At 30.9% G+C, this 72,089-nt stretch overlaps 8 protein-coding genes and 1 long non-coding RNA gene across 12 annotated transcripts; 6 read left to right on the forward strand and 3 right to left on the reverse strand.

Moving 5' to 3' along the window:
* Window positions 1–384: 384 nt before the first annotated feature.
* On the forward strand, window positions 385–2,448 carry LOC137805996 (transcription factor MYB53-like). The gene is made up of 3 exons (XM_068605869.1): window positions 385–706; window positions 1,206–1,961; window positions 2,129–2,448. Exons 1-3 carry the CDS (start codon window positions 438–440, stop codon window positions 2,160–2,162), a joined length of 1,059 nt encoding a protein of 352 aa, XP_068461970.1. The 5' UTR covers window positions 385–437; the 3' UTR covers window positions 2,163–2,448.
* Window positions 2,449–6,118: 3,670 nt separating this feature from the next.
* Window positions 6,119–6,697, reverse strand: LOC137808670 (uncharacterized). The gene is made up of 2 exons (XR_011080726.1): window positions 6,574–6,697; window positions 6,119–6,455 (listed from the first exon to the last, which is right to left on the reverse strand). It is a non-coding gene; the product is annotated as an uncharacterized lncRNA (long non-coding RNA).
* A 2,130-nt stretch (window positions 6,698–8,827) lies between these two features.
* LOC137808669 (inositol-tetrakisphosphate 1-kinase 1-like) lies at window positions 8,828–10,495 on the reverse strand. Its single transcript, XM_068609911.1, has one exon. It carries the CDS (start codon window positions 10,219–10,221, stop codon window positions 9,196–9,198), a length of 1,026 nt encoding a protein of 341 aa, XP_068466012.1. The 5' UTR covers window positions 10,222–10,495; the 3' UTR covers window positions 8,828–9,195.
* Window positions 10,496–20,350: 9,855 nt separating this feature from the next.
* LOC137808671 (zinc finger CCCH domain-containing protein 12) lies at window positions 20,351–24,949 on the forward strand. Its single transcript, XM_068609912.1, has 3 exons — window positions 20,351–20,493; window positions 20,825–21,943; window positions 24,356–24,949. Exons 2-3 carry the CDS (start codon window positions 21,097–21,099, stop codon window positions 24,637–24,639), a joined length of 1,131 nt encoding a protein of 376 aa, XP_068466013.1. The 5' UTR covers window positions 20,351–20,493; window positions 20,825–21,096; the 3' UTR covers window positions 24,640–24,949.
* A 1,471-nt stretch (window positions 24,950–26,420) lies between these two features.
* LOC137805711 (RING-H2 finger protein ATL29-like) lies at window positions 26,421–27,516 on the forward strand. The gene has a single exon (XM_068605646.1). The coding sequence runs from the start codon at window positions 26,494–26,496 to the stop codon at window positions 27,514–27,516; it is 1,023 nt and encodes a 340-aa protein (XP_068461747.1). The 5' UTR covers window positions 26,421–26,493.
* A 2,798-nt stretch (window positions 27,517–30,314) lies between these two features.
* LOC137808672 (uncharacterized protein At4g17910) lies at window positions 30,315–36,784 on the forward strand. 4 transcript variants are annotated; one of them, XM_068609913.1, is made up of 16 exons: window positions 30,315–30,542; window positions 30,632–30,695; window positions 30,778–30,823; window positions 31,325–31,446; window positions 31,627–31,700; window positions 31,827–31,902; window positions 31,985–32,074; window positions 34,067–34,140; window positions 34,499–34,586; window positions 35,153–35,279; window positions 35,360–35,464; window positions 35,588–35,714; window positions 35,831–35,882; window positions 35,970–36,014; window positions 36,342–36,440; window positions 36,531–36,784. In XM_068609913.1, the coding sequence occupies exons 1-16, from the start codon at window positions 30,487–30,489 to the stop codon at window positions 36,681–36,683; spliced, it is 1,398 nt and encodes a 465-aa protein (XP_068466014.1). In that variant the 5' UTR covers window positions 30,315–30,486; the 3' UTR covers window positions 36,684–36,784. The 4 variants fall into 4 exon arrangements, with proteins under 4 accessions (XP_068466014.1, XP_068466015.1, XP_068466017.1 ...); XM_068609914.1 differs by having other exon boundaries at window positions 30,325–30,542; window positions 35,153–35,275; window positions 35,368–35,464; XM_068609916.1 differs by having other exon boundaries at window positions 30,348–30,542; window positions 31,325–31,363.
* A 1,346-nt stretch (window positions 36,785–38,130) lies between these two features.
* Window positions 38,131–40,236, forward strand: LOC137808673 (transcription factor bHLH71-like). Its single transcript, XM_068609917.1, has 3 exons — window positions 38,131–38,879; window positions 39,326–39,736; window positions 39,850–40,236. The coding sequence occupies exons 1-3, from the start codon at window positions 38,409–38,411 to the stop codon at window positions 39,946–39,948; spliced, it is 981 nt and encodes a 326-aa protein (XP_068466018.1). The 5' UTR covers window positions 38,131–38,408; the 3' UTR covers window positions 39,949–40,236.
* A 9,582-nt stretch (window positions 40,237–49,818) lies between these two features.
* On the reverse strand, window positions 49,819–51,533 carry LOC137808674 (RING-H2 finger protein ATL51-like). The gene has a single exon (XM_068609918.1). It carries the CDS (start codon window positions 51,018–51,020, stop codon window positions 49,971–49,973), a length of 1,050 nt encoding a protein of 349 aa, XP_068466019.1. The 5' UTR covers window positions 51,021–51,533; the 3' UTR covers window positions 49,819–49,970.
* A 3,960-nt stretch (window positions 51,534–55,493) lies between these two features.
* LOC137808675 (protein TORNADO 2-like) lies at window positions 55,494–57,538 on the forward strand. The gene is made up of 2 exons (XM_068609919.1): window positions 55,494–56,330; window positions 57,034–57,538. Exons 1-2 carry the CDS (start codon window positions 55,833–55,835, stop codon window positions 57,343–57,345), a joined length of 810 nt encoding a protein of 269 aa, XP_068466020.1. The 5' UTR covers window positions 55,494–55,832; the 3' UTR covers window positions 57,346–57,538.
* The last annotated feature ends 14,551 nt before the right edge of the window (window positions 57,539–72,089 follow it).

Below are 72,089 nucleotides of genomic sequence, written 5' to 3' on the forward strand. Positions count from 1 at the left end.
GTGGACTTTCCTTATTGGGTTAGGTTAAAGAGTTGGACCGCGTTTAGGGCTGCATTACCTAGTTCCTAATCACAAATTAGTTTCGCTGACCTTAATTGAGTATAAATGAATTTGTATTGTCGATCGACCCTACGGAAGTGGACATTTACTTCGATCAGTCCAATGATGAGACCGAGACGTGATATTAGTCGTACAGTCCTCCCTGCTATATTAAATTTTTATATATAAAGCTTTTAGTCTCTCACGTGATAAAAGATTCAAATACTTTAATGCCAAGATAATACTATCACTACAGAAATAAGGTAATGCATGACCTCATTTCGTGAATTGCATGCACCAAACACCTATATATAACAATACATGTGCATAACCTCTCCCAAGAACTTGCATTGCACCTCTTATTTGCTTCTACTTTTTTTGTCTTAGAACATTGGCTAATGGGTAGGTCACCTAGCAGTAGCAGTAACGAGAGTAATGTGAAGAAAGGGCCATGGACAGCAGAAGAAGATGAAAAGCTAATGGATTACATTAGCAAACATGGAAGAGGAACGTGGAGAACACTTCCAAAGCATGCTGGTCTAAATAGGAACGGAAAAAGTTGCAGGTTAAGGTGGGAAAACTATCTGAAACCAGATATTAAGAGAGGAAAATTTACTCAAGAGGAGGAGCTATTCATCATCAACCTTCATTCAGTTCTTGGAAACAAGTATGATTTCCCTTTTATAGTGAAGCATTATATATTTGATCTAATTTCTTTTTATGTTTTGGTGCATGTTTTCTGGTTTGTGTGCCACTAAAACAAATATTAGAAATTAATTTTAAAAATTAAAAATAATTAGTTGTTATGCTGACTAAATTAGACTAAATTAAAGATATTTTAAAAACTAAAAAGTTTATTAATTTTTAAATTAATTTCTATTATTGATAAATAATTTCTAAATTGATATATAATTAGCTATCGAAGTTTTTTCTACAAAATTTAGAATTTAAATAATTGATAATTAATTAGATATCAATTTAAAAACTATCTATCAATAATAAAAATTAATTTAAAAATTAATAATTTTTTAGTCTTCTAATTTAGTAAATATAACTATTTTTAACCTTTAAAATTAGTTTTTATTTAATAATTTTCTAGTAGTTATTTTATTGAGTGTGTTTCTATGCAAATTATGTTCAAACCCTAACTTTTTATGAGTTTCTAGGTGGTCAAAGATTGCTACAAGTCTTCCAGGGAGAACAGATAACGAGATAAAGAATTATTGGAACACTACCATAAGAAAAAAGCTTCTCCAGAAGGGTATTGATCCAGAAACTCACAGGCCAAGAACAAGCTTGAATCATCTGATGAATCTTTTCCCCTTGCTTGGCATGTCAAATTTGGGCACATCAATGAGTTCTTGGACCAACCCTACTGGTTTACAAGCAGATGTCACTCAATTAGCCAAACTACAACTGCTACAAAATATGCTACAACTTATGAACAACACTTCATTGATCAACATCACTAATCCTTACCTTGTAGACAATCAAATTCTCAACCCACCACTTGATACATTTCTCAATGGGACAAACACTCTCCAAGTTAGAGATCCAATGTTATATGCAAACCCTCATGGTAACAACATACCCAATCTATTCTCTCAGACACACAGTGACTATTCTCTGCAGAATATCTTCAAATCAGGGATAGAAATAGAAAATGAAAGTAAGTATCAAGAAGTTCTTAGTTATACCCAAAACATAAACACTTCACAACAAAATGAAGTAGAAAATTTACTACCAGCATTAGTTGCTTCATGTACTCCAAGGACAACTAGCTTCAACAAAATGGAGAGCAACTATAATGCAGCACAAAAGTCTACACAGTCACCTTTCTCTACAACTTTTGAGGCTTGGGAGAAGTTTCTCATTGATGATGATGATGAAACAAGCAGTTCCTACTGGAAAGAGATTCTAGAGTACGTTTATTCTTAATTGTTTTGCTGTTTTTTACTGTTTTTTCCATTACTACCTACTACAAAAGAAGAAAAAATCAAAACTCAACCCTATGATAACATTAAATCGAATAGATACATATTAAGATTCTCGTGAGTAACCTTACATAATTTTTTTTCTTCTTTTGCAGCTTGACATCCACTTCTGCATCTTCAGTTTCCTGATAGAAGAAATTTGCTTCAAGATAAATCAGCTAAAGGATCTCATACCAAGATATTTTTCATTCTTTCATTGTTTTTTTCTTTTGATTTTGATCCTTCATTATAATTTCTTTTATTGTTTGGTTAATGTCCTTCATAAATTTGTGAAGTCTGTAATCATAATTAGTTCCTTCCATAGCAGAAAAAATTTGCACATTATACAGTTCGATGTTTTTTTATTACTTTTCAATGTATTTTGTATCTTCAGCTAAAGAAGTCGTCAATCAAAATCTTTTGTGGTGATAAAGCAGAGTTATAAATAAGATTTGTATTAATAATAGCTCTTTAATTTGATCATATGCTGCATCAAAGTAGCATGTTTGCGTGTGAAAATAAAGAATAATGCAAAAAGACATGTCCTCACAACTACTCTCTTGTCTTCATAAAACTGCTCCTTAAGATAAGGATTTAGGATACAACTTGCATCCAAGTAAAATCAAAGCCAAAAGAAGTAGTGAGACTCCATTATTCAAAAGCTTTTCTATAACATTGTCACTTTTTCATGTTCTAGAGTGTAAATTTTAGTATTTTAGAGGTAGTGGAGAAAGTTGTTGGTTGGTTGGCCTAGGTTTAGGAAAGCTATAGTTGTATTGCTTTGAGAAATAGTCTAAGGTGAATGCTAGTAGAAATTGAAAGTTGATTTGAAAACAAGTCTATGTTGTATTTATGATGAAGTGCACAATTTTATATGCATGAATTACCTTATCATGCAGAAATAGCTTTTGGTTAAACAATCACTTCTAATGGAAAGTACTTTTTTTTAACTATTTTAGGTTCATTATGTAGGTTTTACAATTGATATAAATTCAGATAATACATAAGTTTTTTTTTTGGTGAAACAATTCATATATGAGTCATCCTAAGAAAACTCCCCACATGATTTTGATTCTTTGAAAGGGTCCTAGAGTTGGTATTGTCAATGCAATTTTGGACTAGCAGGTTTTGGTAGAATATTTCAAGGTGATTTCATCTTATATACATTGCAAATGTTTTAACTTTGAAGGCTAAGGTTATGGGAGCTATTTTGGGTATTCAACTTGAGTCATTATAAGGTTTGGACAATTTCTTCCTCCACCATATCACTTTTCACTATAAGAAAATTATGAAATAAAAATTAATTTTAGAAACAAAACATAATTAGTTGATATAGTGACTACATTAGAAACCATTTTAGAGACTAATAAAATTTTTGGTTTCTAAATTAGTTTCTATTATTGTTAAATGATTTCTAAATTGGTATCTAATTAGCAACCAATATTTTAACTACTAATTATTTAGATTCTAAATTTGGTAGCAAAAACCTTGATTGCTAATTAGATACCAATTAGAAACCATTCAACATTAATAGAAACAAATTTTGTAAACCAAAAATTTTTTTAGTCTCTAAAATAGTTTCTAATTTAGTCACTATAACAATTAATTATTTTTTTGTCTCTAAAATTGGTTTCTATTTCATGATTTTCTTGTGGTGTTTAACCTACATCCTATTAATTTTTAAAATTTCCAAAATTATTTGTATTCCAGATTTGAAATGACAAAATAATAAATATAATTCAAAATAATAAGAAAATACATTCTGGATAAAAAAAAATCTAAAATACAAAATTGAAAATGCATTTTGGATAAGAATTTTTCAGAATTCAAAAAAATGTATTCCGAAAATTTAAATCCAGAATATTTTGAAAAAAAAAGTTATGGAAGTAATTTTTATCTACACTCTCTTTTTATATAAGATTATTTTTGTCATTTCGAATTTGGTATATGTTAAAATTGATATGTTGCAGGAAGAATTTGCGAGGAGTTTGTCTTCTATTTGGTTGGAGGCTGATTCTGTGTTGATAGTTGAAGCCTTTAGTTTTTCTTTGAGCTTTGAGGGGTACATGGAATTGTTGTTGCCAGTTTCTTCCTGCACCCCACACTCTTATGCAAAGATAAAATTATCCTTATTAATTTTTAAAATTCCAAAATTACCCTTGACCTAATAAAATCCCAAAAACTGGAAATGGTGCCGTTTGTGCATGCAGGCAGTGTCGTCTTCCTTGGATTGTTGATAGCAGCGGCGCAACACTTTCAAAGGTCATTCTCCTTCCAAATCTCACACGTCTATCTATCTTGTGATTTAGAGTGTTGTTCATAAAGGTAAGCAAAGTTTCATGTGTTTCGGATTTTCACATCCGTTTTTGTCATGGATTCTTGTTTCTGTAAATCTTTTTTTACATCCAAATCACAGAATCTGGTAGAATTTCGAATTTGTGGATCCGGTAGTGTCCCGGATTTGTGGATCCGGTAGTATTCCAGATTTGTGGATCTGGTAGTGAATTTCTAAAAATAGCTAAGCATTTTCGGCAGCCAAGGAAAGGTTCATCAAATGTTCATATATACTCCATAAAAGATTAGAGGTTATTACATTAACCACTCCCTTTAAATGTTTAGAGGTAAAGGAGAAGTTCCAAGCAACACTTTAGATAGCCCAAATAACTCAATTCGGGAACTATGAAATTATAAAAATAGAGAGGGAAAGCGTAACTTTTTGCCATGCAATTTAAACGAAGCAAAAAATAATAGAGGAATAGGAGACAGAGGTCTAATGGTTTTCCTACTTCAATAACCATCTACGAATTAAAGTTTTTGCTATATAAATTATAAAGTATAAACACTACCGGATACATAAATTCATGACACTATCGGATCCACAAATTCAGAAACAAGAATCCATGACAAAAATGGATGTGAAAATCCAAAACACATACTTTGCTTACCTTTATGAACAATACTCGAAATCACAAAAGAGATGTGTGAGATTTGGAAGGAGAATGATCTTTGAAAGTGTTGCGTCGCTGCTATCAACAATCCAAGAAAGACGACGCTGCCTGCACGTACAAACGACACCCATTTCCAGTTTTTAGGGTTTTATTAGGTTAAGGGTAATTTTTGGATTTTAAAAATTAATAAGGGTAAATTTTGTCTTTGCATAAGAGTGTGGGGTGCAGGAAGAAAAAAGTGGGGGTGCAGGAAGCAATTGCCATTGTTGTTTAATCATTTGCAATATCTTAAAATTTAATGTTTCATGTATAAAGAGAAGCAAACACGTGTGCTTATATATTAGGTAATTTAGGAATTGATTCCAAGGAAGATTTTTGTTAGTTTCAGAATTAGTGAGAACTTCTTTAAAAACAAGTTTGGGTAGCCAAAATTTTAATTTTTATTTATTTATTATTGGTTTTGGTTTTGGTTTATTCCCTTTAAATGTTTTTGTTTTTAATTTTTAATAGTATTATCCTCTTTATAGGTAAGTTTTTAATAGTAGTACCTAGAAGAGAAAAAAAATTAACTAAAAAGATAATAAAAATATATAACGAATGGTAATAAAAAAGAATTAAATAAACTAACTAAAATAATTTATAGATTATTGTTTATAACTTCTAAGCCAAACATTTCTAAAATAACTTACTTTTAATATACGTAATGAATATTTTTTTTTATGTTGATGAAAATAGTATGAACTAGTGAGATAAAGTAAAAGATAGTTTATTAATCTCACGAAACATTCTCTTTTATTTCTCAGAAACTTCCACTTCTTCAATTCAAAATGGTGTAATGGTAGAATGTTTAAATAAGATATTTGAACAAAAATACTTAATCCCAAGATTGATTGAAATGGTTACAATTATTTCCCCTTTTTTTCTAGTTTATCTGCTGCTGTATACAGCTCATTGATGCTGCAAATTATGCTTCCATGCTCGATGTTAGAATTTGAACTGGAACAAACACGAAAATTCCTACAATAATTTTGGGGCTATTTCCTAAATTCTTGAAATACCAAAATTATTCTTGATAATTTTGGATGATTCAGTTCCGTAAGAAAAATGTGTTTTCAGAAGAATATAGATTCCGTCAAAGTGTGTCACAAGAATAAGAAATTTAGAAGGCAAAATATCATTCATGAATATTCTTTCCAGAACACACATTTTTAATTCTCAGAATGATAAATCCAAAATTTATAAAATGTGTTACAGAACATATTTTAAAATATTCCAAAAAGAGTAATTCGGAAGTTATTTTTAAAAAGGGTAAAATGATATTTTCCCAGAATGATAAAGGTGCAGTAGCCATTTGTTGGGGGTGGAGGGAGAAACACCCTAATTTGGTATAAGGATGATATTAGGAATGGAGGATGTGGAACACAATCTTGAGGTACACGATGAACACTTACAGGGAAGAATACAGTGCACTGGACATGTTAGCAGTCATGCGTGCCTAACAAAAAAAATATCTGTATCTAAAATCATTAAATGAAAACCAAAATATTATTGAACAAAAGCATGCAAAATTGAGATAACATACGAAGTGATTAGGTGCAATTTCCTAAAATTACCATGTATTCATCTTAATTTTGTGTGAAATAATCCACCAGTACCCCTATTTCATGAACAGCTGAAGTTGTCTTCCTGTGTGTCAACTTGATGTTAAGCTGAGATTTTCAGAAAGTCAAGATCGCATAATACATTTCAGGCATGCATGTGTGAAAAGTGAAAAAGAGCGATGCTGTGTTGCTGATAAGTTGAGGCTAAAGAAAAACCAGAAGCATTGAAAGGCAAGATATATGATATGAACCTGGAAAAGATATCACAATATACTAACAAGGGTTAACTTTGCAACCATATTTCATGTCTGCTAACGAGTCTAGATTTTAATAAAGCCCCCAGGTACCTATATAAACTCTATTTGCACTATATCAATCAATCATACAGTAACACGACAAACATCTGGGGAGACATGCCTGGAGGAAGAATGCCCCAAAAAAACAGGCAAAACAAAAATACGTTTACTGGCATGTTAAAACACTTCAATATATCCAACTGAACAAAAATAATCACCAACAAGCATGAGCCAGAATCTCAATGTGTAAAAGTCACTTCTCTTTTTTATTCCATTCTCTCTTCCTTTTAGGAATGTAAAACAGTTTTGATATCTGTGGGGTTAACTTTCACATGTGAACTTGTTAAGTGGTTTCAAATCCAAGGCCCCATTGAAACTAGGACCACTATTTCATTCATTACTGCATGTCATATAAATATAGATGCATAACTTCAAAAGCAAAGTCATCATAATAGATTAATTGTCATAGGTTATACAACATTGAAGTAAAAGAAAATATTGAAAATAATTCTTTGAGCAAAATTTTCATATTCAGCCTCATGCACTTATCTAAAATGTCCAAAAATTCCAAATGAAGTCCAAGAATACATTTGCATTAGAAAACTAACAAAATGAGGAAAGTTCAATGATTAGAACTAAAAGAATAAGAAAAAAAAAAACTACTGAGCATAACATCAACAATTGTAGACCTATGCTTTTTAAGACATATTAGTATGGTTGGCATCAAAACTTGGGCAGGGATTCAACTTGGTCAAACAAGAGCAATTATAATATATGACCTTCATTGTTTGGATTAGGATAAAATCACAGCTCATCAAGAACTGAAAACAGACAATTTTAATATAGAAGTCATGTTAAGTTTGAAAACCATATTCTATTTTATGCACATTAGTCAAACCCATGTCAATTTGCCAGGGAATGACAATTCCGTAAACATGATGAAGATAGTTTAAAATTAAACAAAAGGGCAAAAGATAAGACTTCCAGCCTTCGACGCAAACCCACCAAATTGTGCCAAGAGCTAAGAGTACAAATTAAATAAAAAAACGACTATTTCCCGAGTATAGTGATGACAAAGATGTTACACCAGAAAGTCAAATTTCTGTAGAAGCCTGGAAGAATCAGTTAAAAACACAACAAATAGACATACATATCAGGGTTTTAAATGGAGCTGTAATAGCCGTGTTGCAAAACCCCTGCCTACTAGACTGTGGAAGAGCTGTTTAGTATATCAGCCGTAGCAGACCACAAATTGCAGGCTGCACAGCGTCTATGGCAACAGTATGTGTAGATTTCAAAAATTCCTCAGAACGGACATTAGGGATTTTTTCTGGGATTTTAATTTTAAAAATTGAAATTTAAAGATGTAAAAACAGTGAAAAAGAAAACAAAAGACATGGATTTAAAAGATGATTATTGATAACTACTATCTAAAAAATGTGCATGACTGTTAATGTGCTTATATGTGTTGTTTAAGACACCTAGCACTTTTATTATTCTTGTTATACACCAATAAACTATCAACAAAATCATCCTGCTATCCACTGCCTGGCTATAGTGTACTTTTTGGAGCTTACTACTTCATCACATCCAATCTGATATTTAAAACATCGTTACATATAAGAAGGGCAAACTTTGCATAAGCACATTACTCCCTTCAATCTCGTGTCAAATAATGAGAAGTTGCATTTGACACACTTTGCTCAGAAATCAACAAATAATTTGAACAATTATATTTGAAATCATCAATCAGTTTGAATATCTACTATCTAGATAAAAGTTAAACAAACTTACTCAACCAATAGTAAGTGGCATAACGGGTTTAACTTCTTTCCACTTTAGTCTGGGAATCATTTTTAAGGAATATTCATTAGCATAATACCAATTAAGGACCTTGATACGGCAAAATAGCAAAGGAACAGATGACTGCACAAGGAAATCGTAAACAGAATCATGTAACCAAAGCAATGTATGCAAAATGGGGAAAAGAGAGTTATTGAGTGGATAAAAAGGGCATAAAGTAAAACAGTTTCTAGCTTAGTATCTTAAGCCGCAAAATACAACTTTCCTAAATGTTGAGGGTATTTGAAAAGGTACCTATCTCCACAAAGCAATGGTGGAAGGAATATACATGTTAATAGGGTTAAAAAACTAGCCACAACCAACACTACTGTACCAACTGCACCCTAAATGGAAATGTGTAACTCGTGCCTACCATTACCAAGTACCAACCAATGAGGCCAATGGGTCCACAGGGGAAATTATGGTTACCCAAAAGCCACCAACCAACGACGCGTACAGAAGGAGAAACGCATTTGAGCTGTGTGACAAAATTATCTCAGACCTGAAAAGATTCCTCATTGTCCTTGGTCGAAACGGTAACGCGACCCTCCCCCTGTTGTTCTTCTTGCTCTTTCTTCAACATGACGTCGCAGAAAAACTGGGTCAAAACGGCCTCGTATCCAGGCATTTTGGCGTAGCCAGGGAAGTAATTGATATCGATGATGAGGTAGCGGTTGCCGTATCGAGCGTCCCGTATGACGTCGAAATTGAAGAGGTTCAACTTGAGGGCGCGTCTGAGGCCCCTGGCGATGTCGACGACGAAGGCATTTGGGGGCATCTCGGTGTCATCCAAATGCATCAGCCGGTAATACCCATCGTTGTCGTTTTCAGCGTCGTGGTTGGCCAGGTTGGAGACCTGCGAAAACGACATAAGGTTCTCCGAAACCCCCACCTTCTTCTCCTCCGACACATCAGGGAGGGACTTGCGCTTGACGCACCGCACGTGCTCGCCCACCACGTAAACCTTGAAGATCACGCCGCCGTGGTTGACGAACTCCTGCAGCACGATCGGGGGCTTCAGCTTGTCGAGCACGTCGCGCGTGAACACAAGCGCCATCTTATGCGACTTGGCGCTGCCGTCGGCCACAAGCGGCTTCGCAATCACCGGAAACTTGAGGCTCTCCCAAGCCTGGGGGTCCATTAGCGTGGCCTTGTCGTATATCACAATCTGCTTCGGGATCCCGAAGGTGTCGGTTCGGTCCTGGATTCGGAGCTCCGACACGACCTGCAGCATCGAGATTCGGTTGTGGAGGCGCTCGATCGCTTCGGGCGCGTCGAGGATAAGCGCATTCGGAAAGCGCGTCTTAAATTCTTGGAGCTGGCGCTTCCAATCGTCGCCGTAGAGCTTGTGGAGGACGCAATCGAAGGGTCCCTGATCCACCAGAGGCTTGTCCGAGTCGACGCGCACGAGCTCGATCCCTCGCGATTTGGCCAGAGTCAGCAATGAGTCGCGGATGAAGCTGTTCTGCTTCTTTGGCGCGAGCGCATACCCTATCACGCCGCCGAATGTGTTCTCCGCCATTGATGTTCGCTCACGCTGAATCACATTCCCGGGGAGAAACCCTAATTTGGAGCGCCTGGGTTTTGTTGTCTGGGAAGAGAATTTCGCAGAGGGGAAAAACTAACGGAACGGATTCGAGGGCGAGAGAGGAGAGAGAAGAGAAAAGAGAAGGAGAGAGAGAGAGAGAGAAACGGGGTAACGGGATGGGGATATTTATAGCTTCGACTAGGGTTGGTGAGGAAGAAGGGGAATGATAGGGTGACTGGGTTTTGATGGAGAAGGTGTGACGTGGCATATTCTGGGGATTGGGTTGCAGATGGCGCCGCTTTATGAAGCGCGTGTGCAACTGCGCTGATTGGGTTGGAATTCAGAAAGTCAAAAGCTGATAAGATTGGGTGAGCCTTTGGGCTATTTACTCATAAGATAAAACACCTTTTGACCTTTTAGTCTTTCTCTTTTCAATTTCAATGCTATTCAAAACACCAAAACCTGTTTCATTGCCTCACTTAATAAATACACACCAAAACTTTCACTTTTTTAACCACCAAATGCATCCAAATCCATTTACATATTATTTATAAAATAAATTAGTTATTAAATGGTATTATATGTTATTGAAAAATAATGAAATGATGCTAATTTAATATATTATTTACTTTATTATATTATATATGTCTCTCATTAAAGTGTTTTTTATATTTTATTTATTTATTTTTATTTTCTTATTTTCATTGTTTGGATTAGGGTAATGATATTACTATTGGTATATCACCAAATGTAGAATATTGGTATAACTATTTTTTTCATATATTAAGGGTTAATAATTAATTTGGTTTGGTTAGTGAATTTTTTTTTAAATCAATTTCGATTTATATTTTTAGTTCTTTGTGTAATTCAACACCTTATTTTTCTTTCATTGTTAAGAAATAAACTTTAAGTTTAACTTAATCTTATAAAATAGTTTATATGGTAAGATTTACATTCACTTATAAAAAATAAATATTATAATCTCCAACACCCTTATTTACGTTGAGGTTACCAAGAAAAGATATATGTTATGGAAAGTTCGATAATGATGACATTCAACAAACTTTTACTAAAATAAACTTTAAACTCTGATATCATATTAAGAAATGCACTTTAAACCTAACTATGTATTCTCCCATCAAGATTTATCTTCTCCCTCACAGAAACTACTTTCTCTTCCTTTTTTTTTTTTTCAAACTCTGCATTCCAGTAATATTAGTTTTACAAAATCATAAGACATAACTAGTCAATCTGAAGCAGCTATTTGATGCATCTACTTATTACAATGGACATAGAAATAATCAGTGTGCACAAAAGCAATTACTAATGGGACAAAGGCTAGCGTAACAATTTATTTAAGACTTCACATTTAATAATGGACCAATAACTTCAAGTGTTGCAACTTTTGGTTCTTAACTTGGTAATCAGAAAAATCATTCATGCTGAATTCTAAAAGCATTTTCGAAAGAAATTTTCTCCTTAATCAATGCTTCAATTTGTTCTTTCAGCATCAAAATTTCCCCCTCTTTCCTTTTAAAAAACAAAATAAAAAAGTAGAATAGTGGTATGGGGTTAGCATTGGTACTTTGAGAGTTCTGTATTTTAGGGTTTCAGATTTTGTGTTTCTACAAAATAGGTTTAGTGTGTTTATTTTCAAATAGGAAAATCGAATTTTGTGGAGAAGCAGTTGCGGGAATCTGTTTATGAATTCTTGGATTTTCAAAATTGGGAGAGTGATGGGGAAACTGTTATTATTGCAGTGAATGGTTTGACAAAAAAAGAAAAAAAAAAGTAATTATACCTTAATATTATTGAAAATGTTTATTATATTATATTGAATCACAAAAATATTATTGATTGTATTTGGAATAAAAATGATTACGAATTAAATTCCAATAATAATTAACTAGGAAAAAAATAGTCTGTGAAATGGAAAAAATAATTAGAAAAATTATTTACATTTTTACATTAAATATATATATATATATATATATATGTGTAATTAATTGAAAATGAAATTAAAAAATTTTCATACAAATATAATAAATTAAATATTAATAAGACAAGAAAAATACAACTTAATTTTTTTATTTAATCATAAATTATATAATTACCTTGTACTTGTCAAAATAATAAATAAATAAACTGAATTATTTAATTAATTTTTTTAAATCATTTAACTATGTCCTTTATAAAGCTTAAAAATATACATTTAAGAACAAAATATATATATATATATGTGTGTAAAATTATTCTAAAATAAACAATTTATTGAGAAATAGTTGGAAAGACATAATCTATTATCATTGCCTCATCATAATCTATATTTATGAAATATGCATGAATCTAAAGACTGATGGGTAAGTAAGACAAATTTACATAATTTAATATTATGATGATATTGTGTAATGATTTTTTTACTGATACATGTTTTAATATTTAAAATAATTTTACATTAAAATTATTATTTTATGAGTAAGTTAACATAATAAAATGTTAGTTATATTTTAGGCATATGATAAAGATTAGTTATTTACATATATAACATGAGTTTTTTTTTTTTTTTTTTAACATGCAACAATGGTTATTAAAGAATATCTCTTGTGATATGTATGGTTATTGTTACACGGTTCCAACAAGTTTGTGGCTCGACAAAACACTGCATATGTGAATTCCGACAAAGAGGTGTGTTTGTTTCAACAGATTCAGTGTCGGGAAAATATGAAAATGTCACTATACATATTGCAACTCACCCAACCAGCGTTCTCTTCTACCTGCATTTTGCTCCTCCACTTAAATGCATCACCACAAAATTATTAATTTTAATACTTCAACAAATACAAAATTTCATAATTAAATTATTGATAATTTTTTATGAAAGATCATTCCTCCAATGAGTATTAACTTTTTTTTTTATCAGCAAATTATAAATAAAATAAAAAAAACACTTCAGGGATGTCTCAACCCTTATACAAAACCTCAAAATTACATGACCAATGAGTATTAACTTCTCAATCATCATGAAATAGAAACTAATTTTAAAGACTAAAAATAATTAGTTGTTATAATGAATAAATTAAAAATCATTTTAAAAATTAAAAGAAAATTACTTTTTATTATTATTAAATAATTTTTAAATTAATAACTAAGGTTTTTCTACCAAAATTATAATTTAACTAATTGGTAGTTAAAACTTTACTAACGAAATTAGATACCAATTTAAAAATTTATTTTATTTAAAAATATAATAAGTAAGTATGATTTGAAGTTTTGATAGAGAGAATTGAGAAATAGGATAAAAAGAATTAAAAAAAATAAAGAAATAGACTTTTAAATCACATTTTTTTCTATATTAATAACGAAATTCTAAAATAATTGATTAAAAAGTTTAATTCATAAAAATAAAATGAGATTTGATATATTATATAAATTAAATATTGAATATAAATATATATATTAATTTTTAAAATTTTAAAATTTATCATATTTACCCACGCGTTATCAAATAACATATCTAAGATTTTAGATATGTTATCTAAACTAATTTGAGAATAAAAAAATGATTAATTTTGAAAATTGGAAACTAAATCTATTTTAAATAAACTAACCACATCAAGTACATTTTATTTCATTAATATAATTATATTATTAGATATTTAATGAGTTTATAAAAAAATTATTGTTGAATTGGCTTTAGTGGGGTTCCTTGGTAAATTTTTAATTAATATTTTGTTAAAAATTTAATGTAGCATTCAAATAATATAGAACACATTGAATATGATTATTTTTTTTCTACAAGCCAAAATGCAAACTAAAACATTTCAGTACTTTATCTAAATTATGTTCATGGCTGTGCTTATATCATTGTGTCTCATAAGCTATTACCCCACAACCTTTTTTGAATTTTGGATTCTTCTTGCCACGAAAAACACGTGCTCTTGCAGCAGCAATAATTTTGCTCTGATTAAGATTTCTATTTTTATATTTTTTTTTTCTTTTGAGTGAGATAATATCCATGTTTTCTAAAAGTATAAAAGATTAGTATTTTTATATATAGGATACACGTTTTTATTTAATACTACATTTATAATAAATAGTTTATATTGTGGTAAAAGATTAATTTAACTATTTGGTGATTTATTTTAAAATAGTAATTCAATTTAAAAATAAAAAGGAAAAGAATAAACAGAAATGGATAAGCAATTAAGAAAAATAAATATTAAGATAAACAAAGATAGAAGGGATATATTAGCCTTTTTAGCTGGTTATCAACTCAAATTAAATTAAAATCAAAAGCTCAATATATATTATTATCAAACTAGTTATTAATATTATCCTTCTCCATTATTTTTTTAAAATATCTCTACCCACATGATTTGTATCAATGACCACCTCCTTAGATGTGATTATACTCATAATTAGAGTTACAACAAGTTCCACGTAATTAAGAACTAACACTATAATCAAATCATGAAATAAAAATCAATTTGTAAAAACCAAAATAATTAGTTATAATGGTAACTAAATTAGATACCATTTTAGAAACTAAAAAAAAATTTAGTTTCTAAATTAGTTTATATTATTTTTTATTATTGTTAAATAGTTTCTAAATTGGTATCTAATTAGCAACCAAAGTTTTTGCTACCAAATTTAAAAACTAAATAATTGGTAGTTAAAACATTAGTTGCTAATTAGATACCAATTTAAAAACTATTTAACAATAATAGAAACTAATTTAGAAATCATTTTTTTTTTCTAAAATGGTCTCTATTTTAATTCCTATTGTAACTAATTATTTTGGTTTCTAAAAATTGGTTTTTATTTTTTAATTTTCTTGTAGTGTAATCTAGAAAATATAAGCATATAATATTTATGTAATTACTCTATAAGCACAAAAGACTTCATAATTAATCATTAAACTATAATAGAATTCTAGACATTGGAGAAACTTGGACACAAAGGCAATGCAATTTAATCACATTAAGCATTCAAATGCATACTTCAAGACAAATTTATATAGGGAAATGCAAACTTCAAGACAAAATTATATAATAAATAGGCAATTGAAAAAGTCAATACTTGTAAATTTATCTCTTATTTATCTTCTTCACCCCTTTCTTTCTTTTACTACATATGCCATAAATGTGACATAAAGAAAGCCAAGCGTTTTTCTCTTTTTTCCTGTGATTTTTTTTTTATTATGATTATTATATGGTTAGGTTGTACAACAGTCGAAAGCCTCAGTATCCAGTCGAGATGACCAAATTTATTATGTTTAAACAGAAGATTAATCAGTTATGAATCATTAGGTAATGTATTCATTCAAAATCATAATTCGGTCCAATAACAAATGATCAATGATAATAATATAAATAGACATAAATTTTAAGAATAAAGTATGTCATCACTCAGTACTAATAGCACATAATACTAATATCTCATTTAAGCATCAGAATGTCTTTTGCAGGATATCATTTCAACTTGGAGTTCACGAGAACGAGAAGTAAAAAAGTGAAAGGAGACCATTTCGAGAAAAAGGGAGAAGAGGTAGACCAACCGAAAGACAATCGTTTTCTTGATTCCATACCATTAAAAAACAATTATTATTATTAATATTATTATTATTTAATTATTTTACTTTTTATTTTTTATTTTCTCACCTAATTTTTCTCCCTCCTCCCAAAATTACACTCTGTAAAATTCCACCCAAATCAAAACTGAAGTATCGTCCAGCACCATCCCCGTAGTTCAGAACCTTAACCTTAACTTCTTCAATCCATAATAGATGGAGCAACCAGTTTGCTTCATTTTAAGTGCAGTAATTAGGTTCAGTGTTGGGAGGTTGAGGCCATGGCCAGAAAAATGGAGAGTGAGTTTGGGAATGTGTCTATGGGTGGCTGGGGAGTCACATGTTTGTGGGTTGAATTCAAGTGGGTATTTGGTTTGTAGAGAAAGTATCCATTTTGGTCAGATTGATGATGTTCCTGAAGGAAGGGCTTTGGATTTTTTTGGTTTGGTGCTTGGTATAGAACATAGTTGTTATTCAGAGGTTCGATGGTTCTGTCTTTTGTTGTTGGGGGAAAGGGTTGTTTGAGGTTAATGTTACAAAAGGTGTTTTTTTAGGTTATGAAATTCATGATTAACAATTTTTCAATTATTTGTTTGGGTCCTGGTTGGGCTTATGGTTCAGGTTATGAAATTCATTTTCTTTCAGATCATTCTACTATCTCCCTTTTCAATCATAAGCCACTTCAAGATCCAAAATATAAGAGGATCTTATAGTAAATTTGAAATTAAACTTTTTTTTCTTGATGGTTTTCTTTGTTGTTTTTGCATATACAACTAGGTAGATGTGTTGTGTTTTCTTGATGCATTTCATTTTGAACTTAGTTGGTTTTAGTGATCATCATCTTATCATCAAAATCGATCTTTTTCAACCATGTAAATTTTAAAAAGCATGTTTTAATCATTTGTTCAAATATTATTAGAAATTTCACTTGAATGATTATCAATTGAAATTCGTTTACATAATAAATAACATTATATTTTTATACTGACTAGATGATGAGTATTTGATTTCGTGATTATGTGTTTTTCCAATCAATACATGTATCTTTTTAATATTTATTTTTTATAGAGTTGAAATAGAATAACTAAAACATGGTTTCTTAACTACAAAAAGTATAAAAACAAATTAAAAGACTAAAAATAAACTCAATTTTTTTTATCTAAAAGACTAAAAGCTTATTTTAGTCAAAGTTTAGTAAATTTCATATACGTTAAGGATTTTCATTTTTCCACTCAGAAAGCAAAAATTGGGTGAAGAAAAGTATTGATACTTTAGGTGAATCATAATAATTTTATTTTTGAAAGTTTGACCTAACATGCAAAAACGTATTATTAGTTCTTTGAACAGAGAATTTTGTCCAAAAGTGACAAAACAGTGTTTCTGCAAAATCATATCATAGTGCACGAAGCTTGTGCTCAAACAGAAACTATAATATTATTTTTTTCAACTTTTTATAGAACATGTTAACTAAGATGTAACAGATGGATAAGTATCTTTAAAAGTAAAATATTTAATTATATAAAATAATATTTTACAAATCCTAATCGTGGTTTTTAATACAATTCAATTCCATTTTTTATAATAATCTATGTTTTATTTCTAAATATATATTAAAAATAATTAACAGTATATTTGGTACGCATGCACTGTTTTTATGACAATTTACATATTTTATCAATAAAAAACTATGTATCGATAACATAATTAAAAAATTTATTAGTCAACTTTATTCAATTATATTATACTATTTGATAAAAGATAATTAAAATTTGAATTAAAGTAGAAATGATATTCATTAAATTCGAAACGAAACTCATAAAAAATTATCGATCAGGTTCAGTTAACGATGTGATGTACGTTACCAATATTTTGAGTTAGCATAATGTATTCAAACATTTGAATACAGTATATTTGTTAACGTTAAGTTAAAATTATGTATAGATAGTTATTCAATAAATATTTGTAGAAAAAATAACAAAGATAAAACACAGTATATTTTTTACATAAATAAAATTATCTTGTAAATAATTTAAATATGTTTAATTTGTGTATACGTAAGTTAAATGAGAAATTGTTTTATAAATGAAATGTTGGGGGTACTTTTTTGAGTTGAAAAATGGTCAAAATTATTATTATTATTTTATTATAATATAATATTTTATTTTAAAAAAAGTTATAATGATTATTTTTTACTATTACAATGTTAAAAAAAATTATTAGTTATAATTAATGTCATTACCATTTAAAAACATTCCAGCTGGCAACTCTTCTCTCTCCTCTGTAATACATGGATTATTATCTTCTTTTATTAAAAAATGTTAAATATAGGAATGCACACTGTTTAAAATATTAAATTTGGATAGTTTTACCTGAATTCAGTACTTCCAATTTTTTCTTAATGTTTTTATGCTTTTGTACCTGTCTATAATAAATATGCATTAGTGCTTATTGTTGTCTTGGTCATTTAAGTGCTAATGAAACTTGATTTATTGAAGTTTATTTTGAATCATCATTAATAATTCACATCTTAACATTATAGAAGGAAAGTCATAAAGGCATTTTTTACTAATAATAAGTTAGATTACATCAACTTTTGTTATATATATATATATATATATTATATTGTGCTTTCTTGTGTGGATTTGAGAGTGCTTGAAAATTCCTGAATTTTAGGAGGGTTCTTACTTTAATGAGAGGATTTTTTTCCTTTTTAGTTTTCCAATATATGTTTATGTGTTGATTGTATTGATATTATGAGTAAGGAACAATTTTATATTGATTATTTTAAATATTATAAATTATTTATCAAAAGAATATATATATATATATATATATATATATATATATATTACTAAATGTTGAGAGTGAAAATTTTAATATTAGTTTTGCATGTTTTTATTATAAGTTTTTTTTTTCTGCTTTCATGTCTCGTGATAAGATTTATTTCAATTTCTATCACCTCCAATTCCAATCTTTGATTACCTCAACTCTAATCCTAATTTCGTCTTCAAATAAACAATGAATACATACACATTTATAAGGAAATAAATATGTAATGTTATTGAAAGCTCACAATGATGGTGTACGCTTTTGAGTTTGGAGTTTCATCACGATTTTATCCTTAAAATACGTCTTGAAGGATTGAGGGGAGGAAGTATATTTAAATTGTCTTGCCTCGACTTCTAAGTAATGCAAAACTATTGGACGTATTGGAATAAGTCCTCGAATTGAGCGTTAAGAGATGACAACGAGAGATTACAAGTCATAATTAACTTCAAGTTCATTGAGATTATATTATTAAAGTCAATCATCACATTTGAGGTATTGTACGCTTTGGAGTTTGGAGTTCCGTTACAATTTTGTCCTTAAAAGACGTCTTGAAAAATTAAGGGAAAAGTATATTTAAATTGTCTTGCCTCAACTTCTAAGTAATGCAAAAGTATTGGACGTATTGGAATAAGTCCTCCAATTGAGCGTTAAGGGAAACAATATTTCGTCTTTGGAACCACTTTTCCATCCCCACAAACAACATCAATGTTTCAATCTTAAATCCACAAAAGTAACATCGTTAGGATCAATCATCACATCCAAGGTATTGTTCGTTCTAGATCCTAGAGCTCTATCAGGGTTTTGCCTTAAAAGGTGTCTCAGAGGGTTAAAGAGGATTATGTATTTAATTTGTGCTTAACCTCAACTCCTAAGTCCTATGAGACTATTAGGTGTAATGAAACAAACCACCAAATTAAGGGGAATGATGACTTGTCTTTAAAACCACTTTTTCATCTCCTTAGACGATGCTAATGTTTCAACCTCATGGGGGCGAAGTTTATTTCAACTTTTTTAGTCCCTACAAATGATGTCAATTTTTTACATTTAAGTCTATTGAGATAGATCTGGTAAGGTCAATCATTGCATCTAAGATATTATTAGTTTTGGAGCTCAAAGATTCATCACAATTTTGTTCTTTAAAAACATCTCAGTGGTACAAGAGACAAATATGTATTTAAATTGTTCTTATCCCCGACTCTTAAAAATGTGTGAAACTAATGAATGTACAAGAAAAAACTCCTAGACGAAATTTAAAGAAAATAAAATTTTATCTTTGAAATCATTTTCTGTATAACTCATCTATAGAGAAAAATAAAATAAAACTTTTGACTCTTCATGTTATATTTTAGTAGTAAAATTCTAAATAACTTATTTTTAATAATATTAAAAGAATAAACAATAGTAGAAAAAATAAATCATTTACGATATCCAAAGTTAAATTTTAAAAATACATCATTTATAATAATTAAAGTATTAAACTTCAGAAAACTGTTATATTAAATAAGGATATTCTAGTTTAGAAACATATTAAGTCATATATTTTAATGAATTTGAAGAGAACTAAAACAATTATACGCATAACTAAAATAATGCAACACTAGAGAATTAATAATCTTGAAAAGAATTAATTGAGAATTTAATGTTCATAAGGTAGAACCATATCTATCTATTTCTATATATATATATATATATATATATATATATATATAAATGCACAGAAACATTAAGCAGCAGAGTAAAGACAAAGTCGTCAACTCTCAACTCATTTCATGTTAGAGGGACGATCTTAGCCTTACAAAAAAAAAATAAAGAAAAATAAAACACTGAGTTTCTCCACTTCCGGTTGGTTCACACGAAATTGTAACCAGGTACGAGAAATCCTGAAACTCATTCCACTGCGAACCCGTTTTCTAGATTGCATTCTTCTCAGAATCTTTCTTTCTTGCAAATGTTCGAACTATTTTTCGTATCAGATTTGTGACGGTTTTTGGTTTCGTTTTTCTTTGACACTGTCGTCACAGATCTAGTTTCAGTTCGGTGCCATAAATTAAACTCTCTCTGTAGGGGAATGTGTGAATCTTTATTACAAACTCTTTTTTTTTTTTTTGCAATTCTGTTTCTCTCATCACCCTATCCACCTACCTAGATATTTTGAACAAGATCTGTCTGTGATTGTTTCCAACGTGATGTCTTCAACAGGATTGTCTTCAACATAAACGAGGTTGTCTTCAATAGAATTGTGTTCGAAACGAGATTGTCTTGAACAAGATTGTCTTGTTACAGCCAGAAAAAGAAAACCCATTCATGCCATGTCCTCAGCTGCAGCTGTGTTGGGGGCAGTACTAGGTAGCTGTTAGTTTCCGCGAACCATCTTTTTCTCGGATTTTCCGAAACCTCGGTCTCCGAGGAGGAGCATAGAGGGAGAGAACTCTGAGGTCGAAATCTGGTTAGGGTTTTGGCTCGTTTGCGAGATGGATTACGCTCGAGACGGGAACGTGGTGCAGATAATCACAGGTGGTGGCGGAGGAGGAGAGAGCTGGTCCGGCGATCAAGCCGATTGGGCGACGGAGGATGAGTACCGGTTTTGGAACAACAACAACAACAACGGAGACGCGGAATCGACGCCGTCGAACTCGAATTACGAGTCGCGGTCGGAGCCGCCGAGCAAAAAGTCCCGGAATTCGCAGGATGGGAGCTCGAACCGGTCAAAGGCTATAGGGAAGATGTTCTTCAAGACGAAGCTGTGTTGCAAGTTCAGGGCTGGGACCTGCCCTTACATCACCAACTGCAATTTTGCCCACAGCATTGAGGAGCTGCGCCGCCCACCACCGAACTGGCAGGAGATTGTGGCGGCACACGAGGAGGAGAAGGCGGTGATGGTAGAGCCAAGGGAGGAGTTTCAGATTCCCACTGTGGGGTCTTCCACCTTTGCAGGGGATACGATGCAGAGGTCCTACAAGGGAAGGCATTGTAAGAAGTTTTACACTGAGGAAGGGTGCCCCTATGGGGATAGTTGCACCTTCCTTCATGATGAGCAATCGAAGAACCGAGAGAGTGTTGCTATAAGTTTAGGACCAGGGGGTTATGCCGGTGGTGGTGGCGGTGGTAGTGGAAATGGTGGTGGTGGTGGTGGGGGCGGTGGTAGTGGAAATGGTGGTGGTGGTGGTGGTGGTGGTGGTGGTAGTGGTGTTGCTAATGCTGCTGGGAATGGGGCTAATTCCAAGCCCTCTAATTGGAAAACCAGGATTTGCAATAAATGGGAGATGACAGGGTATTGCCCCTTTGGCAACAAATGCCATTTTGCTCATGGTGCCACAGGTACAACCCTGTTTCCTTTCCCTGTTTTTACGATCTTCTTTTCCCTTTTCAGTGATAATTGAGGGATCCTTGTGTGCTGCTAGAATTGGAAATATTTTGGGTTGTTGCTGTCATTTCACATTATGATGTGTATTCTTGTTGATGGCACTTGATCTTAGGTTGCATTGTGTTTATTATTATTCAATCTTGGATTTTATTTATTCATTTTATGCTGTTCTTATAGCTATAGTTCCTGCTGTTTTTATTTTTAGTATGCCATAAATACTTGTGTCAATTATTAATAATTTGATATCGAAGTGTTGCATCAAACATATAATTAAAGTGTGTGTGGCAGCTGGTGTAATACTTTGCTAAATTTTGTTCAAGCATGTTTGCATGTTAGAAAATCACGCTTGTGCACAGGGAAATGCATGGTTCCTTTTACTTTTGCACAATGAAAGGCATAACAAACAACTCAAAATCTACAGCAAGAGAGAACTTGAGTTTGGAAGTGTGGAAATTTGGCCCTCTCTTTTTCCGAAGTATCTTTCATCAGCTATGTGTTCCCTTATTTGAGATTATTGATACTTTTTCCGTGCCTTGTATGCTTCAATATCTGAGGTTTCTTTTTATAAAAATGAAAGAGAGATCAGAAAAACATAGGTTCTTAAGTAGCAGGTTCAAAATGAATAAAGGGTGCTGCTTACATCCTTGTAGCTCTCAGATATAGTGTTATAGATGGAGTTGAAGCAAAAAACTCTTAGATGCAACTTTTGGTAACTGCTGTCTACACAGTGGAAGCCACACTAAGGGAAAGAACAATTTGTTAAACTCTACTTGTCCATTGACATACTTACAAATGGAGCCAAACCGAAATGTGAAGAAGCTGATTTGGGTAATCACTTAAACGGTGGGTTCTCTCCAACTACATAGTACTATTCTCGAGATACTGTTATGCTAGGGCTTGAGAAACCAGAAATGCAACGAATGATTTATATTGGGCAACCTAGATTCCACCTGAATCTGCATATTTAGGGACCATAAATATTGTATTAAAATACATTTCTGGCTTCCATGTCAATTTTTTTTTATTGTGTTGCTTTCTGATTTATAAAATTTAAATGACATGATATAAAAAATTGGAAGCACTTGCGATGATTCTAATTTGAGAAATTCTATTAGGCTCTATGAAATTTAAGGGCTTTTCTTAAAAAAGTGGAATTTAAGCCTAACTTAACTTAACAAAACCGACTTTATAGGTGAGATCCCCAACACAAACTTTATAGGTGGTCCGATAGTAGGTCGATAGCGGATGACACGATAGACCCAATAAACTCTCGTTAGGATAGACTCAATGACTCAAATACCATCTTAAGAGGTAGATTTTAAGCCTAACTCAACCTTACAAAATCAGCTTGTAAGGTGAGTTTTGTATCCACTTATATACTATGCATTAACTTTAACTATAGTTGATGTGACATCTCCAAAATCTTTGGTAATGTTATTGAGAAACTCTCACTCCCTCTTTCTCTGGTTTGCCCAAAATTCATTCAACTATTGGCCCTGGTACAATTGTGCCAAAATCCTAATTTATTTGGTTACCATAGAATATGTCTTGCAATTAACTTAGTCAGTTAGTAGATACTACCTATGTGGTTCTATATATAAAAAACAAATACCTAATTCATTTCATCCGCACCAATAAACATTGGTAGGTTAGTTAATTTCAATTGATAATGTCAGAAATTTAAGACGTATTCCAAAAACATGTATAGAATTAAATGATTCAAGTATTTGGTTATATTCAATGAGTTTACTCAGAATTCAAGAAATAAATTTTTTTGAACCAATGGGAGTGACTATTTTTATTGATAACTCAATAAATGCATCCACTCTTATGGGAAATAAGTGCATATCTCATTAATAGACTCTTCAAAAATTAAGAGTATAAAAACAAATTAGTAATTAGTAATAATAATACATTTGAAAATGATTCTCTGTTTCTCATAAAAAGGATAAAATAATTTGTCCTCATTTGTTTCTTAAACACAGTAGGAGCAGAAGTACCAGTAAATACAATTGGAATGTTTCATGGGGAATGCAGAAATATGTGTGAGTGAAGTACTCACTTAATCATGCTGTGCTTATTTATTTTTAGTTCTAAATGTTCATACCCCATCATTTTAATGTCTGCCTGAATTTTTTTTTCTGATCCGCAAAGAATAAAAAAAATAAAATGAGACACTTGAGGGTTGTATCAACCCTTATACAAACACTTCAAGGTGTTCCAATCCTTATACAAAAGTGTCTCTCTGATAATGCTTGTATTTGTATTTTGAGTGGATCCTTGAATTGATTATCCATGAGATATGTAGCTAGCAGTAACTAGTAATCCATTTTCACTGTCATCTGAGTCTGATACTGTGACCACAGAGTTGCACAGATATGGAGGGGGGCTTATGGAAGGAGAAAGCAGAGATGGTGGTTCTGTGGTTGGCAGTGACACAAGCAAGGGAGCAGCATCAAAAGCTTCTGCTGATAACGTGGTTGCTGCAGTTACTCCTGTTGCACATTCTGATGTGTATCACATTGGAGTCCCTTCACAGAGGCCTTCTTCCATTGTGATTCAGAGGCCAGGGCAGAGAACTCATCAGAAGTGGAAAGGTCCAGATAAAATCAGTAGGATATATGGTGATTGGATTGATGACATTGAATGAGTTATGATCACAGTTACCACCACTGATGAGGAGGGCTTATGTACCATGAAAAAAAGTGAATACGCAATCATTTTTCTTTTCTTTCGCATGTTATATTTTTATTAGCTAATTTCTCTTATGATGATCATGCTTAACTTGTAACGGGAATAACAGTTTAGTTGGTTTCACGGATAACTGTCAACTGTCTTGTACGATTATGTTTGCTGGTGTATTCACCTTCCTTAATACGCTGCTTCTCTGCTGTCTCAGTGTGGCAACAGCTTCCTTGTATTTGCATCAGAGATAGTATTTTAGCAAGAGCTTTTCATTAGGATTGTTTTGCTCCCCTTCTCCTCATTTATGAAAACCATTTTAGGATATTCCAAAAAACAGTTTTGTGAATTGAACTCACTACAATTTTGACTACCTCAAACCATATTCATAGTCTTTTTTCTTTCCTTGTTAATAATGTAACGGTTGTCTTATCTTTTCTTTTGTTGTTTTAATGTAACGGTTGTTATACTCTTTTCTTTTTGTTGTTAATGTAACTGTTCTTTACGATTAAAATGTGGTCTTTAAATCTAATTTAATTTTATAAATTGTGAAATTTATATTAAGTTGTATATTATAAAATATTTTTGTTTTTAAGATTTTTTTAAAATTGTTTGGTTATATATTATGAAATTTAATTTTATAAATTGTGAAATTTATATTAAGTTGTATATTATAAAATATTTTTGTTTTTAAGATTTTTTTAAAATTGTTTGGTTATATATTATGAAATGTTATTGTTTTTATGATTCTGTACATATAAAATAGGTGTTAGATATAAGTTCCCACATGATGAGAGGTAAATAAATAATTTACACTATTTTCTTTGTAACATATATCAAACTGGTACAAAATATACAATGTTATAGGAAAATAATTCAAATTGATTTTACAGATTAGCATTGTTTTCTTTACACATTTTCATAATTTAAAGGCGTTATAGGAAATTTTTACACATGTTAATTCTATTAAAAATAAAATGGTATAATTAATATCAATTTATTTCTTACAATTTTTTTTCACATTTGTTTAAAAGATATAAAGTTGTCTTATAGAGATAATACTAATTATTTTATAAGGACAAAAAAAATCCTATGGGGAACAATTAACATAACAACTTTTTATGTGGATTTATTGCTAACAAGATATTTCTCGTTAGTGTTGTGAAATTTAAGACAACATGATTCCATTATTCAAATTTTAAAACATTATTGTAATATATTCAAAATAATTTTTTTAATAACAACATAAATTCAAAAATAAAATATAAAATAATAAAATTTCATAAAAAGAGTCAATCAGGTGACTGAGTTTTTTTTATTGACCCAATCAAGTCAAAGTGGATTGAATTTTATTGTTAGGACTTGGAATTGTTTTTATTTATTTATTTAAAAACTCGTTTAAAAAAAGATATAGTGATTTTATACTTAATCTTGGTAGATCTCTTTGAAAATCAAGAACACTAAAAAAAGATTACTTTTGATACTCCTAAAAAAAATCCTCCCACCTAACAATCAATTTTGAAAATATAATATTATATATTATGATTTCATACTAAAAAAAAAAATATTCTGTGATGTTAAATGAATCTATTTTGTGTTTTAATGGTGTGAAAGGATGGTGGTGAGTGTGTAAAGAGTAAATAATGTTCGGACACTATTCCTTTACCCTCCGCCATCACTTCTTCGTATCTTCTGCTACAAAACTAAACCATTCCTTCATTCTCTCTTTACATTTTCTCCAACTTCACAAAAAAAAAAAAGGAAAAAAAAAATCAAATAACGAAAACAAAAACAAAAAAAAAAATAATTTACCTTACCTTGCATGCTTTCAAACTCCTCTCAGATCCATGCAAACAACCAAGAACAGAGTCTCCGGAACAAGCCACTCTCCGGCGAACTCAACCACCGTAAACCGCCCCTCCCTCTCCGGGAAATGTCTTCGGTGGGGTACGACCCGGCACCGGCCGCGCCGCCGTACAACACCCCACCCGCGCTGATCGCCTTCACGCTGGGCGTGCTGGTGGTGTGCTTCGTGGCGTTCAGCATCGTCTACCTCTGCAAATACTGTTTCGCCAGCGTCATCCAGACCTGGACCTTCCAACGCACCGCTTCGGGTTCCCTCATCCGTCTCACGCCGCACCGGTCTCCTCCGAGGGGCCTTGACCCGTCGTTGCTGCAGGTCTTCCCCACCTTCGCCTACTCCTCCGTCAAGGACCTCCGCAAGGATCAGAACTACGGCTTGGAATGCGCCATCTGTTTGGTGGAGTTCGAAGACGACAACATGCTTCGCCTCTTGACGCTCTGCTGCCACGTCTTCCACCGGGACTGCATCGACCTCTGGCTCTGTTCGCACAAAACCTGCCCTGTTTGCCGCAGAGACCTCGACTCTGCCCCCGACCAAACCCTCAAACCCGGCAACGTCGTCGTTTCGTCGACCAGCGGCGAGTTACGCATTGATGTGAGAGAAGAGGGTCTTGATTCTTGTGATGGCAACCAAATAGAAGAGCAACAGCAACAAGAACTTGAACAAGAACGTGAAAAAGAAGATGAAAAACATGAGGTGGTTGAGGAACACGTGCGGTCGCATTCGACGGGGCACTCGATAGTGATGATTAGAGAGGAGGGGGCTGAGGAGAGAAAGGATGATGAGAAGTACACGTTGAGATTGCCGGAGCATGTTTTGAGAGTGAGGCATGATAACAAGCATAACTGTACGAGGAGCTGTGCCAGTTTTAAGGACATTACCAAGCTTGATGCTCCTCCTGCACCTTGCAGTAATTGTGGGTTTGTTCAACCCCAATCACCCACTTTCTTCTCCTCCCCAACTAATAGTCAGAAATCTTGAACCGTGCATGTTGTAGCCAAAAGATGTCTCTTTTCTAAACCATGTAGTCGAAGTCGGTTAAACTTCGAGGAGACTTTACCGCCAAAAGATATTGCCGACGCTCAAGTTAGTAAGAGTATAAAATACATTGAGTATAATGTAAATATGAGTTGAAAGTACTCTCTTGTGTATTAGATGATTATTTCTGTAGAGCGTAATTTAGTATATATAGATATAGTTGTAACCTCTCTTTGATTGAGATTCCTTGACTTGTCCTCTCTCATTAATGTTAGACCTTTAATGTTAGAAACACAGGTCTGAGAAATAACCCATAACTAACCAACCACCGGAACAGATCCATGACCTTACATGCCGCAACCTCAAGCGTAGACCAATAAGATTATGGTGAGTTAAAAGTCGGAAGATGAGCCATTTGTTATATTTTATCGAGTTAGGTCCGCGAACTTATAGTACATCTTTAAATTTAGAGTTTCCTTTTCTGTGTTTTTTAAGCTTTTGGTGCATGTACATATGCATAGAGATAGAAGGTAATCGTTTGAGGTAAATGGTTGTTGTAGAGTTGATAGGTACATTGTGGAATATTATGTTAATTAGGGATATTCACCTTTTCAGTTGGAAGGTTTCCATGTGTTTCGGCTCCATATATTTGAAAAACTAAAGGAGATAGTCATTCTATTTTTAGACATTTTTCACATCATAAATTACCATATATAATTTAGATATTCTTTCACTGTATAATTAAATATTTACAATATTTGTTTCTCATTTGGTGTGTATATTTAAATATTATCTATTATTACACTGAGCCAAAAATTATTTTCTCAATCATTTCAAATGAGCATTCTCTAATGCGTAAAATTAATCTTGGTCTCATCCTTTCTTTTAACATCAATGATTAAAAAACTCAACCTTACCATTAGAAAATCTCCATTTGTCGATCATATCGTATGATTTCAAACTCTCTCAACCTTGTAAAGAAGCAAAGATGTTGCACCACCATCAATATAGTCCTATATCATTCAAGAATCGAGTTTAATAAAAGTTTATATACTCTTTCTTCTTCCAACTCACTAAGACGTTTCTTAAAAATAAATTTGTGACACTAACTTTCAAAGTGAATAATACCTCAGATGTAGTGATTGATTCTAACAATACTATCTCTCTCGAACTTGAAGTCGGAAAAAAGTTTTCATGTATCTCCTTCATATCTTTTATAAAAGCTAAGGATGTCTGGTTTTTGCGAAGTTGGAAACATTTCAATACTCCTTAGTAAAGAAAAAGGGCCAATAGCAGTGATGAATGCATACATCTTGATGAGAAACATGAAATGTGGAATGAAATTGATATACTTAGGATTGTTGAACCTTAAAAAACAAACATGGTGTATACTTTGGGGACTTTAATGTTATTAGGAGAGGAGAGTGAGTGAGACGAAAGTTGTAAATCAGGGAGTAGCAGCAAAAAGAGATGAATATAGAAAAACAGAATTACTCCAAGTATCAGTATAAACCTATAGATCTGGTTGGGTGTATGTAGATTTTAAACTGCAACTACATAGAAATACACCTTTCAAATGCTTAGAATGCTTGTAGGGGAAATTCAAGGTAACAATTTTTTTGGCAACACACGATGGATAAAATTAAGAATGGTGAGTTCTTATTATTTGTTGGTATTTAAACAACTTTATTCGAAAGTGTATGCAAAGCAATAACGAAAATACAAGAAACTACCTTTGGGAGTGAGGATCTTAGGCTAGAAAGATTATTGTTAGAAAATAAAATTATAAATAATACACAAAAGAATATTTTTCTTTAATTTATTTTCTATTAAACAACTTTTTTTTCACTCAATTTCTATCTTTTTCTTCTAATTTATAAGGGTGTTTGCAGGTTGAGTTATGTAGAATTTAGGAAAATTTATTATCTAACCCACTAAAAAATATCAAATTGAATTGAATCGAATTTGAATTGAATTCAACCCATTCTCGAAGTTGGATTGGGTTGGGTTAGTTGAGATAAGATTTTAAAAAACTTTGTTTGTTTATTAGGTTAAGTTTCAAATATCAACCTAATTAAAAAAAACACATTCTTTATAAAAATTAGTTTAAAACTTCAAGTAAATCAATAAGTCATAGCAAATTTGTCTTTTAAAATATATATAAAAAAATAACACATTTTTTTATAACAAATCAATAAGTTATAATAAATTTATCTAAATTAATTCAAAATATATATAAAAAAATAACACATTTTGTCCATAACACAAGTATAATAGTGATTCTTAAATTGAATCTCATTATCCATCCTAAACTCATCACCTAACTCGTATAAAAATGAGTTAGTTTAAATAATGACAAATTTGACCAAATCATAAATAAAACATAATCTAATTGAGTAAGATTATATCATATTTGATTATCGACTAACATGATCCAATAAATGTCTTTATAGTCTAAGTTAGTTTAATCATTTAAGTTTTGTAAGAATAAAATTTATTCTAGTTTAATTTATTTATTTTGAAAAGTTACAATATAATTCTAATTAAAAGAATTTTTTTTCCTATTAAAGAAATAAAGGCTATAAACATGCGCGTGATAGTCAAATTATTGTAATTTTAACTTTTATAATTTTAATTTTTAGTTAACAGTCATACTCTTATCTATAATTTTTAAATAATAATTATAAGGGTTGGAATGAATAAAATAAATACAATTAAGGTTGATGTATCAAATAAGATATAATTAAAAATAAACACGTGTTTTAATTATATTAATAATTAAGGACAAAGTAATTTAATCCAATATTTAGAAAAAAAACCCCAAAAAATTGATTGGGTTGAAAAGACAATGGAGAAAGAAGGAGGAATGGGTCTTTGAAGTGATGGTAATGTGTAGTGTGAGTATTGTTCCCCTGTTCCGTTCTCAGTTTCTGTGATTCTCCGTCTTCGACCGTTCACCGTTGGATTTCATCCATGGATCTTCCTCTGCCTAAACCCTCCTTCAACCCCAACAAGCATCTCAAAGAACAGTTACTCTCTTCTCTACCTTTCTCCTCTGTAACAATAATCCTCAAATTTTCACCACTGATCTCGTGTTTCCTTTCTCTCAATTTTGCAGATTTGTTAGCAACTTGACGGGATCCTCTGTGTCGGAAATTGCGGCACTTACAGTGACTATTCCGGTGAGTGATTCTGCCATTTGCATGCCTGTTCATACCAGCTTCCATGTGACGCCGTCGTGGTTGTTTTGTGTTCCCATTACAGGTTCTGGTTCTTATTCGTCACTCCATCTCCTACATTTCCGTTACTGGTCAGTTCCTTACAACACTTCAATTTTTAATTTTTTAAATTTACGACATTTTGGCTATGTTCAATTGCAATATTTCGTTTTAATTTCCGCGTGACTCTTTTTCTTATCCTATGTTTTGGGGGCAGAACTTGGATTATTGTTAGTGTATAAGGCTTTCACATTAGTGTTTGAAAATTAAATGGAGTCTCTTAAAGTACAATTAATCTGCAAGACACTTTAGTCCAAAATCAGAAAAGTTAAGTATAATTTTAACATATGTTTAGTGTTCAGAATGATAATAAATGGTCAAGTTTATGGACTTTTATTTCAGGACTTAAAAAATAGAATTTTCTTTGCTTTAAGGACCAATTCAACAGTGGTATACACCTCTAGGGACCCAATGGTATAATATCCTTATGTTTTTATAATCTCAGGTCTATATTTCTGTTGTTTACTTCGATGCAAGCTCGTTAGTATATTCGTACTGATTGTTGATTATCTTTTTATTTTTATTAATTATAGGTGCCTCGCTGAAGAAGAAAAATGACGATGCACCCTCCGGTAAAAGGAATTTCAAATCATACTTAGCCACATTGTCTCTGGACTTTCTTGTTATTGTTGTTCCTATGCTCTTATTTTTCACTGTAAGTGCTCCCTCCCTAGTACCAATAGCATCAGATGTTTTGCCAACAAATTGAAAACGGGTGGCTTGAAAGTTGTTACAGCTCGTTTAAGTGTAGCTACTCAGTAGTAACAAACCTTTGGTCGCAAGTTCCCCTCCTTGTTTATTTTGTAATTACTTACTACAATGAACTTGTTGATAGGTACTTGCAAATTGGATCTATATCTTTGCTTGTTCGTTGACTATCTTGACATTACTATATATTGCAACCAAGAGGTAATTTTGCAATTTTGTATTGGTAACTTTCTTATGGGATATGGACTTTTTTAAAACAGAAAATTAAGGCCAAAAGTTTCACATGAACCAAAGTAGATAATGGCTGATTCTGTACACAAACTGCAGGTCTGGTTGCTCATCTTCTTTTGAAGGAGAGCCCAATTCTCTTCGGGCATATGTGACTTCTTACAGGGTTCTTGTGGTATGAAGTGCCATATAGAATTCTTTATTCCATTGTTCTGATTGTCTTTTTGTTTTCATGTTGATGAAAATTGTTTTTGCAGATGATTATAACATTCTTGTGCATCTTGGCTGTTGACTTCAAAATATTTCCTAGAAGATATGCAAAGACTGAAACTTATGGAACTAGTTTGGTATGATTCTTCTGCAGTTCTGGCACGGTTCTATGAGAATGAAACACATGTTTTACAATAAGGATATAGGAAAAGAGTTTTCATTTATTATGATTTTTATACTTCCTAGCCCAACACTTCTTGCACTACTTCAAAAGCTGAAGTACGCAAGTTGGATTTAGCTTATTGGAGAAACCCAATTGATTTTATTTTCTTCTCCTATAAGTTCTTATAGAGAACTTTATCCAAACAAATTATGTGTATTTTGTTCGATTAAGGAGGATTTCTTTTCCTCTCTTGTAATGGTAATATGTTGTTACAAGGTGCATCAATTGTCTTATAGCATAGGTCATATGGGTCATTTCACAATCGAATCATGATATTTGGGTTGTTATGCTCTTAAGTAGAAAGAGTTGTTGTTTGACTATAAGCTATAATTTTTATGTAGTGGTAAGAGTTCGATCCAACAACCGGTATCTAAGTCATGTTCACTAGTTCGATTCCCAGTGAGACAATTGTTCATGAGGAGATTGTTGCAGGTTGCACAATTATTCCGTGGCATAGGTTAGGTGGGTTGAGTCACAATAGAAGAATTCAGTTCCTAGTGGGACAATTTTCAAGGGGGAGACTATTGCATTGTCCCGTAGAGTAGGCTAGGTCGGTCAAGTCACAATCAAATTGTGGCACATGGGCTGTTACACTCTTAAGTAGAAAGAGTTGTGCCTGACTATCAACAATAGCACTTGGCTTAGTGTTAAGCGCTTAATCCAAAAAATGGTATTAGAGCCAAGGTCACGTCACGAGTTCAATTTCCAGTGGACCAATTGTTTAGGGAGATATTGTTACATATTGCACAAGTATCCCATAGTGTAGGTCAGATGAATCGAGTCACAATCAAAGAGTTTGATTCCTAGTGGGACAATTGCTAAGAGGGAAATTGTTGCAGGGTGCATCAATTGTCTTGTGGTGCAGACCAACTTAGCCAAGTCACAATTGAATCATAATGATTGTGTTGTTATGCTTTTAAGTAGAAATAATTGTGTCCTGACTATAAGTATAAATTTTGGCCTAGTGGTAAGCGCTCAATGCAAGAATTGATATCAGAACCAAGGTCATGAGTTTGATTCCTGGTGGAACAATTGTTCAAGAGAGGATTGTTGCAGGTTACACAATTATCTTGCATCATAGGCCAGGTGGCTGAGTCATAATCGAAGAGTTCGATTGCTAGTGGGACAATTGCTGAGGGGGAGATTGTTGTAGGGTGCATTAATTGTTCCGTGATCTAGGTTAGGTGGGTCTCGTCACAATTGAATCATGAGACTTAAGTTGTTATGCCCTTAAGTAGAAAGAATAGCGTTATGATTACAAGTTAAAGCTTTTGGCCTAGTGTTGAAAGCTTGATCGAACATTTGTTACTATAGTACTTATCACTTGGGTGATATACGATTGGAAATGGAATTGGGTGTTTGTTTATGTTTGGAGTTGGAGAAGATGACCTTTTTTATTAACATAAATTAATTGTCCTTTGGATTACATTAAGTTATAAATTTTGATCTCTCTCTCACTTCAGCTATTTATTTTATTGTCATCTTCACTTACGCACCTAAATTTTTGTTTCACAATATTTCTAAAATTCATGACACTTAGGTTGTTATGCTCTTAAGTAGAAAGAGTTGCGTTCTGATTATAAGTTAGCTTTTGGCCTAGTGTTAAAAGCTTGATCCAACATTTTACTATATTACTTATCACTTGGATGATATACGACTGGAAATGGAGATGGGTGTTTGTTTATGTTTGGAGTTGGAGAAGATGACCTTTTTTATTTAACATAAATTAATGCTCCTTTGGATTACATTACGTTATAAATTTGTATCTCTCTCTCACTTCAGCTATTTATTTTATTGTCATCTTCACTTGTGCACCTAAATTTTTGTTTCATAATATTTCTAAAACTCAGTATCTTCAATAAATTTGATTGCTTTGTTATGATTTGATATTACTTTTGCATTCCAGATGGATCTTGGAGTTGGAGCATTTGTCTTAGCAAATTCGCTAGTTTCTCGGCAAGCACGGAATATCGCATCAGTGTGAGTCATTCATTTTACCCTATCTAATATCTCAAGGCTCTAGTATTATTCATAATTCAACAGATGACCTCTTGGAAAATAGTTATTGTAAGATGTAAAAATGTATTTTTTTTAGTTTGATAGATTATAAGATGTTTTACCTGAATGAGTTAGAGAACTTTCTGAAAATCCTAACAATGACTGAAGAAGCAACGTGAACAGAATGAACCTTGCTGCTGACAATCTCTTAAGACTAAGTTTCTCCTTTTCTCATTTTATTTATCTGGTCTATAATAACATTGATGCTTTTTAAATAATCTTGCTCAGATTTACGGCATTATGTATTCCTCTGATCATGTCATCTTTTCTCATGCTACAGAAACTGGAAGACTGCTATAGTTTCAGCTAGTCCACTGATCATCTTAGGATTTCTTCGTCTTGTTACAACAACTGGTGTGGATTATCAGGTGGAATTTTTTTCATTGGGATTCTTAGAATGAACTGTGGCAACTCAAATAGATTAACTTCTCTTGCATATACAAATACCCTTATTTGCTAAAGCTTTAGGAAGGCTAGTCACCTATATGTTTTTATGCTTGAAAGTAATATGACAGTTCATGAATATTACGGATAATAATCTTTTGGGCAGTATATAACTTGCGTCAAACCCCAGGGATTACGTTAGCCCATAAGCCTGAAAACTGAGTGCTGTGGAATGCAGGGGTAGTAGGGTTTTTTCTGCAAACCTGGCATCTAAATGAAATTTAATGTTGATTGCAGTATGCAGGATTATTTCATTTCCTCAGGTTTTAATTAAAATGATGACTGGTATTCTCTGTGTTTTTACCTGTTTATGGAATCTAATTTCTTAATGTAGGCAGTAATCATTTTTTTGTTTTCATTATTTTTTTTTCAATTTTAATTTCACACTGGTTTACTGTTTTGCCTATTTATTTCCTAATTGTGAGTAATAAATTTCTAATCCAAGTGTGAAGACATTCTCAAGGAAACAACTGATCAATCCTTTTTATAGGTACATGTCGGTGAATATGGTGTGCATTGGAATTTCTTCTTCACACTTGCTGCTGTGTCAATCCTTACTTCCTTTATTAATATTGCTCCTCAATATTGTGGAGTTATTGGTTCACTTCTACTAGTAGGTACATTTTTATTTGTCTTATTCTTATGCCTTGTCTTTTGAAATCTGATTTTCTTATCAAGTTTAATTTCTGTTTCCAAGGATACCAGTTCTGCTTGGTGCAAGGTTTAAATAATTACTTACTTTCTGATGAAAGAGGAATGGATATTTTAAGTCAAAACAAGGAGGGAATTTTTAGCATATTTGGTGAGAATTGCACCCTGCGTTGTTCAATCTTGATTCTAAGGCTATTGTTTTGTTGACAAGTACTTCTAGTCGTTTTGTTTTTTATATTTAAAAATTGGTCAAGCAATATTATTTTGTCTCCAGGATACTGGGGTATGTACCTTCTGGGCGTTCATTTAGGAAACTCTCTTATCTTTGGAAGCCATTCCTCTGGATTTAGAAGTAGCAGATGGGTACGGATGAGGGTTTGGGCTCTCTCCATCCTGTTTTGGTAAAGCTTGATCCAAAACCTGTTTATCCTGCACTAAGTAATCTTGTTTTGATCCAAAACACATTTATCCTGTCTACAGCTTCGAACTTATTCCTTTTTCATGATTCCCATGTCAGGTTATTAACTATACTATTGGACAGGCATGTTGAAAGAGTTTCACGGAGAACAGTATGTCTGACTATATTGCAGTTTCTTGATTAGAGGGGGCATTTTTTAGCATCAATGATGGAAACTAACTGTTGATATTTTGTGCAGTGCAACCTTCCATATGTTACTATGGTATTGGCTGACAATCTACAGGTCATTTTCACTTCAGTTCTATTCTATGGATCGGTGTCTAACATATTATGATAGGACATTTTGACTTTGTTGTTTGTATTGCATTGCAGTTGCTACATTTTAAAATTCTTTCTGGGTTCTATCTTGGTTGGTAGTTTGTAAATTTTTTTATTTATGCAATTAAATTTTTAAGTCCGACATATCAAATGCAGCTTATGGTGTCTCAATCAGTACCGTGGTCCTAATTCCACAGCACAGTATTCTTGAGTTGTAGTTGACATTGTATTTTCTAATTTGAAATCTGATTATGGATTTGACTATTTAATCTGAATTTTACCCATTTTTCAGCTGTTATCAATTTTAATGCTGGCTGACTTTGTTCCTGGAAGGAAAACTTCAATACTTGAAGAAGCATTCAGTCGGAACTTACTGGCTACATTTCTACTGGTGAAAACAAGATATTCCTTACTTACAAACGCTATGCTTTCTCTCTCTGGACATCATCACTTATAATTTCCTCGGACAATTTGTGTGCAGGCAAATATTCTCACGGGGTTGGTAAACTTGTCTGTTGATACCCTGTCCGCGTCATCAATCACGGCCCTCATTATCTTGTTGGTCTATGCTTATATTTTATCAGTTGTAATTGGTATTTTAGATTATTTTGGTATTAAATTAAAATTTTGGTGAAGCAGTCCATTGCTATGCTGCAGTCTCTTCTATTAGTGTTATGATTTCTTTTCAGAATATGAATTCTTTCTTTTAATCATCAATTGAATTTTTTATAAAAATGGTGTGGCAATTATGGTTGTTTGTAAAGGTATACATTATGAAATTTGTACTGCCCTTGAACAGGGTCTTGGTTAACAAACTTAAGATTTAGGAATGCATGTGTACTCTAAAAATGACGCAGACTGGACAAAACTCATCTTTATGGCACTTACGGACAGCCATTTCGTTGACCCAAAAAAAAAAAGATAGTCATTCCCCTGCACATGCAATTGAATGGTATCTATGGTATCTCAGCATGGGTACCAATTGACCACTGAGCAAATTCAACCTACAACTCATACTTCGGTGCTTCTGTGTTCCCATGCTTCCTTTTCATGCCTCTTGATTTGGCAAGCGGTAAAATGATGCATAAATCTTTCTAGGCAGTATATATAATGGAAAAAGAAAGGTTGAAACTGACTTCTGGGGATTTGAATGTAGCCTAAGTGATGTGGACCTGCAGATGATGTACTTTTTCGAGAAGGGTAGCTTACAGTCACATGGTTAATGCAGCAGAGTCTGACAACTTGGACCACGCTCCTAGCTCGACCTCTGTCCTTTCGTGTGTCCTCATCAGCACATATGGCTAAAGTTCTGGTGTCTACAAAAACATGCACATCGAGGTGTAGACTATGCCACATGGATATTAATATTGTGCTAATTCTCATAAAGTATACACTTTTACGTCTAAGCTTGGCTTAGTTTTATGCACTTGCATCTACATGTCCTAAGCTTGGCTTAGTTTTATGCACTTGCATCTACATGTTTATAATTCACGTATTTGAAAAAGGACATCAAAGATATTCCTTGCCAAGTTTCTGGTGGTCCTGGCCATCCTTACTTTTGTATACAGTATGGAACCAATGTGTACTAGCCCCCCTTGTACAATACAAGTAGTAAAGGAATTTTGTAGCTTGTAGTAGGGGCTGTGTTGGCTTTATACGAAATTAAGTATACCAAACACTGTTTTCATCAACACAGTTAATTGATAGATGATAAATGTTTTTCTAGTTAAGTAATAATTTTGCAGATTGTAATGATGAAGATCTAATTACTTACGCAGCAATTTTAGATACTGTTTAATGGGTATCTCTACGTACCCTGGAATAATAATATGTACCATGGGATTTTTGTCTAGAACACAATGTTGTTATGGGTTTGACATGTAGAATGTTGTACCGGTGGATTGTCAAATACATGCACAGTCTTTGTCTAAATTATTTATATAGGAATCTCGGGTGCGTGAGCCATTCATTTCCTGCAAAGCCCAACACAGATTTGAATGTGATGGGTTGCTATTGCACAGCTTGTTCTGTTGTTTTTATGCTTATTTCTATATAGATTTGGGTCCCCCACTCTATTCTTCATTGGCATAAGCTGTGCCAGTGTTTGACAGCATCTATGAAATTGGGAAGGAAACCAAAGCATGGATGTGTGAGGAGCCTGTTTCCTTTTACTACACCTTTCTGATTCCTGAAAAGCACAACACCTTTTCTGCCCTTCTCACGTGCTGCGTATCCTCTAATCTAAATTAACTCCTTCTCCAATATTTAACTTTCAGCTTCATCTTCCTCTGTGACTCAAACTGCATCAACTAAGTTAGCCATATTTTCTATATATGGCTGTCATGACTACGAAAAGATCATGAAAACTCTGGTGGTGGTTTACTTTTCTCAGCAAGTAGGGAAGTTCAGACAGGTTTCAGTTGAAGAGAGAATAACAATGGCTTTAGAAACTCTTCCATCCAATGAGTTTTCCAACTTCATGGTCTATGACACTATCTCTGCAACTCCATTTAGCAGCCATGATTCTTCTGAGGCTAGTTTCTTGGAAAGTTTTGGGAACTATCAGGAACATGACCCCTCATTAGATAACTGCTCAATGAGGACACGAAAGCGCCAAGCCAGCGAGCCAGAAGGCATTGACAGGAAGCAGAATGTGGTGGGAGTGCAAGGTAGGAAGAAGAGGAGAAGGAAGCCAAGGGTTTGCAAAAACAAGGAAGAGGCTGAGACACAGAGAATCACTCACATTACAGTGGAAAGAAACCGCCGAAAGCAGATGAATGAGCATCTTGCTGTCCTTCGTTCACTCATGCCTGAGTCCTACGTCCAGAGGGTTTGTTTTGGCTTTCTTGTTTTTTCCTTTTCAGTCTCTATCTGGTTCCTCTTTCTTTCTCATAACGAATGTAGTTGGGATTTTTTCTCAAAATCACTACTATGTTATGGTCCTATTATAGTAGAGATGAGGAGATTAATGCTAAGCAGGACAAAGCTAAACTAAACCCAACATTCTAAACTTTATATCTGAGCTGGAATAACTATGCAGAATCAAAGATAATGTTCTTTATACTGCTTTTTTTTACTTCTCTTTGTAAGGTGAATCAAAAGAAGCAATACTAAGCCTAAATTATAGTCCACTTCTAGTGCTTCCAAATAACTGAAACTTTGAAATATAACATTTTCTGCATTCATACTTAGGCCACTCCAGGTACATACATATGCATAAATTAAAGTTCTGTTAAATGCAACTGATTTTTTCAAGATGCAAATTTGATGTTTTAGGGTGACCAGGCCTCTATAGTGGGTGGTGCCATAGAGTTTGTGAAGGAGCTGGAGCACCTCTTGCAAACACTGGAAGCAAGAAAGCTGCAACTTTTACAGCAAGAAGTGGCACAAACCAATGAAAATACGGCCATTTCCAAACTCATGCAACCCCCTTTTGCACAATTTTTTTTGTATCCTCAGTACACATGGTCCCAGAATCCTAACAAATACACATCCAAGACCAAAGCTGCCATAGCTGATATCGAGGTCACTTTAATCGAGACCCATGCAAATCTTCGAATTCTCACCAGGAAAACCCCCGCCCAGCTAACAAAGTTAGTATCTGGTTTCCAAAATCTCCACCTCACTGTCCTACATCTTAATGTCACCACCATAGACCCTTTGGTATTCTATTCCATCAGTGCTAAGGTATGTAATTAACCATCAAGTATGGCCATTTTCCACCTTTCTCAACTCCATGTTCTTCCGGATTATAAAATTATGTGAAAGTTTAGCTAAAATATTAGCATTTTTTTATGAAGGTTGAAGAAGGATTCCAACTTGGTTCAGTAGATGGTATTGCATCGGCAGTTCATCATTTGCTTGCAAGAATTGAAGAAGAGGCTTTGCTTTGCTGTTGATCAGGTTCATATGGGGCACGAGATTTTAGTGAAATGGCCAAATCACCCCTCTATCCACCTCAAGAGAGAGAGAGAGAAAGAGATGGGGAAAGAATATTTGCTGATGGCTGTAGTTTTTGTTTTTGTTTGTTTGATGTCCAACTGATGTGTTCATCCTAAAACATAGTTGCAGTAGATGGTTTTTTTTAGGTTGCTTCAAGTACAACTTGTTCTGGAATAATTTCCACAAATTTCGACACACTAGACTCAAAAACCGAATGAAAAAAAATGTTGATACACTTTTTCTCATTTGCTGTTCGAAGTATTAATTCAGTACGTAACTTTCTATGCAATAAGGATGCTAATCTTTCATGACATAAAATTCCAGGAAAAAAAACTATTTTTGAAAACCCATTTTCCATTCCTTCCATTTAGCAACTCTGTACATTAATAAAATATTGAATTAAGTTATTTAATTTGCAGAATGTGGTATTATAAACATTGAAGGTCCTAAACATATCATATCTCAAAATTTTATTATTTATTTTTGAAACATATCTTGTGTTACTGAGAAACAAAAGGTTTGATCGATGAATCCATTTGAATGGTAAACTAAATAATTTTAGGCAAACAGGAGCCAAAACTTTCAGCATCATGGTTCTATTTAAGAACAATCAGGCACAGTCGTGGATTAATCCTTGTTTGGGCAAAAATGCATTTGAGTGTTGACACACTTAAAGAAGAGTGTATCCTATATAAGGGGGAGGTAAAAGAAAACAAAATTAGCCCATGTTGTCGCTGTGGCTACATTTATAAATTTTGTTTTTTTTCAGTTATGGATGGGAGATAGTGAACCTGAACCAGCAAGACTAATGAACTCATCTTTGCAACAAGATAATATAATGCAAAAATGTATGTGAAGTTATAGTTTTAAAGATAACCATTTTGGATTTACTTGAGGTTGCAACTTGCAAGTGGGGTTCCTGGTTACCTTCATTACCAACATTACTTACAACATTTATCTTCGTTTTGATTACTTTTCTGATATATTGCCAACTTGTATCAGTATATAATCTCATTTTTCTACCTAAAACTTGTACGAATTTATGAAATGACAAAAATAATTTTTTTTCATATAATCAATCACAGTATTTCAATATAAAATTTAATGATGAAGAATTACTTTCTGAGTGTTCACATGGAAGGAAGAGCTTCTCCCCATCCCTGACTTTTTTTCAAGTAGAAAAGAAAAACATAAACTGTCCTACCCAATTGAGTTATTGTGCTTTTGCAAGCCAAACAAGGAAATTAGGTGCAAGTTAATTGGTCATAGAAAACCAAAAAGAATGGTAGAAAGCAGTATAAAGGAAAACATTTTTCTGGGGGATTCATATGATCAGCCACTGGTTTTCCTTTGCTAAAGCATGGTTTTTTATGAGTCATTTTCACCTTGGGGTGTGTGATGTTTTTTTATTTGATTTGATTTGATTTTAGTGTTGTTGTGCATGAAAGGGTTGGATGAAATAGTTGGGATCAATGCAATTTTACTTTTGTTTCAGCTTTGTTTCAGTTTTGTTTGGTTGTGTGTGATCGATAGATCAATATCCTCATTAAGAGATTGTGTCATTTAGTGTGAGGAAGAATCAGAGAAATGGAAATCAACTGCATTACCCTTTCCTCTATCCTGTGCTGTTCTGTGCTGTGCTGTGCTGTGGGGACGAATTTCAAGGCTCTCTGCAACTCTACACCACCCTGTGTCACTCCATGCAGAACAACATTTTAGCTTTTTTACATTTTTTTTTATCAACTAATCAAATCTTCATACCTTTTATATCATTCAAAATCTAATTATAATAAATCTTTTATGAGAATTGTTACCTGTAGTTATTCTTTTATATTATATTACAAAAGAGAGAGAGAAGATAATAAGAAAGAGCTGAAAAGTATAGTGTATTAATGCAGAATGGTCCTTGTGGGACCAATTGGGCCCAAGCAGGCTTTGGTTTATCCAATTGGTTGTCAAAGTCAACCCTTCATAAATTTAGTTTTTTTTTTTAAAAAAAGCAAGAGCTTAAGGGTGTGTTTGGATTTGAGATGAAATGGATTTGAAATAAAAGTCTGAAGAAAGTGAGATTCTTTATATTTGGGTATGTTACAATAAATTTGTAAAGAAATTATATTAAAGTTTGTAAGTGATTGAAAGTTGTAGATAAATAATTACTATTTATATTATATAATTAATTATATTTGTTTTATTATAATATAAATATAAATATGAATGAATTAATAATATAAAAATATAATATTTATTTTATATAATATAATAATTATAAAATATATATTTTATATAATATTTATTTTTATCTTAAGTTTAATTTAATTTTATAAAATTATTATTAAGAAATAGAATTTAAGTTTAGTTTAATCTTAAGTTTAATTTCATCTTATAAAATTGTGGATGTAATATAAAGTTTGAGAGTATCTTAGTTATTTCAATTCAATTTTATTAAATAAATAAAATTATCAATAAAGAAATAATTAAATAGAATGAAGAATTTAAGTGATACTTCAACTTTTATATTTAAGTGATATTCAGAAAGAATTATAGTAATTATTTTAAAGTTCATAAATATAATCTTTATATTTCTAATTATGTTAACATTTAAGACAATATAAAATTCATGCCAGAATAAAATAACTAACTTTAGGATAAATTAGAAAAAAAATAACTTTCTACTTAATATTTATATATTTTTTAAAATATTATGAACCACAAATCAATTAGATAGAAGAGAATATTACTCAAAATATCATGAATGTAAGCTCCAAACCAAACCAATTAGTCATGAGAAAATATTTCATTATATTACTTTATTATTGAAATTTTTTAGAAGTCAAATGAAAATTGTTTTCATCCCTCCTATGTGTGAAAATAATTTTATTTAAAATAAATAAATAACATTTTTTGTAGGTAGCAAATAATCCTTTAATAAAATAAAAATAACATGATAATATAAAATATTTTCCAATGCAATTCAACCTTCTTTTTAATATTCATCGGAATAATTGAAAGAACTATTTTCTATTTTTTTACTATATAACTTAGTGGTTCCACATTACTTAATACATATAACTAAAGATTATACTATATAACTTAAATGGAACATAAAAATTTCACAACTATATACTATCAGCACTAGATTAAAATATATAGTAAATTAATAAATATATTTGTTAAAATAAACTCAAAGATATTAAAGTATATATTTATATTAATGTTTTTTTAAAAGCTTAATCAAATGCACACATCTATCACACTAATGTAGCACACCAACATCTCCCTAATTAGTTATGGGACACATATAACCCATTTTCATTTAAGTATATAAACCTTTAATGTTTGTGTTTGCATATAAACCTCATACTCACTTATAATATATATATATATATATATATATATATATATATATATATATATATATATATATATATGTAAGCAAAGTTAAGTATGAAAAATAAACAGATTATTTAGTATGATAATTACATGATTATCTTAATGATGTAGTTAATATTATATCTGCAGAATGTGAAGATAAAATGAATGGAACATGTATTATTTGTCCTGCAGCATCTATTTATTGAATCCATTGAAGATAGAAGTTTGTGTGTTGTCTAAATAGAGAGATAGCATAAGATTTGAATGATTGGTGAAGGCAGAATAGTGAGTGGAGGTAAGGGAATTGCAATTATGTCCCACACCGCTTTCATCATTATTACCTTAGCGCGTGGAACATGTTTTCCTTCAACCATAAAAACATAGCATGTGCAAACTCAAATATTTTCAAACCACTTCTCCCATGATTCCTCAGACCATGTTGAATATTCATAACTCTCTTATGTTTCAAATTTCGTATTTCGTAGATGCTTTATGACGGTTTTTTCTTTAAAAGATGTCTAATTGAAGTTGGAAATGTTGGATATGAAATCAAAATCAATTGGGTTGGGCTGACTAGACACCATATTTAGTGAGTGAGCTTAATCATTGTACACTGTTGAAGCGCATGTGAACATTGTTCCGTAACTTCAAGTGAAAAATTGTTGGGTATGAAGTCATGACCAATTGGATTGGGACTACTTAATCACTGTGTCCATTTTATAATCTTTATTTAAATATATCAGTGTACTTGTAATTGGTGTACAACATGACAGAATGAAAACCTAATAGTTACACGTGTGGATGTAGGTTGCAGTTGGTAACCGAACCACGTTAAATCATGTGTTATTTATTTTCTTCAGTTGATTCATGATTATGTGTGTTGCTTCCGCGTGTGTTTTTCCCATCATGAAAAAGTATAAAGTGTCATTAGCCTTGACTCCCTGATTTAAGACTATATTGATGATACCGAAAAATCATAAAAACTCAAAAATCCAAAGGACATAGATGCAACTCACCTTAATAGAAGAGCTTAATGTAATATGCACTTAATACAATGCGTATACCTCACAATTAATGGCACATATCATGAGTAATAATCAATCTTCATGCGTTTTTTCTTTATACATTTGCCAAACTAAACTTCTCTTCCTTCCACATATATACTACACTTTATCATGATATTATGGTGGAAGAATCGAGAAAAGAAGAAGAAGAATGTGAAGGTAGTGATAATAGAAGAGAAGAGATGGTGTGGTGGTGAATTTAGAAATTGACATACATCAAAACACCAACGTATTTAGTTATGGACTTGCATTGCACCCAAATAAGCTCGTTTCATTTTAATTCAAACTAATTCTTTTTTACTTTTTATATTAAAAACATTTTTTTACACAAGACCCCACAATATTGCTTAACTAAAGTTAGCTACACAATTTTAGGTTTTGTGTGACCCACTATTGCCTATTTGGTAGGAATATACAGATGGAAAATCATAATCAAGTAGTGAGTCTCTATTATATTATTCAATAAAAATGCTCACATTAATGTCGTCAAAGATAACTAATATTAATACAACTTTAATTAGACATAGATTTAGTTCAATCGTAAATCATTTTTAACTAGGAAAATCGCGTAAGACTAAAATTGCAGTCAATATCAATTTATTGCAATTTTTATGCACTATATTATATGGAATTAAATAAGTTCAAAAAGCTTTGTGTTTATGTAAAATTAGCATTTACTAGAATAAAATTATTAAATAACAATTAAATTTAGATACAACATATAATGAGAAGTTTATTTTTCCTATCCCTGTTGGGTTCTGGATCCTTTGATCTGTATACAGCTGATTCGGTAAAGCTAGTTAGCGTTTGGTTTGGTTGGTTTTTTGACCGGCGTTTTGGGTGTCGATTTAGAAGTTAAATTGTATGTGTGTTTGTAAAAGGGTTGGACCACCCCTGAAGTGGTTCTCATTTATTGATTTTTTATTGCTGATCAAAAAAAAAAACAAATAATTAGTCATTTTATTAACTAAATTAGATATTAATTTAGAGACTAAAACATTATTGGTATCTAAAGTGTTTCTATTATTAATAAAAATTATAAAATAGTTCTAAATTGATATCTAAATTAACTACCTAAGTTTTAGTTACTAATATTTTATATGTTAAATTGATCTCAAAAAGACTAATAGAATCTAATTTAAAATATAAAGTAGTAAGTAATTAAAATCTTGATAGTTAAAAGTTAGATATCAATTAAAAAATCATTTTATAATTTTTTATTAATAATAGAAATTACTTTAGATACTACTAATTGATTTCCTTTATAAAATGATCTCTAATTTAATTAAATAGTAACTAATTATTTTAATCTTTAAAATTAAATTTTATTCAAATTTTTTTCTCTCACCATTCATTATTTGACTTTTTGGGTCTCATTTTTTCTTCTTCCTTTTCTCTACACATCTTAATTGAATTATAAAATTTGCTAGTAACCATTTCATGTTTACTTGGATTATAACATATGTGATATTGTAAAAATATATAACATACTTGGATTCTAAATTATAGTTTTAGAAAAATTAATTGATGTGTTAATTTTTAGGTTTCAAAAGATACATTGATTGTTTAGTGTGTTTCATTGATCATCACATACCATGGTCTAAGTATATCACCATGAATGTTAATGGGTTTTGTTCAGTGAGAACTAAATTTATTTTACTTTACAAAAAGTTATGATCTTGCAAGCAGTTACCACAGCAGTTAGATAGTGAATGTGGATTTTTAAAATTAAATTAAAGTGGTTAAAATCGACTTTAATAATTGTAATAGCAGTAGTTATTTTAAATCGAGGTAATCGAAGTTATGTTCAGTTCGTCAATGGATGAAAATCGAAACAATAACAATTAAAATTACCACGAAACCACATATTTAATTCACATAAAAAAATCATTTTTTTAAATAGTGTCTAGTGCTTAAAATTGAGACTTCATATACTTTGAATTCGAGTTTAGGATAAGTTTTAACTTCTTCTTTTTGTAATAAATTCTTAATTTAGCAAAAACAAATGATAAATTTTTGGTGGTCGAAGAAATTGTGATATTTTGTATTATTAAGGAATAAACTGTTGCTAAAAATATTTGAAAAGCAAAGTAATGGCAGCTTTGTGGTAGAGAACTAAAAGTCTTAGGTTCAATTAAGACTGAAAATGATTCAAACCAAATTAATTATGTTGTAATAATTGATTCGTTGAATTTCATTCGTAAACCAAATGAACCGGGTTCAAGTTAAATATTTAGCGTCATAAGAAAATGAAATTAACTTTAATCATATATAACATGACCCAATTTTCAGTTATATATATATATATATATATATATATAATATTTCTATATTAGAAATTAATTGGACTTAATCTATTTCGATCCTAAATTTGATGCTTGATATTATCATTATATATGAAAAAAAATGTGAAATCACTTTTATAATTTTGAAGAGCAAAATTGATGTTAAATATCTTTAAAAAATAAAATAAATAAATTTTATATCTTTAAAATTTTAAATAAAATTCAGCATTCAACATATAAAATATTATAGTATTCATTTCACGGTAACATTTGAAAGTAAATCCAATCTCCAATGCTATTTTGTCTTTTGTTTCTTGGTTTCAATTATATTCTGATACTCAAATTAGTTTTAGTTTGAGTAAAAGATGATATATGAGTAAAATGTCACAAATTAACAAATGTTCAAGTCAGTTTTGTAAATTTGTCTAACTCTGATTCTAGTGACTCTGGAACACAATCATGTCTTCTTGGATTAGTCGCAAGATAGACAATAGGTGATTGTTGGAGCTAACGACAAGGGTCCTTAGGCGGACTTCATTGTCAAAGGTGCGAAGTCTGGGGAGATTCATGTATGTGATGTTGACTATGGGTGGGTGGATGAATCTGTTCGAGAGTACTTCTCGAAGTATTGATGCTCGTCCATGATCGAGTCCTTTGTCACTAGTGTTGATATGCTATAGGACATTGTGTTGATGATACTATATCCCTGCGAAAATGTATCTTTTGATGTTTTGTGTTATGGATGAGAAAGTTTTTTCCTACTTTTGTTCTTGTCTAATAATGGACATTCACGTTCGATTCCCATTGGAAGAGTTCTTCATGGGTGTATTGCAAGTGTTGAATGTTACGTTGACACTGTTACATCTGAATAGTTGGACATCGTTGCAGGCTGTTCGGTTGTTGTGTCCGACATCAAACCTGATGTCGACACTTAAAATTGTTCTTACATTTTTATAACACTAGGTCGGGAGATCGGGTAGGGTGATGATATTTGAAAAACTATTATTTATTTTAGTTATATTGCATTCATATAGATTTTGAATTGAATAGTTGTTGAGATTAAATGTATATTAGATTTTATTTGTTAGAATTGGATTGAAATAATTGGAACAATAAATATAGAAATGAATTGGTATGTGCCCAATAATAAAGTTGTGTAGGAATTTTCACTCAATCGAGATATATCTCATTTAAGCGAAGTTGAAGCAGTAAGTTAGGTTTACTCTCGATTTAATTTTTGATCGAACAAGATAAATCTCGTTCAAATGAAAATTAGACAGTAAAATGTGTTTGCTCTTGACTCGATTTTTGTTCAAACAAGAACTTTATCTTTCAAGTGAGGATTTATTGCTCATTTGATGTCAATTTTTACTCAAGATAAAAGTCCTAAATAAAATTAATTTAGATATTTTAAAAAGGTGTTTCTTTAGTTTAGTTAAATGTATATACATTTATAAAAAAATATTGAATTATATGTTAACATTTGAATTGTTTAATTTTATTGAATGAATTATGCTTATAGAAATGTAGTGTTTATTGGTGACTTCTTAAATGTAATTTCGGGTGAATTGATGGTCTATGATGTGATGTAAACCATAGTATTTACCAATGAGGTAATGATATGTATTGTGTAGTAGTGAAATATATTTAATTTGGAATCTTTACAAAAAGATAATTTTGACTTTATTGTTTACTAAACTCACTGACATAAAGAAAGATAACAAAAGAAAATATTTAATTGATGTTTTCATGACTTAACTTGCTATTTGAAACGCAATTGAGTTTTAAAAGTTATAAGAGTTTATTCTACCAATAACTAGACAATGTTAATTGTCTTTTTATCAAGATAATGATAATGTGATAACTTCCCGCATAAATTTTGAAGTATAAATTCAACTTATTTCTATATTCTTTTTTTTTGGAATTCATCACATTTTAAGAGGCGAAGAAATGTAGGAAAACTCACAAATCAAGAAATAAAAAGTAATAAAATACAAAAATTGAGGCAAAAGTGTTTTAAGTCTTCTATGTTCACATATTTGCGAAGATTTACGAAAAATGTGATTAAAAATATATAAATTATATTAATATATATTTTATAATTATTATATTAACTATATATTATTAATCAATTCATATTTATATTTTATTATAATAAAATAAGTATAATTAATTATATAAAATATTATAAATAATAATAATTACTGAAAAAATTAATAAATATATAAAATGATAATTAAAATAAAAAAATTAATAATAAATTTATGAAATAATAACTATAATTAAAAAAATTATAATTAACAATTAATAATGATAAAAATAAATAACAGTAAAATTAAAATTAATTTATAATATATATTTTATAATTATTACAAATTTACATAATACCATTAAAAAGTCAAAATTATCCTTAATTTTATTTGTATAAAATATTTAATAATATTATTATATATATATAAATAATAATAATAATAAATATAAATATAATTATTTATACAATATATTATTATTAATAATTATAAAAAACAAATATATAAATTAATTAATTATTTTTTTATTATTCATGTATTTTTAAAAATAAAGATAAATTTATAAACATATATTTTAAATCTTTTAAAAAAATTAAAAATTTTAACACAACCATCGTATCATTTATAAAATTCAATAAACTTTTCTCACAAATCTACTTTAAGATACTTCAATCGCTTTCCAAATGAGTCTAAATTCACTATGAAAAATCTCATCCCCAATTCAAAGAATCTCATCCCCCCAATTCAAAGAGAGCATGATGAGTTTAATGTGATGTGAGTCCAATATGTGTGGGATGTGACACAAAATAGATACACACTTGAATTGCCCATATATAAATCACATGTACGGTGTGAATGCCAAATGTCTGAGATTCATGTAAATTAGGTAAGTTCTTGTAAATTTTCTATCACCTTGAATTGCCATTCAAAATTGAAAGTAACCTTCCCTAAACATTTTAAGAAAATTCTAACACCAGAGACCTTATGGTAAACAAACTGGGATTATATTAAAGGGACTAGAAGAAGTGTTGCATTGATAGTGTTTATAAACTATTTTTGACCTGAACTCTGAAGAATTCTGAACAATTGTGAGACTATATTGAAAGTATTGGAACATATCATATGATTATTTGTTAATTAGGGAATCCCAGAAACTGTAACTGTTATCACGTTCCATTGCAGATTAATCACAAAAACATGATGAATGTTATCTTACAGAAAGAAATTCTCAGATGGGTATAGTTCCATGCCATGCTCTGCTACTTTTGCCCAGTGAGAATCTGTGGCTGGAAAACGATCTCTTCATTGCAATTGGACTCAACACACAATGCAGCACCCTTGTTTTGTAACTCTCTCTGCGTGATCTCTTTGAAGGGCCAGGTTCAGTGGTAGAACACCCTTCCACATATGAATCTTCCTCTTCATGCCTCTGAAACGAATGGTCCATTGACACTGACCTACCAACGGATTCACACACTTCATCTCTTATCTCAATCACTCTGTGCCTTCCCTGCAAGCTACTCAAGTCACTAAAAGCACGCAATGCAGGCTTTGGATAAGCCCTGGCATGGTGTATGCCTTCTTCTTCCAACATCACCACCACTCCATACTCATTGCCACTTCCAACACTTTCACTCTCAGAAAAAGTTTCATTGTTCCTTAAAGAAGGAGCCTCTTCCTCTGGGGTATGAGCCCGAGGAACAGAACCGTTGTTGAAGGTGAATATGGCAGCACGACAAAGGGGGCAGCTAGAGTGAGACTTGAGCCAAGTGTCGATGCAAGGGGCATGGAAAACGTGGCTGCACTTTGGCAACAGTCTAACACTTTCATCGTCTTCAAACTCGCTCAGACAAACTGAACAATCCGTGACTGCAACAGAACCACCATCCCTTTTCTTGTACTTGAAAATTGCAATGGATTTGATCAGAGCCTCGTCAAGCCCGGTGCTTGAAGCGTTCCATGGTTCGTGGAGAGAGGGATTGTGAGTGGCTTGCAAGTTTTCATTTGGGTCTCTGCGTGCAGACTCTCTGGGGCCACAGTACTTGGATATGAGAGTGTAGTAACTAGCCAGAAGAAAAGCAGTGGCCATGATTCCAATGATTGCAATGACAAGAGGAGAGAAATTTGGGCTTGAATCATCATCAGGGTACTCAAAAGGTGGAGGAGGAGGATACACTATGTAACACCACTGTGGACAATACAAGCTACAAAATCCTTGAGAACAGTCTTTGCTGTTCATGTATGGAATCCAAGTTCTGGGGTTGGCAACAGCGGCCATGGATACTAACTCATGAATTATCTCAGAATCATGGTTTTCTGTGTTCCTATCTGGTATGTTTTCGTTTTCTGACAAGTGAAAGAAGCTATTGACAGTTTAACATCTCAGAGGACTAAAGAACACGACTTAAATAACAAACAGATAGCAATAATAGGTAGCAGAAGAACTTGTATATTACATAACAAGAAAGGAAAATTAAGGGGTGAAAAAGTTATATGTGAAAACAATGAATAGAAGCATAGGTACAAAATAAAGGGAAATGCTTATGAGTGGGAGAGAGAAAGGGAAAGAAGAGCATGCAGAGAGAGTTTTGGCAGAACTCACGTTTCCTTCAAGACAAGAGAAAACGTGAATAAGAGGCCAAATGCTTTAGATGGAAAGCAAATTGGAACTCTGGTGGGAATACTTTAACTTTTCTTTTTCCTACTTCTTTTTCTTTTGCTGTTCATAGCTTCCTTTTGTTTTTGTCTAGTTTATATATCTTGGTTGAAATTTTTTGTTGACCAAGAGGGAGGAGTACGGTGTGGTGATGTTGGTTGGGAATTTATTAAAATGATCAATGCTTTTTGATTTTTCTTTTTGTCCTATACTACCATCCAATTCAATGAGATTTCAATTCTTCATCTTATAGATTATTAAGAGTTCATTAATGGCTACAGCTATGAGAGGAGATAATTTGGCCGTCAAGTTAGTTGTACCTGACATGGAAGTGGGGTTATGCTATAAATTTTTGAACATGTTTCAGTATTCAATCACCATAAGCCATGTAAAAACCAGAAAGATATCTTGAGAAATTGCTTCTGGTTCTGTGGTGAGTCTTTGAATGTAAGCATATCACAGTGCTCTTTAAAAAAGATTTCACAAAAAATAGTAACGAATCTATTTTGCTGTGAACACTTGCACTTTTGCTATTTAATAAGATATGGTGCTCCACTGTCTCTTCCCTATGCATCATATAGATCCTTTCAGCAACTTTAGCTGTGATTATCCTATTTTACTTGAATTCTGAATCCTATAGTGAATCCAAGAACTTATATTTTTAATTGTGAATCATTTTATATGGTAAATAGTAAGATTCGTAAATATTTTAAAAATATAACACAAAACATAAATATGTAAAAATATAATTAATAATCACAATTATGTTAAAAAAGAATGATTGTATTGCTAATCAGATTAGGTTAATATTATAATGGTTGGATTTGACTGGATTGAATGGTCCAACTACTTTGTTAAATGCAAGAAAAATTAAAATTAGAGTTTTTATAAAATTTAAGTGATCTTATATGATTCACACCTAAACCTAAAATAAAACTCTAAGCGATGATATAGAACTGGTTCACAATTCATATACTTCGTGATACTATTCACACGATACAACTGCAATACAAGAATAAAAACAATTATTACACTACAAAAAAATCATCAAATAGAAACCAATTTTTAGAGACCAAAATAATTAGTTGTAATAGTAACTAAATTAGAGACCATTTTAGAAACTAAAAAAAAATTGGCTTTTAAATTAGTTTATCTTATTGTTAAATAGTTTATAAATTGGTATCTAATTAGCAACCAAGGTTTTAGAGACCAAATTTAGAAACTAAATAATTAGTAGTTAAAACTTTGGTTGTTAATTAGATACTAATTTAGAAACTATTTAACAATAATAGAAACTAGTTTAAAAACCAATTTTTTTTTTAGTTTTTAAAATTGTTTCTAATTTAGTTACTATTGCAACTAATTATTTTGATCTCTAAAAAATCATTTTTATTTCATGATTTTCTTGTAGTGTTATGACAATTTGTATCGCATACATCTGGAACCCCGTATCGTATTGTATGATTCGTACAGTGAATCGTAACATATTTACTACTATGTTTTGCATGTGTATATTTTTTTTCCTTAGTAAATATTTTTCTCTCCATAACTTGTGATTAACTTCTTTTGTAAGGAAATATTCCAATATTAAAATATATAAGTCCTTGAAGGGTACCCTATCATAGATAATAAACCAAACCTTGTGTTACACGACAACAAATCCTTTACTCATTTGGTAACCTAATTATATCGCTGCTTCATTTGACATCATGATATATGTTGCACATATTCATGACGGAATAAAGGTGCAGTAAGAAAAAAAAGAGGCTAAAATTATGGTCCGTTTTAAAGGTTGTGGTCAATTATAATTGTCACTTTTCAAGAAGCACTTAACCAACCAAGGGACCCTATTTTCTGCTTTTTCAACCTCATTTCATGGGTGGCATCACTAGCTGATAGACAGACATCTATGATCTTACTGTTATATATATATATAGACAGATAGATACAGTTTTGAAGTGTTAGTTTGTTAAGAATGTGTCTGATACCATAAGCAGCCGTCGTTACAAACGAAAGGAGCAGCAGAATGATAGGCACAAAAACCAAGAAATTCTTGAAATGAGCCCTTTTTGAGTATTTGACAGATCAACTTAAAAGGAGATCCTTAGTTTCATGTCCATTATTAGCTCCTTCTTTCCTTTTTTCTGGATCTGTATGTATCGGTACGGACAGGTTATTAGGTTATTCGGTTTCGGTGACAGAGCTTGAATGAGAGTAATCATAATTATGAAAACTTTTCAATAATTACTTTCTACTAATAAATTTAAGTGATATCAATATATTAATATATCAATTTATCAATATATTTTTCTATAAATTTAGAATTATGTTATAAATCTGAATTTTAAAACTAACTCAATTTCATAAAATCAGCTTATGAGATGAGGTTTACACTCACTTATATACAATGAAATATCCTAATTTTTAGTCAATGTGTTAGTACTTGATGAGGATCTCCAACAAAATCAGTTAGTACTTGATATTTGATTATTCAATTCATCATAATGAGTACTCATGACTAAACATTATAAATAAACACTTTATTAAGATATACTTTAATCAACTTTTATAATACACTTTTATACAGAACACTTACTTGATTGTCGAAACACTTTTTTCAAGTCAATTTGGATCGAACACCAACAATTAAAAGAAAAAATTTAAAAAGAGAAATGAATAGGTAACCGACACATAACAATTGTACAACTAGTTTTATGTATTATCTAGGTCCATTTTATCTACATACAATATCTGTTCGGGTATCTTTATAGCAAGAAAAAAAAAATAGATGAGTGAGTAAAGACCATAGGTATAAAAATATCGGGTATCTTTATAGCAAGAAAAAAAAAATAGATGAGTGAGTAAAGACCATAGGTATAAAAATATAACTCATGCATACTTTGAAAAATAAATTAACTGTAATGAAAAATCAATTCGTAATATTTTTAAAATAAAATTTGACATATTATATTAATTTAAAATGAGATGAAATATATTATATTCTACATTTGTTATTAATTGGATTGATGTAAAATATACTTAAAATCCTCTGTTTTGATACTATTACCGTAGTTGGAGAACCTTGTAGCACCACCTTTCGACGACCCAACACTATATATCACTTGTCGTCACCAACTTTTGCCACCACCATCTCACATTACGTGTGATGATGAATTCTAACTTATAAGAACATAGAATTTTATTTTAAGAATTTTTTATTTCTATTAAATAAAAATTAAACAATAACTATTTTTTTGAAATAAACTTGTCTAGTTTTGTTTACAATGTGCATTTCAAGCTTCTTGGGACGGGCTAAAGATCATAAACCTAGATTTGGGCCTTGCTAGCCCAAAATGCAAAATCTATGTTTTGGAGGTGACGGGTGAGAAATAAAATCTATATTTCTACGTGGTTCGAATAGAAACTTTTTCTAGCCCAGTTGAACTTAAGAAGGGTAAAAATGATGAAAGGATTTCCACTTCCATACTTTTTTTTCATCCCATAAACATAAAAAATTCCATTTTGCTATCTGTATTGTACAATCTAGAAATCAATTTGTTTCTAGATTGCACAATTCCAAATAGTGTAATTTAAAGGCAAAAAATATTTTCGAATGCAATTTGAAAGTCAAAAATAAATTTTGAATGGTATAATTTAAAAAGTATTTTTTTAAAAAAAATAAAATTAAGAATCGTGTAATTTAGAATGAAAAAATGATTTTTAATTATGAAATTAAAACCTAACTCAAAGTGAAACTATATATTATGGTGGTCGATAACGACATATAAGATTAACAAACAATTATTAAAAAATTAAAATAATTATAATATCATAGTAAGAAGTGTATTTTAATTCAACTTCATAAAATTAACTTATAAAAAGAATTCAACACTTTACTACAATGCATCACTCTTTAGAACCACAATTTGTGAAGAAACTCTTTAGAACCACAATTTGTGAAGAAGAAAAGGATATATGAGAAAGTGAATTCAACATTGGTCTAACCTAAAAAAGAGGGGCTGTGAAAAATTTACAAGTAGCATCATAAGTTTAAACAATGATAATGATATCATAATGTAAGGAGAGAAGTTGAAATAAAATATTAATATCATTAGTGATAGAATAGCTACAACCCCACTGCAAAGGCACGATGAGGAGGACTAGATTCTTTCTTGTGATTTCTCCAAAGACCCACATTGCTCTCATGCCTTTCTACTTTCTCCTCCCTTTGCACTAATACACAAGCTATTCCTTTCCAAAAAGTGCTCCTAGAACATGAAAACCCTAATTATTAAAATGCTATAAAACTTTGCTAAAGAAGCTTTTAAGTATCCAAGGTAAGGAACAAATTCACGTGGGGTTAATTAGGAACCACGACTCCTCTATATTGCTATCTAAAACCTATCTATTCTCCTTGTAATTAATCAAACCATAATGGCACTCAGCAACAATGTGATAGGAGCCATCAACTTCGTTGCACTGCTTCTCTCAATTCCAATCATTGCTGCAGGGATCTGGCTAACAACAGAGCCAGCAGATTCGTGTGTCAAAGTTCTGCAATGGCCTGTGATAATCTTGGGGGTTCTGATACTGGTAGTGGCTATAGCAGGGTGTGTAGGAGCCTTTTGGAGAATGCCTTCGCTTCTGGTGTTCTACCTGGTTGCCATGTTTGTGCTTATTGTGTTGCTTGTTAGCTTGGTGGTTTTCACCTATGCTGTGACCCTTAGAGGCCATGGGAACATTGAACCAAATCGCTCCTACTTGGAATATCGTATCGATGATTTCTCACTTTGGCTTCGTCGAAGAGTAAGAAGCTCCAACAGATGGGACAACGTTAGACGGTGTCTTATGTCATCAAATATATGTGCTGAGTTGGATCAACGGTACCGAACGCCACAGGACTTCTTTAATGCACACCTAACCCCCATTGAGGTAACTCAATTTCTTCACTTCCTAATTACACTCTGATTTTCTAATAACATCATTGCGAGTAAACAACTAGTTAATTTAGTTATTAATACTAAACTTTTTTGTTCCCTTAAAACACAATCTTCTTCACCAAGCAAAGCATGTTGTGCAAATTTTTTTATCAGCAAAATAAAATAAAATGATACACTTCAAGAATGTTTTAACTCTTATACAGACTCTTCAGAAGTGTTTCGATCCTTATAAAAAAGTTACCAAAGTTAATATATAGACATTTTTCAAACTTTACAAATCACCAAATTAGTCCTCAAATGAAAAAAAGTGATAAGTCACATTAAAAGAAATCAGCATGTACATAAGAGATCCTTATAACCAGTATTTAGTTAAAACAATACACACAATACATCCTCTAATACAATCAAAAGCCCACAAACACATTTACAAAGCAAATTCTCTCCCCTACAACCAAAACCCACAAAACCACTCAAAATTAAACTTGATTTCTTCAAAATCTAAAAAAACTTTATCTGTCAACTAACTTGTCTGGGAGCAGCAATACCTGTTCTTAGCCTCAGCAACTATATAGCTTGTTGTGCAAGTAACCATCATTTGAGATATCTGGCTTCTGATAAGAACAAAAAGAAGAGAAAGGTTAATTCAGCTTTTGCCCCCTCAAATGTTATTCCTTTTGAATTTTCATGTGATGCAGTCAGGGTGCTGCAAGCCCCCAACAAAATGTGGTTACACGTTTGTGAACCCAACGTATTGGATTAGCCCCATTAACACGGCAGAAGACATGGATTGCATGAAGTGGAGCAACGACCAAGCACAACTTTGCTACAACTGTGACTCATGCAAAGCTGGTTTATTGGCAACCCTTAGGGTGGAGTGGAGAAGGGCCAATGTGATATTGATAGTTACCCTTGTTGCTTTAATTGCAGTGTATTTGGTAGGGTGCTTTGCCTTTAGGAATACCAAAACGGATGAGCTCTTTAGCAAATACAAGCAAGGTTACTCTTGATTCAGAACATCGAATATGTTTTATACTTTGAGGGACTGCTAGTGTTAGATAATGAACACTCAATGCTGCCGGTGGTGGAAACTCATTTTGTGTTCTCTTAGTTATTGAATTTTTTTATTAAAGAGAAACCATATGAATTTGTGTTATTTCCTTTAATCATCTATTTGAGAAGATTTTTTTCTTTTCTATTTAACTTTTGAGTATTTTGAAGATACACTACAAGAAAAATTATATTTAGAGTGGGTTAAAGATTTAGTGGATTAAAGATAGACATAAAAATGAAAAAAGGGACAATCCAAAAATAGCATCCATAGAGGGTGTGTGTTCCAAAGTTGGATGCTAATTCTTTTGTGTCGGCATGTAGTTAGTAGTGTGGGCTAAGTCCTCTAAATAGAAGCTAACAACGGACTGTTTCTTCCTGCACCTCCATATCTTCTTCTGACACCTCCATACACAACATGAAAATACATTTTTATCCTTCTTGTGCCACTCCCATAGAATAACTTCTGGATTATGTAATCTGGAAACACATTTGAAAAAAAACTTCCGGATTACATAATCCGGAAGTTAAGAAAAACTTTCGGATTATGTAATCCGAAAAGTAATCATACATATGAAAAAAGACTTCTGAATTATATAATTCGGAAGTTAATTACAAATTTAAAAAACGACTTATGGATTATGTAATCCGGAATATTCTAGAGGGGCATTTTTGAAAATACGAAAATCTATGGAGGTGAGAGAAGAAGGTATGGAGGTGCAGGAAGAAGCAGCCCTAACAACGTAGGTAAGGGTATCACTAAGGGTGTGTTTGCTTCCAAGTGGGAGGAGGGAGGGGGGAGGAGGGAGGGGGTGTTTTTTGTGTTTGTTTCCATGGTTTTGAGAGTGGGGGAGAGGATGGGGGAGAGGGTGGAGGTTTTTTTCATTCTTCACAAAATGAAGAGATTTGTGGGAATTTAGTAGGATTAATGCATTTTAGCAAAATACCCTTGTGCATGCATTTTATTTTAATATATAAAATTAAATATTACATAAATTTATTTATTATTTATAATTTCAAAAATATTTAATTATACTATTAATAACAACATATAATTATAAATAATAAAATAATAAAATAAAATTATAATATCAACAATATATATAGTTATATAAATTAACAAATGAATATTATTTTCATAAATTTTAATGTATTTAATAAATTTATTTCAATTTAACACCAAAATATTCTATATTATATTTTTTAATTTTTTATTAAAAATATAAATAATTATGAATATTATACATTAAAAATATTTAATTAATTTAAATCTAAAAAAATAAAATCATAATTCATTATTTAAATATTTTTTTTAATAAGAATGACAATTTTGTAAACTTACAATAAACCATCCTCACAAATCCACTCTATCATCCCTCAATCCAAACAACCTCACATATCCTCTCCAATCCTCACAAATCCACTCCCTCCCCTCCTCACAAATCCCCTCCTCAATCCAAACAAAGCCTAATAGAGTAGACCAAGCTATTTAAGATTGTCCTTAAAAAAAAAGTTACATGATAAAAATATATGGAAGAAGAGGTCAATGTTTGACCTTCCAAATTTTGTCATTTTTTTATAAGACATTGTATTGATGTTATTTGAGTGGAGAAAATATATATAATAGTCTTATTAATACATTGTTGAATATTAAATGGAAGATTGAAAATCGTGTTGGTTTTTGTCAATATGTTTGTAATATGTCATATTATATTAATTAGAGATTTTTTTTTTTCCATTTTTTTTATCTCATGGTTCAATTAGTTGTACATTTGGTTACATAGATATGAAATGGAACCCTAATTATTTAGGATGAATTTATATAATTGAGTAATAGATCAAGATTTGAAGTATAAAGAATCCATATCCACCTAAAATCTCAATACTCAAAAGGGATTTATGTTTATGGATGATAAATGTGGAAGGGTACTTGGTATTAGAAAAATAAACAAAAAATGTTGTTAACTTATACTTGCATGCACCCATGAGATTTTTCCTACATCATTAAATAAAAATTGGAGACAAAAAAAATAATTACTTTCTGTATTAATTAAATTAAATACTATTTTAGATACTAAAAAATTATTGGTAGTTAATTAGTTTTTATTACTAATAAATTTTTAATATCTAAAATAGTATCTAATTTAATCAATATAGTAATTAATTATTTTTAATTTTAATTTTAATTATTATTTAATATTTTTTTTAATAGTGTTATATGTATTTAAATGATGTAAAATGTCCTAAAATAATCCGTGAAATTTTTTAGTTAGAATAGTTTTATAATTATCAACATATGATTAATACAATCATGAAATAATTAAAATATTTAGTTGTAGTTAATTTTATTTTACAGTAGATTAGCAATACCATAAAATTATCACTGGTTAGTTGTATATGAATATCATTAAATTTGCTTAAGTAACTAAAAATAATTATTGCGATTGAACGAAACATTTATTCGGTTAAGTGAATAAAAACAAATGATTGTGATCGAATCAAATATTTCTAAGAAGTTTATAGTATCTTATGTAATGATAATTTTATCTCATAACTAACTAATAATGTTAATTATAGGGTTGTTGAAATGTCAAATAATAGTTAACCATAAACCATCAAGAAATTCATTAAATAACAACTAAAATTAGAGAGAAAAATAATTAGTTATTATATTAATTAAATTATATATTATTTTTGAGATTAAAAAATTATTTATATATTAAGTAGGGATGGCAAAGCGGGACGGGCTGACCTTTTCACCCCGCTAACCCGCATTAGCCCGCCCCGTATTAGCTCGCAGCCTACGCGGGCCAGCAGCAGGGCGGGACGGGCTGGCCTGCTAATCCGCAAGAAAAAAAATTTGGCACTTAGCAGCAACAGGACAATGTAATTAGGTTTTCACAAAATTTAAAAGAAAGAAACACAACACAATCGCGTCAATAATGTTTTGGAATTAGGTATTTTTAATGTTTTGGAAGTGGAAGAATAATGATATTTGATATTTATCTTAATGTTTAATGTTTTGATGTTTGACTATGTTTGAAAGGGAAGTTTTAGGTTTGATAATAACAAATATATAGGTTTAATTTAACAATTTGTTAAGAACAAAATGTAAAAAAAAATATTTAATTTGTTTTAAAAAAAAAAGAACGTGGGTCGGTCCGCAAACTCGCAGGCCAGCTCTGGGGCGGGTCGAGAATTCTAGTCCGCAATAACTTTGCGGGACGGGCCAATGCGGGGCGGGCTGACCCGCTTTGCCACCCCTAATATTAAGTGATTTTTATTATTAATAAAAATTTATAAATGATTTCTAAATTGATATCTAAATTAATTACCATGGTTGTAGAGACTAATTTAAAATTTACAAATTTTTATTAATAATAAAAACTATTTTAGATATAATAACTTGTTTAATTTCTGAAGTGATCTTTAATTTAGTTTAATAATAATTAATTATTTTAGTTTTTAAAATTAATTGTAATTTGATGATTTTGTTATAGTGTGTATAACAAAATTAATGTTATTTGTGATTAAATGTGTAATTTTGAACCATTCCAGAACATTATATCCATATTATTTTGTCTTAAGCAAGGTTAGGAGTTGGGTTGGTACTGGTTTTGGTAGCTTTAATGACAGTTCATATTTGTTGAACTTTAAACAATAAGACAAAATCGGTTTTGAGGGAAACCTTGTTTGGTTCATATCAATTCTGATAGATTTAGAGACTAGTCATTTTTGACAACCTGTTATAGCTGGCCATGGGCCCATAATATCTTTTTGTCCAAGCCCAGCCCACTTTATTTAACTGAAAACTAGGCCTACCAAATCAGTTGGTACCCTCCATTTTAGTGGCCTTATATGAAATTACCTACCACATTGCCCAATTAATGTCCTTTTTTTTAAAATAAAAAAAAAATTGTTTTAAGTTTTTATTATGTAATTTTTTAAGATTTAACATTAAAAAAATAGTGTTGAAATTGTTAATTTATTTTAAAAGTTTAATTTCTTAATACTAATAAAAAGTTAATATTCAAATAAAATTTAGACTGAATTATTCTACTGAAATTAATTTTATAAAATACATAATATAATTTTTTATGGATCAGACGAGACTAATTAAATTTTGTAACACATTTTCTATTGACCAAACGGATCTAAATAATTAGACTCATTTCAGATACACACAACTTAACATGGAAATCAGATAGAAGTCATTTCTATAAGGTGCAAGGGATCAGACCCTTTCCTATTTCACGCGTAAGTGTGTGAGATTGTGGTGGCCCCAGAAAGTTTAGGTTCAATAGGAATTAGGACTGCTACCAATCCCATAGTCAATTCAAGAGTGGGAAACCAATTAATGTGGGACACTCCCTAAACTTTAAGACACCAAAACAAAAATGAAGTGCTCTTTGGTGAAGTGTGTTTTGGTAAGTGTCTGCTTTGAGGGATAGGCGTAAAATATGTGTGGGTGGGTTGAGTCAATATTGTTGTACTTGTCCCATGAATGACATGGATGAAGTGGAAATTGTAGGACGTGTGGTAGGGTGACAGCCCTAAACCCTAAAAGTGGATGATGATTGGAATCTTAGTGGCGTGGCCCCTGGGAAGGGACTTCACACAACTATCTTAACAAACCAACAAAAACAAATCATTCATTCATATTCAAGAGAGTTGACTCCTACACATACCCCACACTTTCCTTCTTCTCTTACGTTACGTTAACTGGATTAGAATAATTGTGCCTATCTCCTCATCCCATCCATTAACTAATCACTTCAAAATGCCTCTCTCCCATTCCCTTAGAGGTCATCTTCAACTTCCAAATACATCTCATTCCCTCTCATTTGCTTGTTTTTGTGTACCACAAACATTTTTAATAAGAGATTTCACATCAAATATAAATAAATACATTTTATAATATAAGTATAAACTTTATTTTATAAGTTAGTTTTATGAGATTAAGGTAGACTTAAAGTTCACTTATTCTTAATATGATATCGTAGTTATTAGAATATATCATAACAAAAGTTTGTTGAACCGATCAGGTCACCAGATGTTTGTGGTCGTAATTGTTGTAGAATAGAAAGTAGATATTGCAAAGAAACAGAAAAGCGATTTTTGAAACCACGGTGCCTAGTCTTGCGGAAGCTTTTGGAGAGCGTTGATTGAAGAAAATGTGTCAAATGCGGTTATGAACGTGCAACAACAAAATAAATTCATTTCTGAAGGTGCAACAACAAATGAAAATCAGTTATGGAGATAAAAAAAATCTTTGATTCCTCTCCCTCTATAAAAAGGAGGTTCCATCCTCTTCAAAAACACATCTTTATTGCCTCTTCCTTCTACCATATCACTTCTTCCTATTACCTTTTCACTTTTTCTCTTTCTCTCTCATCATTTACTATTATTATATTTCTGGGTTCTATTGGGTATTACTCTTTTAAGAGTAACTTGCTAGTTTTGATCATCGAAAATCTTCACGAAGTTTCTGTTGTATCCTGAGGAACTTGCGCAATACACTGCGAATAGATCCTTATGGACAATGATTACTTACCTCTCAGAAATCTATTTTTGTTCGTTTTAAAGTCTATTTTACTACAATGAGAGAATGTTGAAACTTAGGGACAAGAATGTTATGGGGGCTTTGCTTCATCCTTATATACTAGAGCAACCATACTTTTGTTTGGTTGATTGGTGAGTCGTATACTTGAAAACAAAGGTGTATTTGGCGAAGTGTGTTATCCTTATAGATGAAAGTCGAAATGGAAGAAGAAAGGATAGAGAAAGTGGTACACTAATGAGTGTACTATATATAAATTGAGTCATGCGTTGTGAATTGTTAAATTAGCAACTTGTTGAGGCGATGTCATCATCAATTTCCCTATATATGCCAACAAATTCTCACTGCCAATAATATAGCTTTTCCTATAATTTTTTTGTGTTCTACTCCCTACCTTTTTTATACCCAGATTATCATATTAAATTCCTGTGCCGCCAAATTATTATAATTTCCAACATAAAATCCAAATGTGTGGCTGTTAACCCAAATAATATTCTCAAGAATTTATTTCAAAGCTTCAAAGTATAAGAAAAACTTGTCCTTTCATATATACCGATATTTTGTAGACAAAAAATGGGTTTTTGTTTTTCACAAACACTATAATTTCATTTGATATCTTTTAAAATAAAAATATATTTTAAAAATTCAACAAGTCATAATTGTTATTATGCATAATTTTAATTTTTATATTAAACTGAAGTTGTATCTGATAAATACGATATTTATTAATTTTTACTAAAATCATATTTTACATATATGTCAAAATGTTTTTTCAGGATCTAGAAACAATTAACTCATTTTTCTTTCGTCTTCTCGGCTTCTCAATCTCTTGATATTGACTTGGACTTTCGGCTACAATGTCCACTAATTTGGATTTGGGTTGAATTTTGGGTAAAGGATATGGGTTCTCACTTGTTAAGCTTGGTCAGGTTCAACTTTCGACTTTTGGGCTCTAGGTTAACTCTCGGGCGGGTGTGTACCTACAAGAGGTTTCGATGATAAAGTTAGAATGATATTTGATTATCAAATAAAAATCACTCTACATACCTCTTAGGCAGATCGCCTATTTATAACACTCACTTGTTGGGTTTCTGACTTAATTGGACTTTTACTTTTTACACCTTACAATTATGAAATATACTATAACTGTTTTGGACCTATTTATTTGAGCTTTCATACCGTATTTCCTTATTTCATCACATTCTCTCGGTCTTTCGGCCTAGCCAATAGTCCAATTTCAAAACATTTTTTTATTCATTTTAAAAAATATTAAATAAAATTACATTATTTGATATAAAAAAAAATCTTATTTTTAAAAGAGTGATATGTGTTTTGTGGAGGAGAGAAACAAGATCTCTACTCACATAGAAACAAGAGCAACGTTATCGGAATAAAGGAAGTAGTGTTCCCCCACAGAGAGTTATGCGTGCAAGACAAGTACCGTGGGAACCAAGTATTGCAAAAAAAAAAATAATGAATTAAAATGGTCTAATGATCCAATAAATAAAAATTGAGAGTTTTTTTATTCTATAATTATAAAAATTAATAAGAATTAAAAAAAATTATAATTATTTTTCTATACATATTTATTACAACTTTATTACTTTTATGTTTTTAGTAACTATATTTTATTGTACCAATTGGTATATAAATTTTTTAATTGAATTCATTTACTTTTATTATCATAGAAATATGGACATAAATATTTCATATAAGCGTGGACAAAAATAAATAACACTATTTGTAATTATAACATCGATGACTTTTTAACGGTGTACTTTATGCTTTCAAGCATTAGCCAGATATTGGTACAGAATAATTTGCTATGCTAATCTTTAACCATATTTTGTATAGATTTTCTTTCTAAAGTTGATCATATCCATGTCTTTTTTTTGTAAGAAAATATAATGAAATTGACTTAAAAACAATAAAAATGACCTGAGATGTTTAATAGTATCATTCAAAACTTCTCTTTAGTTTTTTCATTCATACATAAGAATCTTTGCCTACCCAATATTTATGGGTAAAGTTTACATTAACATACCACCAAGACTTATATTCATTTTTGCAGATTAAAAGAAAATGGAGAGGGAGAAAATTATAAACTTTTTTAATGCTGGCTTAGATTGATTCTGTATTCATTTTGTTTTACTCTTTTTGTACTTATCCTCCAACTCAACATCAACATCAACATTTGTTACATTTATTCTATTGACAGCTATTAAAAATTAAATATTTTTATTCAACCCAATTAGAAGATCAGATTGTGTATATCTGATTCTAACCTATTGCCACTAAAGATTCTAAAAAGCAAATTTTTTTTTTACTATTGAAATATTCATCATCTTTGTTTTTATGATTAGAAAAGGAAAAAATTTTAACTCAATCTTATAAAATTAATTTATAATTTGAAGTTTACACTTATATCAAAAACAACAATTTATGTATGAGACAATATATTATGAATGGTCGGATAAAAATTTAATAAAATTTGCATCTATTTATATAAATATTATAAAAATTTTAGTCTCTAATAAAAAACAAATATTTTCATGTATGCAAACTGCAATCAGCACTATATTCAGTTCTAATGCGTTCCGCAACATAGCGTGAGCGTGGGGTACAGAATAAGTACCAGGCAACCCTTTTTCATCTTACAAATCACATGCAATTCATTCCTTACTTTGCCATTTATATCACATATCATTACTATATCATTTTTTCTTTCTTCTACATAATAATTAATTAACATACTTAATTAAAATTATTTTTTCAATATAGTTCCAGACTAACTTTTTCTTTTATCATTTTCTATTACTGAAAAACGTGACTTCATCCAACGTTGCTGCTGCGTAACTATTTTTGTAGTGACAACATGCGATGGAGCTATTTTTGTATTTTTGTTTCAGAACAAGAAAACATAAATTTTTGTACCTTACAAGAGTTATAACGATAAAACATAACTCCAAAAAATGAAAAAATGAATATACGCCAAAAAAAAAACATATTTAAAACACAGCATTTTTATTATTAGTATATAAAACCTCTCCATGAAATTTGTCGTTCCCTTCTCTCCAAAGTTGGTCATTACAGAAATATTTTTCCAACTTTTAAATTAATTATTTATCTTGTTATATTTAATAATTTCACACATAGATTAACGACAATTTAAATATTTATTTTTTTTTAAATATGAAAAAATAAATTGTAAATTTAATTTAATTTCATAAAATCAGTTTATAAGATGAAGTTTACATCTACTTATATATATTATAAAATGTTTTTATCTTTAATCATTGTTCAATAAATTATTTTTAATTTATGCGGAATCTCTAACAAGTTATCTCAAATCGATGTATAATTTTCAACAAATTATTTCTAATTGATGTGTAATTTCCAACTGTTCTAGCCAACTTAAGGTCGGTCGGAATTTGGATGAGCAAGACCTTCTGGAAACAAGAGGGGTTCCTCCTGCAATGACACTCTGACGCTCAAGTCAGTAAGAGCATAAATATAATGAGTATAATATGAAATAGGAGTTGAGAGTACTCCCTGTGTTGTTTATTAGATGTTTAGATGATCTTTTTCTGTAGAGTATTATCAGGTATATATAGACTAAATTATAACCTCTTCACCTTTAGTCATGATTCTGTCTTAATTGAGTCATTAAGGATGATTAAGTCTGATTGATTGTGATCTCTTGACTTGTGCTCCTTCATAATGTTAGATACACAAATCGGAAAACGACTCATAAATGACCAAACATCGGACCAGGTCTATGATCTAACAACAACAAATTATTTCTAATAGATCTCGAATATCGAAAAGTTGCATAAACAACACCAATCAGTTGAAGTATAGCTTGGGTTGCGTGTTCGAATTTTCTTGAATGATTTTTTGTTTTGGGGCCAATGTGTCTGAGAGTCCCACCAAAGCAGTTCTTGGACCAAGCAAATTCTGATAGTTACTTACCTTCTTATCCAGTTCAGTATAAACTCCAAGGTCCACCTCTCTCTACACACTACCTTTTCTTTCTTTATCCATCCTAAACTTCTTTTCACTACTTCTTTCATTGCAAATAATAAATAAATTATTTTCACCAAAACAAAAATCAATTAAGATATTTATTCATTTTACTTACTTCTATATTCTTCAATTTATTATATTTTTAATTTAATCTGAGACTTTATTAAAGTTCAAGTGATTTCCACATTGTAAGTATTTTTTTCTTAAAGAGATTTTATCTTTGAACTCCTCTTCTAGCTCCCTCAAACAAAACATGTTATCATACTTCTATGTTTATGCTAAGATTCTCGATCTCTCTATATATGGATACACTTTAAAAAAACTTTTAATGCAACATATCTATCGAATACCGTGAGACTCATTCATTGGCTTCATACTAATAAATTATATAAGTGAATCACACATTACATTCAATCTCAATAAAACATTTAAGTATTATATTTATGAATTCCACAAATCCAAATTTAACTTTTATTTTAATTTTAAAGTAATAATCACTATTCAACTAAAATTTGATCTCATGTATAACAAGAAGCAAAACAAATATTGGGTGTTAATTTTTTTTAAATAAGAGCTTTTTTTTGTTAGGTATCACTATGCAACTTAAGATCTTAGTTAAACTGACACCTTAAGTAACAACAATCATTCGTCATCACCTAAAAAAAATTATAAAAATACGGAATACTAAATCAAAACTCATATGTTAACAAAAACTATACATAAATACTAAAATATAAAAAATTTAACATATAGAGAAAATAGTATAGTACACTCCTATCTTAAAAGACTAGTATAATGTTACATGACATTTGAGTAATAATATAAATAATTCATATACATTAACTAACTCAATAATATAATATGTGTAACTTATACACATTAGCCAAGTTGTGGATCGAATTAAACTAAAGAAGGAAGAAAATAGAACCTAACTATAGAATAATACATGGGGGGTCTATCATTATGAATAATGAAACACTCAATTAAGCGTCTACATCATGCTGATGTTTACAATAAGCATCTGGGTTATAGAATATTAATTTTGGCTCTTGTTAATTGCTTTTAATTAATCAGTGGAGAAGTTCATAGAAATTTTGCAATCAAAGGGTGGTATAAAACCATATAAAATGTCTCAAAGGAGTCATGGAAAATGACTACACAGAGGATTTTCAAATATGTACGCAGAGTAATATGTATATAGTAAAGTGAGTGTTGTTGGCAACCTGAAACAAGAACAACCAATCATGGCTAGAAAACACAGAAGTAGGGACCCACACAAGGATGATCAAGTGTGTTGTATAGAATAATGGTGTGGGCATGAAAGAGGCTTTCTTTTGCTTTATCCACCATCATCACCATCTTCTTATTTTAAGACTTAGTTTTTTTTAATAAGTAAAGAATAAAATGAGATACTTTAGAATAATAAGAAAGTGGTCAAGGTCAACCTACTCAATATCGTACTTACAGATATTCTTCAGAATTTACAAACCGTTAAATCAATCTTCAAGATTGAAAGGAATGGTAAGCCACATCAAAAGAAATCAGCATCTACAGTATCAGGGTCCTTATAACCAATCTTTAATCAAAATAATACAAACAAAACATCTCCTAATACAATCAGAAACTCACAAACACATTTATTAATCAAATTTTCTCACCTACAAACAAATACCCACTCAAAACTGAATCTGCTTACTTCAAACTTCAATAACACCGTGGCTTAAGCAACTTGATAAAGGAGTAGGACCCATTTTCTTTCATCAAAATATTGTGTCTCTATCTTTTAACCAAGGGTGCATATTTGACAAGCACACCATAATATAGAGAAATGCAATTCCATGTCATACTCTCAAAGTATTTTTCTTTCTAAAGGAAAGAAAAAAGAGAAAGGGTTAGATTATGATCCTAATAGTAGTAGGAAGTGTAGAAGGTGGGTTGTGAGATATACAAGTATCCATCAACCCACTACTTTTTCACTCTAATAATGTGCTCCTACAAGGCTGCCAACACATACTTGGTAGAAAAAAGAAATAAATAATTGGAGTGGAGATTATTCTTAGCATATGCCACTTAGATATGAATACTTGCATTTTCATTATTTGCAGGTTCTTTTTTTGGGCACAGCCACAATGATGAAGGAATATTTCTTCCATCATTTTACTTTTAATTCCTGTTCTAAGCACACCATTAATTGCTCATATTTTACTATTTCTTCCAATGTCAAGTTAATTAAAGTAATAAGATTATTAGAGTTAATCATCATGTTTTTGTAACAATTTTATTGTTAGAATTTTTTCACTATATAAATAATAAATGAGGTGTAGATTAAGAGAAGAAGATACATAAAAATGATTATTAATATAAATTTTTAAGTGATCTGAAACTTGTAAGTGTTAAAACATAAATAAACACTTGTTAAATATAGAATGAAATGAAGAGATAAATAGTTTACCTATCGGTAGCACAAGTTTTCTGTTTTTCAATAAACATTTAAAAAATCCTTAATTTCATTGTAAAAAAATGTTATAAAATTAAGAAAATATGGGTAAAATGTGTCCGTATCCTTAAACATATCTAAGATTTAGTATTATGAGTTTTCAAATTTATCTTTTTCGTCTAATTTTACAATGTCTATTTTTATTCTTCTGAACTATTCATTTTTTAACATTATTTAAACTATTTAAAGAACAAAAAATTAAAAAAAAAAAAACTTAAAAATTAAGGTAGCAATTCCCCAATTGAAGCATTCCTATCTATTCCCAGTTTTGTTGTATAGTAGTAATTGAAGTTCAACAATGAAAAATGCTATAAAACATTAAGCATCTGAATTTTGCAGCAGAGTAGCAAGTTTCCATTACAGGGAACGAGGGTAACTATGCATATATGTGCTATGACGAACTTAGATCTTATAGGTGAAACCAAATCAGTAAACAAGTTTATATTTAAGTATTTAAAAATATAATATATACTATGTAAGAAATACACACTTATATAATTTTAATTGCTGGAGAGTTTTTTTTCAGATTAAATTACAGTATGAAAATAGCATGAGATTGGTGAAGAGGACTTCATTTTCATCATAAATACATAATAGATAATATTATTTATATAATGTATTTATTTAAATTATTATATTGTTATTATATTATAATATATTTATTATAAAAAAATATATTCATTAATTTATTATGTTATATTAAATTCGTAAAAGTATGTTAACTTATACTATTGCGATATATTTAATTTCATTTCATCTAAATAATATGGGTCAACGTACTAGTTTTATTACAAACTACATATTTAATTATATATATGAAATAAACAATATAGTTCATTCTCGTTTAGTTTTATCATATTCAAGTAATTTTTGAGTTACCTATCATATTTTTTTACATTTTTATTTTATTTTATTTTAAATTATGGATATAATATTTATAATTAGATTTAATTTTTATATAATAACTTCATAAAAGGCTTTAATTCCGTCATTATTTTCTATCATGACAAACTACCATTTCATATCAAAACTTATGTATGTTTTTGTTTTTTTTTTATAATATGTGATAACTTTTAGTTTTATTATTTTATAATTTGATTTTTATTTATATTTTGTATCTTGTTAAAAGAATTAAATCTATTGTCATAGACTCATTATAAACGTTGGTACCTATAGAACGCAAACTGAAAGTTTATTTAATATATGAATTCATAAAACCGAGGTTCGGATACCATATTACAAAATGGACTTTAAGTCTAACTCAACTCCCATAAAACTGACTCATAAGGTTGAGATTTGTACTCACTTATATATAATGAAATACTCTAATCTCTAGTACATGGGATCTCCAACAAAATATAAAAAAAAATCATCTACGTAGTAATCAATTTTATTTTATTTTTTAAAAATGAAATAAACAATCATTTTAACCTATTTATAAAAACTAGCATAAAATAGTATAAATCTAACACTTTTGCATTTGACGTGGGAAATCGTGTTTTTAAGCTTTTTCTTTTGTTAATCCCATGTTACATAACACAAATAGATAAGTTCTCTAAGCATAGTGGATGGAGAAATTGTCTTTTATTAACACTTCTGTTTTCAAGAATATTATTGTTATGACTTTGGACCATGAACAAACCAATCCACATAAAATGAATCACTACAGCAGGAAAAGTGTGAACTGATTTGTGACGGTTTTTAGTTAGGAATTATCCTCGTAACTTGGTTTTGTTTAACTCTCAGCAACTGAAACACGCTGTGTTTGGTTATCTCTCACTCTCAAACTTTATTTCACATGTTGGCATTGATTTGTAACAGGGACGAACAAACGAAGGGACAGTGAATAGGGTTAGTTTATATGTGAGATTTTAATACCAATTTAAGAATGAAAAATTTGCATCAACATGAAAATTTACAAACGAAGGGAAATAACTTCTTTTTCATGAGTCAACTGCTTAATTAATACTAGTCATAACCAATTTTTCATTAATAAATAATTAAAAATAACAAACAACTAACGAGTTTTATACATAATACAAAGTCTTTTTCTTTTTTTGAGTAAGAACTACAAATATAAATAAAAGAAAAAACAATAATTTATCAAACAAGTCAAAATAACTATTTAAAACTAATATTTAGGGAAGAAGTACATTATAAAATAAAAATAATAATTTAACATCACAACCAATTGAAAATTGAAATGAAAACAAATTTTTTATAAAAGATGAAAAGAAGAATAAATAAACTGAAGAAAAAAGTTTACATTATTCCTTTATCTTTATAGGTTGAGACATTTGTTTATTTAAAATTATGTTGTAACTTGAGAAACTATAATACATAAAATTAATAGATTTTTTGTGCACGGTTAGAAGATCTTTTAAATGTTTTACTTTAATATTTTTGTTTTTCACCGTAAAAAAAACATCAATATTCCTTATTGATTGTAATTGTCTTACAAATAACCATTTATTTTCAACACCAACCCCGAGCTGAAGGAAATTAGTGATGCAAATGCACATTGTAGATTATATATTCTTTAACAAAACTCCTTGCTGTGTGGTATGAGGATATAACATAACTTTAATAGAATATATATTTAATTATTTTATTTTTGTATA

Source organism: Phaseolus vulgaris, chromosome 3 (assembly GCF_000499845.2).
Source record: "Phaseolus vulgaris cultivar G19833 chromosome 3, P. vulgaris v2.0, whole genome shotgun sequence".
Classification (NCBI taxonomy): domain Eukaryota; kingdom Viridiplantae; phylum Streptophyta; class Magnoliopsida; order Fabales; family Fabaceae; genus Phaseolus; species Phaseolus vulgaris.

Coding starts and splice junctions, on each gene's coding strand:
- LOC137805996 (XM_068605869.1), top strand. CDS start 438: ATGGGTAGGTCACCTAGCAGTAGCAGTAACGAGAGTAATGTGAAGAAA. Junction 707..1,205: donor CATTCAGTTCTTGGAAACAA/GTATGATTTCCC, acceptor ATGAGTTTCTAG/GTGGTCAAAGATTGCTACAA. Junction 1,962..2,128: donor TACTGGAAAGAGATTCTAGA/GTACGTTTATTC, acceptor CTTCTTTTGCAG/CTTGACATCCACTTCTGCAT.
- LOC137808669 (XM_068609911.1), bottom strand. CDS start 10,221: ATGGCGGAGAACACATTCGGCGGCGTGATAGGGTATGCGCTCGCGCCA.
- LOC137808671 (XM_068609912.1), top strand. CDS start 21,097: ATGGATTACGCTCGAGACGGGAACGTGGTGCAGATAATCACAGGTGGT. Junction 21,944..24,355: donor TTTTGCTCATGGTGCCACAG/GTACAACCCTGT, acceptor CTGTGACCACAG/AGTTGCACAGATATGGAGGG.
- LOC137805711 (XM_068605646.1), top strand. CDS start 26,494: ATGCTTTCAAACTCCTCTCAGATCCATGCAAACAACCAAGAACAGAGT.
- LOC137808672 (XM_068609913.1), top strand. CDS start 30,487: ATGGATCTTCCTCTGCCTAAACCCTCCTTCAACCCCAACAAGCATCTC. Junction 30,696..30,777: donor CACTTACAGTGACTATTCCG/GTGAGTGATTCT, acceptor TTCCCATTACAG/GTTCTGGTTCTTATTCGTCA. Junction 32,075..34,066: donor AAACTTATGGAACTAGTTTG/GTATGATTCTTC, acceptor TTTGCATTCCAG/ATGGATCTTGGAGTTGGAGC.
- LOC137808673 (XM_068609917.1), top strand. CDS start 38,409: ATGAAAACTCTGGTGGTGGTTTACTTTTCTCAGCAAGTAGGGAAGTTC. Junction 38,880..39,325: donor CTGAGTCCTACGTCCAGAGG/GTTTGTTTTGGC, acceptor TTGATGTTTTAG/GGTGACCAGGCCTCTATAGT. Junction 39,737..39,849: donor TCTATTCCATCAGTGCTAAG/GTATGTAATTAA, acceptor TTTTTTATGAAG/GTTGAAGAAGGATTCCAACT.
- LOC137808674 (XM_068609918.1), bottom strand. CDS start 51,020: ATGGCCGCTGTTGCCAACCCCAGAACTTGGATTCCATACATGAACAGC.
- LOC137808675 (XM_068609919.1), top strand. CDS start 55,833: ATGGCACTCAGCAACAATGTGATAGGAGCCATCAACTTCGTTGCACTG. Junction 56,331..57,033: donor CACACCTAACCCCCATTGAG/GTAACTCAATTT, acceptor CATGTGATGCAG/TCAGGGTGCTGCAAGCCCCC.